Source organism: Hibiscus syriacus, unplaced genomic scaffold (genome assembly GCF_006381635.1).
Source record: "Hibiscus syriacus cultivar Baekdansim isolate YM2019G1 unplaced genomic scaffold, ASM638163v2 tig00017792_pilon, whole genome shotgun sequence".
Classification (NCBI taxonomy): domain Eukaryota; kingdom Viridiplantae; phylum Streptophyta; class Magnoliopsida; order Malvales; family Malvaceae; genus Hibiscus; species Hibiscus syriacus.
This window is the reverse complement of record NW_024062416.1, coordinates 570159-642247: the sequence shown is the minus strand read 5'-3', so window position 1 is coordinate 642247 and position 72089 is coordinate 570159. Positions and strand designations below refer to the sequence as shown.

The 72089-nt window shown below is 36.3% G+C and overlaps 4 protein-coding genes, 1 non-coding gene and 1 pseudogene across 5 annotated transcripts; 5 read left to right on the top strand and 1 right to left on the bottom strand.

Moving 5' to 3' along the window:
- Nucleotides 1-1348: 1348 nt before the first annotated feature.
- LOC120208897 (pentatricopeptide repeat-containing protein At3g26782, mitochondrial-like) lies at nt 1349-3682 on the bottom strand. Its single transcript, XM_039208028.1, has one exon. It carries the CDS (start codon nt 3680-3682, stop codon nt 1394-1396), a length of 2289 nt encoding a protein of 762 aa, XP_039063959.1. The 3' UTR covers nt 1349-1393.
- Nucleotides 3683-17632: 13950 nt separating this feature from the next.
- Nucleotides 17633-19938, top strand: LOC120208869 (receptor-like protein EIX1). The gene is made up of 4 exons (XM_039208008.1): nt 17633-18145; nt 18188-18965; nt 19249-19805; nt 19909-19938. Exons 1-4 carry the CDS (start codon nt 17633-17635, stop codon nt 19936-19938), a joined length of 1878 nt encoding a protein of 625 aa, XP_039063939.1.
- LOC120208868 (receptor-like protein 45) lies at nt 18164-20510 on the top strand. Its single transcript, XM_039208007.1, has 2 exons — nt 18164-18238; nt 19745-20510. The coding sequence occupies exon 2, from the start codon at nt 19944-19946 to the stop codon at nt 20508-20510; it is 567 nt and encodes a 188-aa protein (XP_039063938.1). The 5' UTR covers nt 18164-18238; nt 19745-19943.
- A 19939-nt stretch (nt 20511-40449) lies between these two features.
- Nucleotides 40450-40597, top strand: LOC120208899. The gene has a single exon (XR_005524358.1). It is a non-coding gene; the product is annotated as a small nucleolar RNA snoR145 (small nucleolar RNA).
- Nucleotides 40598-43283: 2686 nt separating this feature from the next.
- LOC120208896 (transport and Golgi organization 2 homolog) lies at nt 43284-44516 on the top strand. The gene is made up of 4 exons (XM_039208027.1): nt 43284-43506; nt 43581-43770; nt 43852-44250; nt 44327-44516. The coding sequence occupies exons 1-4, from the start codon at nt 43349-43351 to the stop codon at nt 44450-44452; spliced, it is 873 nt and encodes a 290-aa protein (XP_039063958.1). The 5' UTR covers nt 43284-43348; the 3' UTR covers nt 44453-44516.
- Nucleotides 44517-45567: 1051 nt separating this feature from the next.
- LOC120208867 lies at nt 45568-67503 on the top strand (annotated as a pseudogene).
- Nucleotides 67504-72089: the final 4586 nt, after the last annotated feature.

Below are 72089 nucleotides of genomic sequence, written 5' to 3'. Positions count from 1 at the left end.
CACTTAAAAGGGTTCGGAGCTCGGGTATAGAGCTTGAGATAGAAACTTTTCAAAAAATCTGAAATCATTGGAAAAAATTTCAGTACAACTATTTATTTGGAAAAAAAATCAAAGATAAATAATAAGAATCGAATAAATAAATTAAAATTTAAACTTGTAATTTTCGCTAAGAAAGACAACCGAAAATTAATTCTGGCTTGACTCACTTACCTGTCCCCAGCGGAGTCGCCAAGCTGTCGTAACCGTCTTTCGGTTGGGCCCCGGAATTGGGCTTCGACTTGAAAAATGTGGATTGGAGTCGCCACCGACCACTTTAAAACGAATTTAGGTGGGTCGGACACCGTCTTACCTGATCTGTGTTTTTACCAGAAATGTGTCGGGTTCGGGAGTCGGTTACGGTCAAGGAAGGGTTAGCACCCTTGAACCGCCCTTTCGGTACCAATTAATTTGTCGGTTGTCTTAATCGCGAAAATTAAAATTTAAATCAAAATTTAAAAACCCGATTCGAATTGCTTACCTTTGATCGATTGGAAGTTCTCCAGAAAAATCCATAACCAAATCTGTGCATCTCAAATTAATTTGCGTGTGTTGAATTCAAATTGGGGGTTGTGGGGACATATGTGGTTTCATTCACTGCCAGATCAAACTTTGCATCCTCCTCAAACCGCTCGTTACGCAAAGCCGCGTTAGGCATCGAGCTAGAAATGCGGGAACTCATCGACGCCTCCGTCTTCTCCCTCATGGTTCCTGGCTGGTTCAAGCATGGTTGCAGCAGTTTGGTTTCTTTGGGATACACGAAACTGACGAAGGTTGTTGATTCCCGGGCCATGAGTGTTCGCTTCGTTCAACACTTGGTAGATGAACATGTCTAGAGAACCATTCTCGTTAAACGACAGCTGATGATCACTCTGGGACTGGGAGACTTTTTAGTTCTCTCTAGCATTTTTAATTCCAGTTGCCCCCTTTCCTCTTGATACTTGAGTCTATTTATAGTCTAAAGAAACCTATTTTAGCTCAGATTTAGAGTCCTACTTGGACTCAAATTGCTTTGGTTTTAGTGTTTCAATAGGACTCAAATACGTTGGTTTGAATCTCACTAGATCAGGGTTGTTGAGTGTGGGGCCTGCAAAAATAATAAAAAAGAATATATGTTAATAAAAATAATAATATTACATATATAATATATATAACATGTTTTATATTATATATTATAATGGGACGAAATTTGGTGTCTACACAGTGATCTCATGAAGGTAAGGGAAACTTGAAGGAAGCAATCAAGTGCTGATCCAAGGACTGCTGGTTTAAGTAAAAGATGAAAAACATACATACTCAACTGTGTACTGTACATCTCTTCACTGTGTTCTTGAAACATACATTCTCAACTGTAGTGTTACCAGTAATCTCCACAGGAACAGGTTCCGTCTCTGAAGTGGTGAAAGCGCTTCCGATCACGTACTATTATTACTCTCTGATATATTTTAGACAGCAGCTTAGTTGCAGTGTGACAATCGTTACAAACTCTCATATTTTTCACAATCCGAATTGGAGTCCCTGGGGCTGTGCTAATGAGGCCGAAGGCCATTGCCAGTTTCTCACTGTGATAGTTAAGTGCAGTTTCTTTCTCTTCCTCGTCTATATTTTTAAGGACTGCAGATGTGTCTGCTCTGTACCCTTCCTCCTTTAGCTTGTTTCCCATATCAGATACCATAACATTTATCTTTTTGATTTCAGGGTGTGTCCTATCTCCCATTATGAACTCATGAACATATCCATTTACTTCAATACAGCTGAGCCCTGGTTCTTTCCTCATTCCCTTGCTCTTCATTGCTTTTCTCACCCCTGCAACATCATTCCACCTGTTTTCCATTGCATATATATTTGAAATTGAAACATTATAACCACAGTTTTGAGGTTCCAGGTGAACAAGCTGCCTTGCAGCTATTTCCCCTAATACAGCATTCCGGTGAAGCTTGCATGTAGCAAGAAGAGCACTCCATATAATGGCATTTGCCCTTATAGGCATGTTTTTGATTATCTCATAGGCCTCATCTAGATGTCCTGCTCGACCAAGAAGATCCACCATACAACCATAGTGCTCAATCTTTGGAACCAATGCAAATTCATGAACCATTTTGTCAAACATCAATTTCCCTTCTTCTACCAACCCTGCATGACTACAAGCATGAAGAAGACCAATAAATGTGATATCATTAGGCCTAGAACCCACTCTTTCCATCTTGGATAGTAGCTCCAAAGCCTCCTTACCACATCCATGCATCCCAAATCCTGCCATCATCGCATTCCACATGCCAATGTCTCGATCTTTAACTTCACTGAACAATTTCCAAGCTCCATCAATGTCTCCACACTTGGCATACATTTCCAAAAGTGCGGTTTTTAATATCGTATCCATTTCGACACCTTGCCTTTGTATGACAGTATGAACCCATTTTCCCATATCATGGGCTCCAACCTCTGCACAAAGTGAAAGCATGGTCGTCATTGTCACTTGGTTAGGCGTCACTCCATTGTCCCTCATCTTGACAAAAAGATCAAAAGCCTGATCTGTGCAATGAGCTTTTGCATAAGCTGCAATCATAGCACTCCAGATCGTAACATCTTTGTTCTCAACTAAGTCAAAAACTGCTTTAGCGTTCTCTATAACCCCACAATTCCCGTACATATCAACCAAAGCTGTAGCTAGAGCCAAAGACATATAAATGTCACTTCTCACAATATAAACATGTAGCCGTTTCCCCAGTTCAAGAGCCCCCAGAAAACCACACTCTACAACTAAGCTCAGTAAAGTGATCCCATTTGGCTTAATCCTTTCTTCAATCATTCTATCAAAAAACTTCATTCCCTCTTCTAATTTATTGCAATGAATATATCCAGTAATCATAGCAGTCCATGAAGCAATGCTTTTCTGATTCAATCCATTGAAAAGCAGTCTTGCAGAAGCTAAATTCCCACTTTTGGCATACATATGAATGAAAGCAGTAGCTAAACGAACACCCATTTTCTCAAGATTCCTTGTAGCATAAGCATGCATCGCTTTTCCCATTTCATTATCCACGAGGTCTGCAAATAAAGTAACCATGCTAATCATGGCAACTTCACTGGGTCTTATTTGTAAAGTTTGAATCTTTCTTATAGTCTTCAATGCTTCCCTGTGCAATTTGCTTCTAACATAGCATCTAATCATTGTACTCCAAGAAACATCATCTCTTTCACGCATATTATCGAACAACAACCTGGCAGAGACCACACTGTCACATTCACTATACATTTGTATCAAAGCATTACTTACAAAAACATCTTCAGTCAATCCACTCTTCACAGAGAAACCATGTATTTCTTTTCCCAATTGGGTCATTGAAACAAAACTGCAAGCTTTGAGGACAGCAGGGACCATGAAGTTATCAACTTCATAGTCCAATCTTCTCAAATAAGCATAGATGTCAAGTGCAGTATGGGGTTGGGTGTTTTTAGTGTAAGATGTGATAAGGAAATTAAATTGTGCTGAAAGACTAAGGTTGGCATCATTGAAGTGGGTTTTGACCATGAGAGCATGGATTTGCCTGGTTTGTTCAAGGGTGGGTTGTAGAAGTGTTGAAGGCAAGACAGAAGGAGAAGAAAGTGGTGGTTTCTGAATTACAGCTACTTTCATCATGTCCATGGAGTTCGTCATCTTCACAAATAAAATATCTTTGTTATGTGGATAACTCTTGGAGTTGGTTTTCATGCTCACCCATTGGCCCAAGAATAGTTGGCCTAACTCAAACACTATAATCCTTAAATCTTTACAAGAGTCTCCAAGCCCAAAATATCAACAAAAGATAAAACATTTTTAATACATATATCGAAGTTATTTTCTATTTAAATGAGGATGAATTCATGAACAATATAGGATTAAAAAAGTTATTTTTCTCTTTTCCATAGCTGGTAGGTAAACACTTAACAATAAAATTGAACCTAAGTTAATGGAGAGATCAAATAAAAAATAGTATAGAGACTCAATGTTGAAAAGTTAAAATATAGGGACTAAAATTTAAAATAATTCAAGTATCAGTGACATATCTAAACGAAAAACACATAGCTAGTTTAATTATTGAAATTGATATTAAAATTTTTAAAATCATATAGAATGAGTCTAGACTTGTAACTAAGACTTTTTCTTTTACATAGATCATATAGAAATTAATTATTATATGATGATCATATTGTAACTAAGACTTTTTCTTTTACTTAAGTCATATAGAAATTAAGTATTATATGATGATCATATTGTAACTAAGACTTTTTCTTTTACTTAGATCATATAGGAAATTAAGTATTATATGATGATCATAATGTAACTAAGACTTTTTCTTTTACGTAAATCATATAGAAATTAAGTATTTATATGATGATCATATTGTAACTAAGAATTTTTCTTTTACTTAGATCATATAGAAATTAAGTATTATATGATGATCATACAAAATTTGTTATTTTACATCTTAATTATTAATATATTGTTTTTACCTTTTAAGATTCAATCTTTTTGTGTGTGTGTGGAAATTAAGGGTATTGATTGAAAGTTCCTTGTACCTGCTGTGGAGAATATATATATATATATATATATATATATATATTGTAGACACCCGTTTTTGTCCGGGTCTTTTCTATTTTAATTTATTATTATTATTATTGTCGTTTTTTATTATTTATATTTATTATTATTATTATTACTTATATATTAATACAATTTTTGCAGGCCAATTCTTGAGGCCCAGTACATCAACAGCACCCACAACCCAATCGAGACCTAAATGAAGCCCAATCCCGGAGCCCAACAACTGATCCAGCAACCCAACTAAACCCTAAGTAGATTAGGGTTTTAACCCTTAAACCCTAAAATATCAATCTCAGCCGCCGCCAACTCTTTAGCTTCCCAGTCGAGCTTCACTCCCGACAGCTTCTGCCACCCGCCGTCGTTCTTTGTTGCTGCCAGCTCCGACCGCCTCTAACGTCGCCGCTATCATCTACAGTGACCGAAAGTCAGAGCAGTCTATAAATAAGCCCATTAAACAATGAAAAACAAATCAAAAGAAAATCCAAAAACCCCAATAAAGAAATCCAAAGACAGATGATATTTGGTCAATCAAGTGGAGATAGGAATGATATCCTATCTCCTCGGCAACACCATCCAACAGACATGCATCAAGATAAAACGAAAAGAACAGAGAAAAAGGAAACATTTTCGGGGCAGTGACAGTTTCAGAGAGAGAAAAATATAGAAGAAAATACAGAGAGTGAGGGAAAGAGCTTACCGAATACCACGCTCATCAGAGGGAAGCCAAAGGGTCGTCGTTTCCTCGATTCTTCGAAAGTTATCATCCTAGATCTAGGATTTTCTGTGTGGTTTTTGGAAAAAGGGTTTGTAGATTGGAGTTTAGGGGGTTTTGAGGTTTCATTTAGGGTCGATTTCACTTCTCCGGTGACCGAGCGCCGCCGTGCGCCGCCGTTGGCCCCGCCGTGGGAGCCTCCGGCCACCGTGGCCTTTCTCTCTTCAGTGGAGAGAGTTGAGAGAGTTCTGAACTCTCTCTCTCTTTCTATTCTCTCGTTTAAACAAAGAAACAAATGAGGGGAGAAGGCTAAACAAAGCCCATTTTGGGCTTATATAGTTCGCCCTAAACGACGCCGTTTAAAGGGGTAAGAGGCTGCGTGTTGTGTAAAAAGGGTCTAACTACATGTTAGGTCCCCTTTACTTTGTAATCGCATATTTCAGTCATATATGAAGTTTTATATTATTTGATTTCGACCCTTTATATTTCATTACTTATGTTTTAGTCCGGTTATTACTTGTTATGCTATTCTGATTATTTATTTGACTTTGGTAGCAATATTTGTTATTATTTAATTTTGGTCACTAAGTTAGTATGTTGTGTATTCTTTGTTGTTATTCGAATTTGGCCACCATATTTGTAAATATTTTATTTTAGCCACTAATTCCAGGTTGTTGGGTATTTTTGTTAATATTCCAATTTGGCTATGATATTTGTAAACGTTACATTTTAGTCACTTGTTTACATTTGGTTTAATTACTGTTAGGCTCCTGTATGTTTCTATTTATTTCATTTTAGTCCTTACTGTTATTGTTGGGCTATTTTTATTTTTAATGCTTGTATTATTTAATATTTGTAATATGGACTTTGTTTTATTTGCAATTACTTTTTAGTCCTTTAACTTTCTGTTTTAGTTTTTTTTAGTTCTTTAAGTTTTGTTTTTTATTTTGGTCCTGTAACTTTTTGTATTTATTATTCAGTCCTTTAAATTTCTGTTAATCATGTTTTAGTCCCTTAATTGCTTATTTTTGGTATTTTATTTTGGGTTTGTAATGTTTATTTATTTTTATTTATGTATGAATGTATTTTACATATTACATGGTTATTTGTATTATGTAAATAATGTGTTTAATCCCACTTATGTAAATATTTATATTTCCAATTACATTTATTCTCATTATATTCTTATGTATGTACGAAATATTTGATTTTATTTTCAAGAACACGTATGCATAGAATGAGCGTGGAAAGTACCACTTGGACGAAGTGGTGCGATCCGGTACGACATTTTAACGATATAGGAACTTGAAATAAGTCGAGTATATTTTACTAATTAATTTGTTCAAATGATACAATGCGTGTTATTTTAAGTGACAATTTACTTTATTTTATGTTAATGTAAATTTCAATTTTGTTAATTTATATTCGATTCATTTTTAGTTAATCAATTTATGTAAATGTCGTTTTTTCATTTATATTCGATTTGCGTTTTTAATATAAATGAGGAGGGAATATTCTTTAATTGATAAGAAATATTCGAGTTAGTTTTCCCGACGGATGATTGCTAATATCGAGATTTCTTTTCAAGTTAAAGAATTCTCCCTAATAATTATTTGAAGCAAATTAATATTCAATAAATGGATCATAATTTAATTTTATATTCGATTCATACTTTCCACCATCACGACGATATGTAAGCGACACAGTATCAGTTTTGGGCGTTGTGGGGTGCTAATCCTTCCCCACGCGTAACCGACTTCCGAACCCGTTTTAAACGAATCTTTGGTAGACGCAGACCAAATTTTGTCTTAAAAAATGTTTTTTTCTTTAAATTATTTTTAAAAGACGTTTTTAGGTATTCGACCTACCTAACCCAAAGGTCGATCGCGACTATATTCAATTTATTCCAAATTAATTCCAAATCACCCTAATTTTTCCCAAATTAAAGTCATAATCGTTTTTTAAAATAATATTTTAATTGTTTTACCTAAAAATGGTTATGACAGCTTGGCGACTCTGCTAAGGACTTTTTTTAGAGAGTCAAGCTGTATGTCGCTTACACATTGTCGTTGTGGTCGAAATTATGAGTTCGAGTCTTTGGTTAGCGTATGATCCATTTATTGAAGTTCTTAATTGCTTCATTTTTTAATTGTCATACTAACATGTTAATTTTCTCTTTTAGATCTGTCCAAGTTTTTGTCGAGTTTTTTCTTTTCCGTTTTTGAGTCAAAGGTAAGTACGCTCCTCCTCACTCACATCACGTGCATTCGCATGACATAAGCTCTAGACATGAGTTTCGATCCAAGTTAGTTGGGTGAATGCTTTACTCTCGTAAGAATTTATTCTTCGTATGAGTTTTAGCAAATAACCCATGGGATACATACCTTATACCTTCGTAGGGATTTATTCCTCGTATGGGTATAAGGCAGTGAATCCCCTCGATTTGAACTCGTTCCGTTCCAAACCTGTAATGGGTGAGGATCGAGGGTTTGGCAGCCCAAGGGGGCACCGACATCAAGGACAATTCGGGTACCCTTTTTCCGTTAGAGCTGAAACCATGCATATAGTAAACCTTAGAAAGGTCACCATAGGTATAGTCATACCGAACTTCTGTCTGTCAGTAGGTACCCAATTTAGGTGTATACAGAGGAGGAGAGTTTCTGAACCTTTCCTTTTTACTTTAAATTCTGTTGAATAAAAGCATGCGAACTAGATACCATGCGGTTAGGACCAATTTCTTGAAAATAGATCATTGTGGGTAGAAAGCATGTCCGGGTAGCATTGCTATCTATTAAAAGTATGTTCGGGTAGATACCATGACAATGTAGGTGTTATATTCATCTTTGAATAACATTTTCATTTGTATCGATTGTCTTTCATGTACTAACTAATTTCTTTTCTTTTGTTTTTGTACTAATTTATTTCTTCTCTCTTGTTTGTGTCATTTTGTCATAATTCTTTGCATTGCATTGCATCATCATAATGCAAAAATGTTGATCCGCAAAGGGATAGTCAAGAGAAAATTTTCACAAAAAGAGGTTAAAGTTTTCAATCAAGCAGTCTCGTACACAGACATGTACTGAGGGTTAAAAGAAGCTCAGAACACAAAAATGAGATTTGCTCGAAGATCTCCACAATTCGAGACTGAAATGACGATCCACTGATTCGAGGAGTAATCCAGTAGTGAAATCTTATCTATAATCATGTCATCGCTACTCATCAAAGAGCGATGTAATGGCTTCAGCACCACCGAAGCATTAACAGATTTAGTTTACAGAGCATTGAGGGGCATCAGTTCCAAATACAAAGATCTGAGACGAAGCGGTGAGCTCGAATATCGTGCATTATTCGAGACTGATATGATGATCTATTGATCCGAGGAGTTATCCAGCAGTAGATTCTTATCTACGATCGTTTCATCGCTAGTCATCAAGGAGCGACACACTGACTTTACCACCGTAGGGGCATTAACCGAGTTAGGTTACGGAACGCTTGAGGGACATCATTTACAAGGACGAAGATCCAAGATGAAGCAGTGATCCATTCCAGACTCAACATCTAAGCGAAGTCATGGATTGTCTTGTAATGTGAATACTTTTGTCTATGGTGAAAATTCTTCTATGATATTCATTGTTGGGATCAACATTTTTGCATCTGCATTGGCATTATTACATTCTGCATGGCATTCATTTAAGCATTTTTATAGTACATATTTGCATTTTATTCGTTACAAATCTTTTCCACACGTGTTAATAGAATCGAGAAACTCCAAGAGCAACTTGTCAAGATTCAGCAAGAAATGAATGAGCAAGCAAATAAGTTTCAGGACGAGTCAAGGGAGCAGATGTCTAAATTGATGCACATGATGTTTGTCTTGATTCATGGAGAGAAGCCACCAGAGGATCCTTCTATAAAGACTTTCAATGAGACTTTGAATGTTACTTGTGCAGCCAATATGGTGACAGCAGATAATCAAGAATATGTTGAGGAATATGGTAATCCAAGTCAATTCCAACAATCGGGTGTGACTCTAAAAAATGTGACTGAGATCAAGCTAGGAAAAGCGAAAATTGAGGGTGAAACTTTTAACACGAAAGTTGAGTCTGACTCAAAGAAGAGAGGCATATAAGAAGTTCAAATGCCAATAAACAAGGCTAAAAGAACAAGAAGAAAAAGAAGATGACACCTCTCGTTCCGATTCCAGGGTCATATTCAGAATTGTTACCATTTCTCTTTGAAAGTGGCCTTCTAACACCTATTCCTCCAAAGCCTAATACTTATTGGCGTCCAGATTGGCAAGGTGTCAAAAATTCATGCAGTTATCATTCTGGAGATTTTAGTCACTCTACAGAAAGTTGTGGCGTTATGAGATTAAAGGTTCAAAACCTCATTACGGAAGGGTTGTTATGCTTTGAAAATGGAAAACCTAAACTCCCCAGAAGCTTAAAACTTATTAATGAGAGAATATCTGCAAACCAATGTTTCCCACAAAACGTTGGTCAAAAGTTGAACCTTAAAAATGAAGATTTCAATGATCCTTCACTAAGTCTTCAGGATGATCATAATAGTGGCCAAGAGAAAATGAAGTCAAAAGAGTCTCAATTCAATTTTCCTTCATCTTCATACAGCAAAATATATTCTAAGTTGCTCGAGGCCCAACTGATTACTCCACGTCTGGCTAAGCCACTGTTACCACCTTATCCGAGTTGGTATAATGAGAAAGTTTTTTGTGAATATCATGCCGGAGCCCGAGGACACTCCATCAAGAATTGTGGTCACTTCAAACGACAAGTCCAAGATTTTTTGGCTCATGGAGTTGTAGAGGTGGATGTTAGCAATCAGTCGGTTTTAGTCAAACAATTGGGAGTTGGACCCCAGAATGGAGTTGATAGGGTTAAAACAAATGAAGTGCATATAAAAAAAGACATGAAGAAAGGAAAGAGTAAAATCCAGGAGAGTAAGGTATGTGGGGCAAATGTAAAGGATTTAACTCTCGAGACTTCTTTGATGCTGAAAAATGAGAAGGAAACGGGGAATGATGGGAAAGAAATCAAAAGAGAAATAATCCGAGATTGGCCACAAAAGATGTCTTGGAAAAACATGACCCTCAAAGTTTTTCAAGTGCCCATTTCTGAATTGTTATCCCCATTAATCAAGAGTCAATATCTCACCCCAAGGCCTTTGAGAATAAAGACTAACTCTTCTGCTTATGGATATGACCCGAATAGTGCTTGCGATTTTCATCTGGGGTCATTGGGTCATCCTACTGACAAGTGCATACCATTGATGGAGGAAATAGAAAAGCTTGTTGATAAGGGAGTCCTGACACGAGAAATGATCGAGAAATGGGGATCAAATGAGGGTAAAGACCCTAATCTCATTGGACACCCAACATTCTAGGAACAATGGGGGCATTCTGATCAGGAGCAGGCTGAGGTATCCATCAAGAGTTTTGTTGCATTCTCATGCATATTATCTTGTTTGAACTTGTTTTTCTTTTGTACTCCTTATGCTTAAATGTTTGTAAATCGCTTGACTTTTGAACATCTTTAATAAAATGCTTCATTCTTAGGAAATAAACAATGAGTAAGTTTCAATCTTGAATTCTTTAAATATCATTTTAATTAAAAATTCTTAAATAATTGAGGTTGTAAATCTTTGACAAATGACAAGATTGAACCCTAGCAAAACAAGAACCTATTGATCCTAATCCAGATGATGCACCAAAATACATATCATTCTCTTACAGGGACCTAAATAGTTTTCTCTTCACATGAAGAAACAATCAAAGAGTTTGACATTCAAGTATGTGTCATGAGCGGACAAAATGGGGTAACTAGCACATGAAATTGCAAAGCTAATTGGTTTTGATTCTGTTAATGACGTTCAATGATGATCATGATCTTCTCAGATGGAATGGTCAAGTAAATGAATCTTGTTCAGGTCAGTTGCTTGGGAATTGAACTCTAACGATGAGATTTTATGACCTTCAACAAACACCGGGACTATAACAGGTTTTCCTCAGCGAGCTTAAGAAATGGAATCCGTTTACCCAGAATAAATAAATATATGTACAATAAAGCTGAGCTATTCTGCTAAAGCAATTGGTTATAGAGGAAACTCGAAAGCCCTGGCTTTATGAATAGATTATATTCAAACCATGACATTGATCGGGTACTTGGCAATCCGGTTTTTGCTCCACTGTGGTTGTCAAGTCGAAGACTTTGTGACGACATGAATCCTTCAGCTAGCCTGATAAAGGCGATTATAAAATATATGTACAATAAAGCTGAATTTAGCTAGCTAAACAATGGCAAATTAAATCAAATTTACTAAAATAAGGAGTTTCAGTGAATATGGACTAAGGGGGTTGAGGAACACCTGTTATAGTCGACTTCACACGAGCACTCAGAAATCTCATTTTTAGAGCGATATTTCTGCACTAATTTGACTAGGTAAATCTACGAAGCTTGAACAAATGGAAGATTTCAGAGAACTGAAATAGAAGTGTTCTAAAGAGTCTAGCAATTGACTATGCTAGTTGTGTCATTTTGTTCGCCCCCGATTAAAGTGCCAAACCACGAAAAAGGACATGCCACGATCTTCACGATGACAAAATAGAGGAAACAAACCCTAGAATTTAGGTTGCTAACCTCTAAAACAACATTTCAATCTTGATATTTGTCAAAGATTTGAAGCTATCAAAGATTAAAAGAGCAGTTGATTTTTTATATTCAATGAATTCATATTTTTGTGATTTGCTCCAATTGTGAGGCCGAAGAAGGGGCATTATTTGATAATGAAAAACAACATATTCTTTCTTCGTCAAGTTGTTTTCAAAAGAAGAAAAACATTTTCAAACAAGATAATCTCTTTGGAGGCATATCTTGGAATTCAACAAATATCTCTCCGAAGCTCAAGATCGAAGCTGGGGCAAGAGAAAGCCAAGTTTTTGGGGCAAAATTTTTTGGGGAAAATTTGATGGGGCAAAGAAAACAAATTGTCTCAGGTCAAGGTTTGCAAGAGTACACAATGGTGGAAATGAAGACAAACTAAATCAATGATAGAGTGAAGACTTCTTTCGTAACTATTTTCCTTCCAAATCGAGAAAACATACATCAATACAAACATACATCAACACATACATACAAATATACATACATGCATCAACACATACATACATGCTACATGAGTTTGCATCTTTGCATCAAACATTTATCATCATGTGCATTAAATACATTTTTCTCCACACTTGAGGACAAATTCAATAAAAAGATCAAATAAATTTATTTTTGACATTCATCATAACATCCAATATAGTCAGTCAAAATTTCATCTCCCAGGAAATCAAAGCTCGGAAATGACCAGATGTCTCTAACTTGAAGGAACAATGATTTGACTTCCTGAAGTCAACAATCAAGACATTTCATCAACATGCAGGAACAAGCGGACTTTCTATCGCCTTTGAGAGTGTTTTTCTTGAAACAAAATTTTGTCTCGCTTGAGACAGTTTTATAAAAACAAATTTTGTCTCACTTAAGACAATTTCTCTTAAAACAAATTTCATCTCGCTTGAGACATTTTTCCTTTGAGATACCAATTTTGAATTTGCTTCACATGAAACAAAATTAATCTAACTTGAGATTGTTGTTTATTTCAAAACAAATTTCGTCTCACTTGAGACATTTTCCCTCAGAATACAAATTTCAAAGTTGTTGTACTTGAAACAAAATTAATATCACTTGAGATTTTCAAAGATGATTCGTCTCACGTGAGACAGTTTCCCCTTTAAACACAAATCCTGAAATTGTTTCATTTGAAACAAAACAAACACCTTTGAGATTATTTACATATAAACAAAATCGACAATCTTTGAATCTTTTTCTCTTAAAACGATTTTTGTCTCTCTTGAGACAATTTCTCTTGAAACAAATCTTTGAATCTGTTCCTTTTGAATAAAAATCTTTGAGTTATTTATTTTGAGAAAAAAATCTTTAAGTCTGTTTCTTTTGAAACAAAGTTTTGTCTCTCTTGAGACAATTTCGTGAAAAAAATCCTTGAGTTGTTTCTTTTGAAACAAAAACCTTTGAGTCTGTTTCTTTGGAAACAAAATTTTGTCTCTCTTGATACAATTTCTTTTGAAAAAAATCTTTGAGTTTGTTTCTCTTAAAACATATTTTGTCTATCTTGAGACAGTTTCTCTTGAAACAAATCTTTGAGTCTGTTCATTTTGAAAAAAATCTTTGAGTTTGTTTCTACTAACAAAATCATCTTTGTGTCTATTTCTTTAAAAACAAATTTTGTCTATTTTGAGACATTTTCTAATAAAAAAAAACCAACCTTTGAGATTGTTTCCTTTGAAACAAATTTCGTCTCACTTAAGACGTAACCCATCTTTGAGTCCGTTTCTGTGGAAAAAAAATTTTGTCTCTCTTGAGACAGTTTCTTTTGAGAAAAATCTTTGAGTCTGTTTCTTTGGGAAAAAATTTACCATCTTTGAGTATGTTTCCCTTTAAACAAAACAAACATCTTTGAGATTGTTTCCCTTGAAACGAATTTTGTCTCAATTGAGACAGTTTCCCATGAAACACCGATCTTTGAGAACATTTCCCTTAAAAAAATTTGTCTCGCTTGAGACAGTTTCCTTTAAACGTCATCTTTGAGTCGTTTCCCATGAAATGAATTTTGTCTCTTTCGAGACAGTTGCTTTTGAAATACATCATCTTTGAGTTTGTTCTTCTTGAAACAAATATTTGGGTTTGTTTCTTTTGAAACAAATCTTTGAGTCGGTTTCCCTTTAAACCATTATCCCTAAAGATGGCCAGACGTCCTCATCACGTATGAGCTGTGTCATCCCTTGACCTGATTTCCTCATCACGTAGGAACCGTGTTATTACCTATAGATGACCTGTCGTCCTCATCACGTAGGAACCGTGTCATCACCTGACCAGAACTCTTCATCACGTAGGAGCCGTGTCAACCATAGATAACCAGCCGTCCTCATCACGTAGGAACCATGTTATCACCTTTAGATGACCAGAACTCTTCATCACGTATGAGCCGTGTCATCACCGACCTGATCTCCTCATCACGTAGGAGCCGTGTCAACCATAGATAACCAGCCGTCCTCATCACATAGGAACCATGTTATCACCCTTAGATGGCCAAAATTCTTCATCGCGTAGGAACCGTGTCATCAACTGACCTGATCTTCTTATCGCGTAGGAGGCGCGTCAACAATAGATAACCAGCCGTCCTCATCACGAAGGAGCCATGTTATCACCTTCCTAAAGATGGCCAAGAACTCTTCATCACGTATGAGTCGTGTCATCCCCGACCAAATCTCCTTATCACGTAGGAACCGAGTCACCCTTAGACGACCCGAACTCTTCATCACGTATAAGCAGTGTCGTCCCCAGCAACCAACATTATCCAATTTCTAAGGGAGAGAACCAGACAAAAACGTGTTGTCTTGTCGTCTTTGCCCTATTCTTGTTAACACAAGAATGTGCAAAGAGGGGCAGCTGTAGACACCCGTTTTTGTCTGGATTTTTTCTATTTTAATTCATTATTATTATTATCGTTTTTTTATTATTTATATTTATTATTATTATTATTACTTATATATTAATACAATTTTTGCAGGCCAATTCTTGAGGCCCAGTACATCAACAGCACCCACAAGCCCAATCGAGACCCAAATAAAGCCCAATCCCGGAGCCCAACAACTGATCCAGCAACCCAACTAAACCCTAAGTAGATTAGGGTTTTAACCCTTAAACCCTAAAATATCAATCTCAGCCGCCGCCAACTCTTCAGCTTCCCAGCCGAGCTTCACTCCCGATAGCTTCTGCCACCCGCCGCCGTTCTTTGTTGCTGCCAGCTCCGACCGCCTCTGACGTCGCCGCTATCATCTACAGTGACCGAAAGTCAAAGCAGTCTATCAATAAGCCATTAAACAATGAAAAACAAATCAAAAGAAAATCCAAAAACCCCAATAAAGAAATCCAAAGACAGATGATATTTGGTCAGTCAAGTGGAGATAGGAATGATATCCTATCTCCTCGGAAACACCATCCAACAGACATGCATCAAGATAAAAACGAAAAGAACAGAGAAAAAGGAAACATTTTCGGGGCAGTGACAGTTTCAGAGAGAGAAAAATATAGAAGAAAATACAGAGAGTGAGGGAAAGAGCTTACCGAATACCACGCTCATCAGAGGGAAGCCAAAGGGTCGTTGTTTCCTCGATTCTTCGAAAGTTATCATCCTAGATCTAGGATTTTCTGTGTGGTTTTTGGAAAAGGGGTTTATAGATCGGAGTTTAGGGGGTTTTGAGGTTTCTTTTGGGGTCGGTTTCACTTCTCCGGTGACCGAGCGCCGCCGTGCGCCGCCGTTGGCCCCGCCGTGGGAGCCTCCGGCCACCGTGGCCTTTCTCTCTTCAGTGGAGAGAGTTGAGAGAGTTCTGAACTCTCTCTCTCTCTATTCTCTCGTTTAAACAAAGAAGCAAATGAGGGGAGAAGGCTAAACAAAGCCCATTTTGGGCTTATATAGTTCGCCCTAAACGACGCCGTTTAAAGGGGTAAGAGGCTGCGTGTTGTGTAAAAAGGGTCTAACTACATGTTAGGTCCCCTTTACTTTGTAATCACATATTTCAGTCATATATGAAGTTTTATATTATTTGATTTCGAGCCTTTAAATTTCATTACTTATGTTTTAGTCTGGTTATTACTTGTTATGCTATTCTGATTATTTATTTGACTTTGGTAGCAATATTTGTTATTATTTAATTTTGGTCACTAAGTTAGTATGTTGTGTATTCTTTGTTGTTATTCGAATTTGGCGACCATATTTGTAAATATTTTATTTTAGCCACTAATTCCAGGTTGTTGGGTATTTTTGTTAATATTCCAATTTGGCTATGATATTTGTAAATGTTACATTTTAGTCACTTGTTTACATTTGGTTTAATTACTGTTAGGCTCTTGTATGTTTCTATTTATTTCATTTTAGTCCTTACTGTTATTGTTGGGCTATTTTTATTTTTAATGCTTGTATTATTTAATATTTGTAATCTGGACTTTGTTTTATTTGCAATTACTTTTTAGTCCTTTAACTTTCTGTTTTAGTTTTTTTTTGTTCTTTAAGTTTTTGTTTTTATTTTGGTCCTGTAACTTTTTGTATTTATTATTCATTCCTTTAAATTTCTGTTAATCATGTTTTAGTCCCTTAATTGCTTATTTTTGGTATTTTATTTTGGGTTTGTAATGTTTATTTATTTTTATTTATGTATGAATGTATTTTACATATTACATGGTTATTTGTATTATGTAAATAATGTGTTTAATCCCACTTATGTAAATATTTGTATTTCCAATTACATTTATTTTCATTATATTCTTATGTATGTACGAAATATTTGATTTTATTTTCAAGAACACGTATGCATAGAATGAGCGTGGAAAGTACCACTTGGACGAAGTGGTGCGATCCGGTACGACATTTTAACGATATAAGAACTTGAAATAAGTCGAGTATATTTTACTAATTAATTTGTTCAAATGATGCAATGCGTGTTATTTTAAGTGACAATTTACTTTATTTATGTTAATGTAAATTTCAATTTTGTTAATTTATATTCGATTCATTTTTAGTTAATCAATTTATGTAAATGTCGTTTTTCATTTATATTCGATTTGCGTTTTTAATATAAATGAGGAGGGAATATTCTTTAATTGATAAGAAATATTCGAGTTAGTTTTCCCGATGGAGGATTGCTAATATCGAGATTTCTTTTCAAGTTAAAGAAGTTTCCCTAATAATTATTTGAAGCAAATTAATATTCAATAAATGGATCATAATTTAATTTTATATTCGATTCATACTTTCCACCATCACGACGATATGTAAGTGACACAGTACCAGTTTTGGGCGCTGTGGGGTGCTAATCCTTCCCCACGCGTAACCGACTTCCGAACCCGTTTTAAACGAATCTTTGGTAAACGCAGACCAAATTTTGTCTTAAAAAATGTTTTTTTCTTTAAATTATTTTTAAAAGATGTTTTTAGGTATTCGACCTACCTAACCCAAAGGTCGATGGCGACTCTATTCAATTTATTCCAAATTAATTCCAAATCACCCTAATTTTTCCCAAATTAAAGTCATAATCGTTTTTTAAAATAATATTTTAATTGTTTTACCGAAAAATGGTTATGACATATATATATATATATATTTAGCTTCAGTCTCTATATGTATTCAGAGTTGCTAGCAAAGGTTACTACAATGCAATTGCAACAATGACAATTCTTACAATTTCCTTATTCTCATTTCTTCTTCTCATTGCATCCATCTGTCTTTGCTTCTGCAATGGCGATTCCAATGTGCTTTGCATTGAAAGTGAGAGAGATGCTCTTTTGAAGTTCAAGAACGATCTGATCGATCCCTCAAACAGCCTGTCTTCCTGGGTTGAAGGTGGGGATTGCTGTGATTGGAATGGTGTTGTTTGCCATAACTCAACAGCCCACGTCACCCAACTGCTTTTAGCTCCTCCTGATGGACGGCAAGGTTACGGTCGTTCAGCCCTAGGAGGCAAAATAAATCCTTCTCTGCTAGAGTTGCAGCATCTCAATTGGCTGGACTTGAGCAATAACAATTTTAGCACCATACAAATCCCAAAGTTTTTGGGTTTGTTGGGGAGCTTAACATATCTTAATCTCTCTCAAACACGATTCCAGGGTGCAATTCCTCGTAACCTTGGGAATTTCTCAGAGTTGCAGTATCTTGACCTCGGACGTAACTATTTCTCTAAAGTGAAAAGTCTTCAATGGATTTCTGGACTTTCTTCTTAGCAGTACCTTGATTTGAGTGGTGTGCATCTTCGTAAAGCAACTGATTGGCTACAGGTAACATTATCCAATCTTCCTTCTTTGTTAGAGTTGCACTTGTCTGACTGCATGTTACAAGATGATACATCTCCGATCAGCACTGTTAATTCTACAAATTCACTAGCCGTTCTTGATCTTTCTTGGAATGAATTATCTTCAGTTCTTATGTCGATATTTGGTCTTCATGGTCTCGTGTCCATTGATCTCAGCTACAATTCTTTGGAAGGCCCAATTCCAGATTACTTTGGGAACATGTCATTTCTTGAAGTTGTTGATTCTAGTTTCAACTCACTCAATTCATCCATACCCAACTCCTTGTATAGTTTAAACCATCTTCAATCCCTTACTCTTTCTTTTAACGATTTACAAGGTGAAATTTCGAGTGCCATTGGAAACTTGAGCTCTCTCATTCACCTTGATCTTTCATTTAATGAGCTACAAGGGAAAGTACCAGACTCTCTGGGAGATCTTTGCAAATTGAAGGAGATGGATTTGTCATCTAATGGAATTGATCAAGACATATCACAAATCCTACTGATTTTGTCTACATGTTGTTTGGATAGCTTAGAGTCATTGAGGATGTCATATAACCAACTTTCTGGCCATTTAACAGATCAACTTGGGCAATTTAAAAATTTAGCTTATATGGACCTTGCTCGAAACAACATTTCTGGTCTCATTCCATGGTCGATAGGGGAGTTATCGTTTTTGAAGGCCTTTGATGTTTCAGAAAATCAATTAAATGGTACTTTTCCTCCAAACTTTGGGCAATTGAAAAAAATTAAAAGCTCTATATATTGGGAAAAATCAATTGGAAGGAGTTGTATCAGAAACTCACTTTTCTAATCTCACGAGGTTGAAGACTTTGGTGGCATCCGAAAACATGATAAGATTTGAACCAAACTCAAGTTGGATTCCTCCGTTTCAATGTGGAATTATCGAATTGAGTCAATGGCATCTTGGCTCGAAGTTTCCCCAATGGTTGAAGTTCCAAAATAAGTTGTATGCTTTAGACATCTCGCATGCAGGAATTTCAGATGTCGTACCCACTTGGTTTTTGAACCTTTCCACTCAATTTGAAAACGTGAATCTTTCTTCTAATCAACTAACTGGAAGGATTACATATTTGAATGTAGGAAACATTGTCGACCTATGCTCAAATCGATTCTTTGGTCCACTGCCAAGACTGTTGTCAAACAGATTCTCTGGTCCATTAGAATATTTAAGTTTGTCAAGGAGTTTATTTTCAGGATCTCTTTATGAATTTGTTTGCAATTCATCAATGACATCAATGAAAGTTCTTCTCATTGATACAAATTTTCTCTCTGGAGGAATTCCAGATTGTTGGAACCTCGGGCAGGAATTGAAGTTCTTAAATTTGGGAAACAACAATTTGACAGGAAAAATCCCATCTTCTTTGGGAGATAAAAGTCTTGAAATGCTAAACCTTCGGAACAATAGCATGCTTGGAGAATTACCCTCCACATTACAAAATTGTACTAATTTGGTTGTTCTTGATCTCAGTAAAAATCATTTCAGTGGAAGAATACCAGCATGGATTGGTGACAAGCTCTCTAAGCTTGTGGTACTAAGCCTCCGGTCAAATAACTTTGATGGTCATATTCCTCATACAATTTGCACTCTTCAATCTCTTCAGAACTTGGACCTTGGACACAACAATATTTCAGGAGCTATTCCAAAATGTTTTAGACATTTAAGTGCAATGGCCATCGAAGAAAAACAACATATCTACTATTCTGAGTGGTTGTACAATGATGCTAATGTAGAAACGAGCATTTCTTTAATAGGTGCGTCATTGGTGCTGAAAGGACGAGAGGACTTGTATAGTACCACACTGGGACTTGTTACCAGCATAGACCTTTCGGCTAATAGTTTTACAGGAGAGATCCCAAAAGAATTTGGAACTCTCATTGGGCTATTGTCATTAAATCTTTCAAGGAATCTCTTAACAGGAAATATACCAGACAACATTGGCAACTTGAAGTTGATGGAATCTCTTGATTTGTCAATGAATCAGTTGCATGGTGAAATCCCTTCAAGTTTGTCCAATTTGAACTTCTTGAATCACTTCAACGTATCCTACAACAACTTGACAGGACAAATCCCAACAGGCACTCAACTTCAAAGGTTTGATAACTCTTCTTACATGGCCAATTATCTATGCGGGCCTCCTCTCAGTAAAAGTTGCAGTGCTAAAGGTGTTCCGACTGATGTTACGAAGAATGGAAGTAGCAGTGGAAGAAGTAAAGTGAATGGATATTATTGTTGAAAAGTCAAATTGATGAATTCAATTTTGGCACTATTAATGGGCGACTGGGGCTGCTAATTTTTTCCAAATTGGCAGCACACTTTGGTTGAATTTGGTAAGGGATAATTACCAAATTTAGTTCATATACTTTAGGGTATTTACAAGATTAGTCCTTAAGCTTCAACTATAAATACCCTATCCCATTTAGCTTCAAAATCATCCCAAATCAATTCTTTCTCCCAATACTAGAGAGCTTTCTTGTGAGTTGTGAGTGTTTTGTAAACACCTGTAAATTTTCTCTCTTTAGTAAAAGATCTGCAGCAGTCTGGAGACGTAAGCAAAATTGGCTGAACTCCGTTATCAATTTCGGGTATTATTTTTCCACTTTTATTTCGCATTCTCACTAATATGGTTATAGGGAAATTTTTCGGTTATTTCCCAACAACTGGTATCAGAGCTTTTGGTTGTGAATTTTGTCAATTTTTCTGCGCGGTTACTATTTACATGAATAGTGAATTTCGTGAATAGTGAAATTTGGTTGGTGATGCGAGTTTGTCGACGGAGGTGTTCTAATACACGGTGGTTCGCAAGAATTGTCAGAAACGATCCAAAAGAAGCCAGATTCGAGTGGGAGCGATGGCTGCAGACAAAGGGAAGGTGAAAATTGAGAAGTTGGATGGTGCGCTCAAGACCTTCTTGGAAGGACTTAGACCAGAGGCAATGCTCGGGGGAAAGCAAGGTGATGCCCAGAGACTTTCGGAGGCCATAGCTGTAGCCAAAAAGATGACTGAGCTTGCAGGTGTCAAGCCAAGTAGCGATGTGTCGTCCAGGCCCATGCCTAGAGATAGTGACAATAATGGGGGAGACCGAGAAAAGGTGCAGCGGGGAGATGGTAGAGAAAGCTCTTCGAATAGCCAATGTGAGCCATCGACTGTTCGTAGCGAAAGAAAGCCATCGGGAAAGAATGACAAGGCTAAGTCCGGTGCGAAGAAGAAGATGAGCAAAGAAAAGTTAAAGTGCTACTTCTGTGATGGTCCTCATTTGATTAGAGGATGTCCCGAGAAGCGTCACCTTACAACCATCATGAAGAGGATGGAAGAAGGAGAAGTAGCGGGAATTGGCACGGTTGCAAGTGTTAAAACTGCCAAGTCGGAGAAAAGACTTGGTCCGATTGAGGGGATCAATGCGACCAAGCAAGGAACAAGACGAGGCAAGACTATTGATGTTGAGGCAGCCGAACCTAGAAGAAAGCCCGATTTGATTGCGAGTATCCAAGCAATCAAGACAGGGGCAAGACTTAATGAGGCTATATGTTCCAAAGTAGCCAAATCAAGGGGCAAGCATGGTGCAACTACAAGTTCTCAAGTAGTCAATCCAGGATCGAGGTGTGATGAGACTGCGGGTGTCAAAGCAGTCGAGCACAATAAGGGACCCAGTGCGATAGCAAGAGATAAAGCCGTTAAGCCGAGGGTGCAAAGTGAACAAGTTCGTTCACAATATGCCAGGATAGAGGCATGGTCCAAGTTGAGGTGTCTCAGGCATAAAGGGACACTTAAGTAGTATGTGAGCCGATTCAGAAGACTCATGCTCAAAGTCTCAAGTTTGACAGAAGAAGATGGGTTCTTCACCTTCATGTTCGGATTGAAGCCATGGGCGAAGAAAGTGTTGGAGCGAAGGGAAGTCAATGAGCTGTCTAAAGCCTTGACAACCGTAGAGTCCATCAAAAAATTTGGAGTCAAGAAAAACAAGACTTCCAAAGCAAAGCCGAAAGCTGAGAGTAGCAACAAGAGATTCCGTGATGAAGGCAAGTCAGAGGATGAGGAATGTTGTTCCTCGAGTGGCAGAGAAAGTCCACTCAATGATGAACCAGATGGTGAGTCTGGAGAAGAGGTGTGCAGTCTTGACACAAGTTCAAGTGTCAAAGATGCTAAGCCGAGGGTAAGAGTCGAGCAAACGAGGGGGCGCAAACTTAAGATGCCAGAAGTGTTTCGAGACTACCGAGGGGAGCCGAGTTATCCAATGTGATGGATGAGCTCAGAATCGAGTTGTTCAGAGAAGAGGATGAACCCAGGATCGAGGGGGTGTTGAGAGTTGGCTCAATACGGTTCATTTCTACCAAGGCAAGTAGAAGCCAAGTGCAGGAGGAGTTAGCCATGTCCAAGGAGTTTGCCGAGCATGTTCGTGTAGAGAACATGGCTTCAGAGACCATCATAGGAGAAAGGTCGAAGCAAGGGCTTGCTGAGGATGTTCAAGTGAGGAACAATCCTTCAAAGACTAGTAGACTAGAGTCGAAGGGAGCCAATATATTAAGGGACAAGGCAACCATGGAGAAACTACCCATTTGCAAGATGGGAAGTGAGCTCCAACCTTCGTGTTAGAAGGAAGGAGGCAAGAAGGAGCATCAGACTTTGCCGTTAGAAAGTACCGATGCATGGTGGCGCAAAGAACTCCAATGATAAGGGTTCATTGCGAGGAGTGTCAGACTTCATGTAATAAGAAGGGCTGACGCAATTTTGAGTATGCAATGGTTTGTACTAGACCAGACATTGCTCAAACAGTGGGAACTGTTAGCAGGTACATGAATAATCCAACAGACATGTTGACAAAGACGATGACTACGGACAAACTGAAGTTGTGTTCAGCTTCAGTTGGCATGCTAGAGTAACAAGACCAGAAATGCTGTTGCATTGATCAAGGTGTGAAGACAGATTAAAATCAGTCTTCAAGTGGGAGATTGTTGAAAAGTCAAATTGATGAATTCAATTTTGGCACCATTAATGGGAGGATGGGGCTGCTAATTTTTCCAAATTGGCAGCACACTTTGGTTGAATTTGGTAAGGGATAATTACCAAATTTAGTCCCTATACTTTAGGGTATTTACAAGATTAGTCGTTAAGCTTCAACTATAAATACCCTATCCCATTTAGCTTCAAAATCATCCCAAATCATTTCTTTCTCCCAATACTACAGAGCTTTCTTGTGAGTTGTGAGTGTTTTGTAAACACCTGTAATTTTTCTCTCTTTAGTAAAAGATCTGTAGCAGTCCGGAGACGTAAACAAAATTGGCTGAACTCCGTTATCAATTTCGGGTATTATTTTTCTGCTTTTATTTCGCATTCTCACTAATCTGGTTATAGGGAAAATTTTCGGTTATTTCCCAACAATTATGTGAGTATGGTTGTTGGGTTTGTAGTGGGGTTTTAGGGAGTGATGGCTCCCCTATTTTTCATAAGGACTTGGAGGCATGCATATTATGGAAAGCTGGAGCATATTGGTAACAAGTTGTATGTGTTTTGGGCTACTAAGTGTATGTACTTCCATGGGAAAACAATATAACATGTATGTTTCTGTGTGTTTGTACTTGATTATGCAGGATTCATATACATATGAATGAAAGTAGTAGCTAAACGAACACCCATTTTCTCAAGATTCCTTGTAGCATAAGCATGCATCACTTTTCCCATTTCATTATCCACGAGGTCTGCAAATAAAGTTACCATGCTAATCATGGCAACTTCACTAGGTCTTATTTGTAAATTTCGCTCTTTCTTACAGTCTCCGATGCTTCACTGTGCATTTTGCTTCTAACATAGCACCTAATCATTGTACTCCAAGAAACATAATCTCTTTCACGCATGTCATCTAACAACAACCTGACAGAGACCACACTGTCACATTCACTACACATTTGAATCAAAGCATTACTTACAAAAACATCTTCAGTCAATCCACGCTTCACAGAAAAACTTAGAAACCCATTTTTATCCGAGACAATAAAATATTATTATCATTATTTATTATTATTACTATTATTATTTTTATTATTAATATTATTACATATTATGCAGGCCCAGTTCCCCAAGACCCAATTACAACACTCAACCTGGAGCCCAATTACAAGCCCAAAGCACTCAACCTGATTAGAGCCCCATGCCTGATCCGAACCAACCCAGCTGCAAGATCCGACCCGACCCAATGATATCAGAACCCTAAATATTAGGGTTTCTTCACCAACAGTCATCGCCGTACGCTATCATCACTCCAGTCACCGAGCCGCATTATCCATCAACGTTGATATCCCGAGCCACCGCCATAGGAGCCGATGAGAGCCCATCCATCAACAGTGACAGGGAGACAAACATAAACCAAATCAGAGGAAAAATTGGCCAAAGTCAAAACAAAAATTATACCAAATCCCACCAATATCTTACCTAAATCTGAAAAATTCGTGATTAAATCTACCTAATCCATGACTAAATGGAAGGGTTCAATGATAAATCAAGAGGGGAACGGGGGAAGTTTCGAAGGAAGAAAAGAGAGGAAAATCGAGAGGAAAAACGAGTGGGGATTCGGAGAAATCAAAAGAAAAAATAGAGAACTAGAAAAGAAAACCACAACAGAACTAATAAAATAAATAGAGAAGGAGACTTACCTCATAGTTGGACCACCGAGAAGTCCAAGAGTTACCGGAGCCAAAGAAATCGAGAGGTTTCTTTGTAGATCTACGGAGATGGGGTCATTTTCAGGCCAAATGAAGCATGGATCCATCGTCGGGATGAAAAGACGCTTTGAATCATGCCTTTTTCTTTTTTCTCCGACGCCGGCAAACGGCGGCTGCTGTGTCCGCGACGGACGACACGGTGGTTGTCCACCGGTTTCTGGGAACTCCATAACTCTCTCTCGGGCTCTCTCTCTCTCTCAAATGAAGGTGTGAAGGCTGAATGTTATTTTTGGCCTGATTTTAGGCTTATATGGAACATGCAAAACGACACCGTTTCATCTCTCTTAGCCAGCGTGTTTTGCTTTTTTGGGATAATTGTGTGCTTAATCCCATTGCTTTGTAAGCCTTATATTTTAATCACGAATGATAAATTAATTAATTTTATTTCGAACTACTTAATATCATTTTAGTTCATTGTTGTCCTTATTTGGTTATTGATGTATCTTTGTCAATTTTTGATTTGGTTATCAATTTTTATTAACATTCATTTTAGCCACTAGATTTATGGGTTAATTACGATTTAGATACCTAGGTTTTTATCTTGTTTTTATATTATGCTCACCAGGAGGCTCATGTTCTTTGGTTATTCTGATATTGACACTCTATTTCATTTTGTTTCAATTTGGTCATCACGCGTGTTGTTTTGTTTATTTTAAAATCAGCCACTGATTTTTATTCTTATTTTATTATAGTCACTGATTGATTTTGATTCTTTATTTTACGATTCTTATATTGTATTCTTAATTTATGCAGTTTAGTCACTTGTTTATTAACCTTATGATATTTGCATTATGGTATGTCATGTTTGCATGATTACATAATAACTCATGTTATAATATTCATGTACATATTATGTTTCAAATGTATTGGCGCATGTCCTAATTAATTTTTATTTTATTTCATTACATATACATGCTATATCATATACCCATATATATATATATATATATATATATATATTATTTTTTTTACCCTTGTATTGTATGTTCATATATATATATATATATATATATATATATATATATATTATTAATGTTTATTCAATTTTATTCAATTTGATTTATTTTAATTTGTAAAATATCTAGTTGTTGATATTAATGTTATCTGAATTGTTTCAAGAACACGTATTTTTAGAATAGGCATGGAGAGTTTCACTTGATCGAAGTGGTACAATCCGACACGATGTTCGAACGAAATGGGACTTGAAATAAATGGGTTTTGTTTTAGTTAATTAATTTATTTAATTTCATGTTGAACAATACATGCATGTTTCTAAATAGCAACTTATTTTATGCCAAATGTCAATATTCAATTTCTATTCAATTCACATTTTATCAAAGAGGGAATATTCTTATAGATAAGAAATAGTCGAAATAGCTTTCGTGGTAGAGGATTGTTAATTTCGAGGTTTCTTTTCGAGTTAAAGAATTTTCCCTAATTAAATAATTCGAAGCAAATTAAAATTCAATAAATGGATCATAATTTAATTTTATATTCAATTCATATTTTTCACCATCACGACAATATGTAAGCGACACAGTATCAATTTTGGGCGCTGTGGGGTGCTACTCCTTCCCCACGCGTAACTGACTCTCGAACCCGTTTTAATCGAATCTTTGGTAAACGCAGACTATTTTTTTCTTAAAAATGATTTTTCTTAAAATTGTTTTAAAAAACGTTTTTAGGTATTCGACCTACCTAACCCAAAGGTCGATGGCGGCTCTATCTAATTTTCATCCAAATTATTTCAAAATCACCCAAATTTTCAAAATTAAAGTCGTAACTGTTTTTAAAATAATAAATTTTTTAGAGAGTCATGCTGTAAGTCACTTACTCAATGTTGTTGTGGTGGAAATTATGAGTTCGAGTCTCTAGTTAATTTATGATCTTTTTATTGAAGTTTTTAATTGCTTCATTATTTTTATTGTTATACTAACATCTGAATTTTTGCTTTCAGATTTGTCCAAGTTTTTGTCGATTAGTTTTGTTTTCCTTTTGAGTCAAAAGGTTGAAATTTCCTCCTCACACACATCACGTGCATTGGCATAACATGAGCTCTAGACCCGAGCTTCGTTCCAAATTAGTCGGGGTGAATGCTTCACTCTCGTAAGAATTTATTCTTCGTATAAGTTTTACCAAATAACCCATGGGATACATACTTTATACCTTCCTATGGATTTATTCCTCGTATGGGTATAAGGTAGTGAATCCCCTCGAATTGAACTCGTTCCGTTCGAAACCTGTAATGGGTGAGGATCGAGGGTTTGGCAGCCCAAGGGGGCATTAACATTAAGGACAATTCGAGTACCATTTTCCTGTTAGAGCCAAAACCATGCATATAGTGAACCGTAGAATGGTCACCCTAGGTATAGTCATGTCGAACCTCTGTCCGTCAGTAGGTACCCAAACTAAGTGTACACAAAGGAGGAGTGTTTCTAAACCCTTACCTTTTGCTTTAAATTCGTAGAATATTTTTTTTGTTAAATAACAGCATGCGAACTAGATACCATGCGGTTAGAATTAATTTCTTGAAAAATTATTTTGGGTAGATAGCATGTCCGGGTAGGAATATTATTTAATTAAAGCATGATCGGGTAGATATCCTGATTGGGTAGATGTTTTATTCATCTTTGAACAACATTTTTATCTGTATTGATTATCTTACCTGTACTAACTAATTTCTTTTGTTTTGTTTGTGTACACTAACTTATTTCTTTTGTTTGTGTTATTTTTCATCTTTCTTTGCATTGCATTACATCAACATAACATAATGCAAAAGTGTTGATTCGCAAGGGGATACTCAAGTGGAAATTTTGCACAATAAGAGATAAAAAAATTTCAATCAAGCAGTCGCGTACACAGACATGCGTCGAGAGCTAAGAGAAGTCCAGAGTACCAGAATGAAACTAGTTTGAAGATCGTGCAACATTTGAGATTGGAAAGCTGATCTTTTGATCCGAGAAGTAATCAACAGTAGATTTTTATATACGATCATCTCATTACTAGTCATCAAGAAGAGACGCATTGACTTCAGCACCGTCGAAGCATTAATGGAGTTAGTTTATAGAGCATTGAGGGGCATCAGTTCCAAATACGAAGATCCAAGACAAAGCAGTGAGCTTGAAGATCATGCAGCATTTGAGACTGAAATGACGATCCACTGATCCAAGGAGTAATCAAGCAATAGATTTTTATCTACGATCATTTCATCGTTAACCATCAAAGAGTAATGCACTTCAGCACCGCCGGGGCATTAACAAAGTTAGGTTACAAAGCACTTGAGGGGCATCATTTTCAAGGACGAAGATCCAAGATGAAGTGGCGATCCACTTCAGACTCAACATCTAAGGGAAGACATATCTATAAAATGGACTGTCTTGTAATGTGAAAGCTTTTATTTCTGGTGAAAATTATTCTACGATGTCCATCGTTGGGATCAACATTTTTTTCATCTGCATTTGCATCTTTGCATTTTGCATCTACATTTGCATCTTTGTATTTTGCATCTGCATTTCATTTTTAATCATTTTCATAAAAAAACATGGAGATAATTCATGGAGGATTCTATAAAGTGGTCCTAACCACGTGACACCACATAGAAGCAAGAAGCTGAAATCAGTACAATGGGAGCTTGTTCAGCTGGTTGCAAGACTGAGCCTTCCAGGATGATCTGAGAAAAGAGTCTCCATATCTCCCCATATCCTTAGGGTTACGATGTTGATCTCGTGTACAATTACCACATAGAAAGCTCCAGACATTCCTCTGACCACTGTAAGGCACTGAAATGCGGGATGAACCTGATGGATTCAAGGGCATGGATAATCAAAGAAGAATGGGGGCATGACATCTACCACATTGCAATAAGAGCATTATTTTGTTTGAACACGTTTTTGTTTTGTTTGAACACGTTTTTGTTTTGTCTTTTATATTTGTTTAATCTTTTAAACGACTGAACTTATACTACCTTCTAAGGTTGAATAATTGAGCAAATTTTAATCTTTAGTTCTTCGAATATCGAATGAATTAAGGATTCTTTTAATTCTTCCAGAATTATAGATTTTTGACATATGGCAAGATCAAACCTTTCTTATCCTGTCTGAAACCAAAAAAATCCTTTGATTCTTTACCCAGAATAATTCATGGAGATACAAAGAGTCATACTCATACCTTTGAGTCAATAAAGTCACACCATCTTCTTTTTAGACGCAAAACTGATATCTTTCTACCAACAAAACCTAAGGCATTGAGTTGTTCACTTGAACATGAACCTTCCTACCAGAAGACACAACTTGGGGGCATCTTGCATCAACTTCCTGAAGATGAACCTAAACAATTGAGACATGCTGAGAGCAAGAAGCAGAAAGGAGAATTAATTCTAAATATTTCTATCATGCATTAATTACATTTTTTTCATGTGAATAAAAATTAATCCTGAAAATCTATCCCCTCGGGATACCTCTTTTCAAGGACTTTTGTATATGAGATGACGAACAGCTTTGTTTCATTTATCTATATATGTATATATATATCCCTTGTTGTCCCCTTTTGAGCCTATAGTATTTTTTCTTCTAATTCAACCCTAACCAATGATCACCCTCTACACTGGGGGGCAAGGTGGAAGAAATCTGCTCACATGAGTGAAGACATCAATACAGAGTAGATACCAAAAGGTGTGTTGAACTATGTTTCGATATAACAATTTAAGGCAAAATGGTTTTTGGACTTGAATTGAATTTACAAAATGTTTTTGGACTTAATTGAATTTATTCAAAATTTACAAAAATAATTCAAAGTTCTTTTAATTTAAAATTGAGCACAAAAATGTTTTTATGAATAGTAATTTTCCAGTATGTAAAAGGGGTACCGATTCCCCCCAAGGGGGTACCGATTCCCCTACTGTTCATCAGCCCAACGGTCATATAATTTGAATATTATGAAGGGGTATCGATTCCCTATGAAGGGGTATCGATTCCCTCTGTTCTGGGCAGCCTTGTTGAGTATAAAAATCATCCCCAAACGGCTCCAAAACATCCCCAACGGCTTTATACGACTTCAAACTCATTCCAAGCTATAAATACAAGCTGAGGACACTTGAAGAAGTAAGAGAACACCCATCCAAGCAATCAAACACAAGAGAAGAGTTTTTCATTCTTATTTCATCTTTCTCTTGTTAATATTTTGTTCTTGTGAGCTCAATCTTGTAAACACCTACCTTAGAGAGGTTTTCTTGTTTACTTATTTTATCCTTTTGTAAAGGGGTTTTGGTTCTAGCTTAGCCCGTGTAAAAGCTAGGGAAAGGTTCTAGTTTAGCCCAGAAAAACTAGGGAGTTTGTAAGGTTACTCTTTATCCTCAAAAGAAAGAACAAATTAGTGAATTTGTTGGAAAATCCTTGGTGAGGAGCTAAGGTAGTGGATGTAGACTTTGGTTTAGAAAGTCGAACCACTCTAAATCGCTGTGCAAATCTCTATCTTTCAATCTCCTTACTCCCTAAACATAAAAACCGTTCCGACCCTCTTTGCAAGCAATTACGGTTGTCGATTTGAGCGTCCGAAAATCCCAACAAAGTGAAACAAATGCCAAGTTCAGATGTGTGTAGACTACCGGGATCTCAACCGAGCAAGTCCCAAAGATAATTTTCCACTGCCACATATTGACACATTGGTTGACAACACAGTTGGTCATGCTCTTTTCTCCTTCATGGATGGTTTTCAGGGTACAATCAAATCAAAATGAACCCTGAAGATATGGAAAAGACAACGTTTTTGACGATGTGGGCACCTTTTGTTACAAGGTGATGCCCTTTGGACTCAAGAATGCAGGGGCAACATATCAAAGAGCCATGGTTACTTTGTTCCATGACTTGATGTATAAAGAAATAGAAGTATACGTCGATGATATGATTGCCAAATCACAAGCCGAAGAAGAACATGTGAAGGTCTTAAGGAAGCTATTTTTAAGATTGAGAAAATACCAGCTCAAACTTAATCCAACCAAGTACACTTTCAGAGCTACTTCAGGGAAATTATTGGGATTTGTAGTCAGTGAAAATAGGATAGAGATCGATCCTGATAAATTCAAAGCAATCTTGGAATTACAACCCCTAGAACGCAAAAAGAAGTACGAGGATTTCTGAGGAAATTAAATTATATTGTCAGAGTCATCTCTTAGTTAATTGAGAAGTGTGACCCAGTCTTCCAATTATTGAGAAAGCAAAAACCCATGAGAATGGGATGATAGTTGCCAAGAATGTTTTGATAAAATTAAGATTTATTTGACTAATGCTCCGATTTTTATGCCACCAATCCCAAACAAACCATTGATCTTATACTTGAATGTATTTGAGAAGTGAATGGGATGTGTACTGGCACAACATGATGAAACTGGAAGAAGAGAACGAGCTATTTACTATATCAGTAAGAAATTCACCGACAGTGAGAATCGATATTCCTCAATTGAAAAGTTGTGTTGTGCTTTGGTATGAGCTACTAAGAGACTGAGACAATATTTTTTGTATCACACAACCTGGTTAATATCAAGACTGGATCCATTAAAATATCTGATGGAATCAACTGCTTTAACTGGAAGAATGGCAAGATGGCAAATGTTGTTGTCCGAATTTGACATAGTCTATATAAATCAGAAAGCATTGAAAGGAGGGGCTATTGCTGATTTCTTGGTAAGCAGAGCATTAGAAGACTATGAGCCAGTAAAATTGGATTTTCCAAATGAGGACTTAATGAGTATATTTGCAGCGGAAGAAGATGCTCCGAATAATGATGTCTGGAAAATGAAATTTGATGGTGCCTCGAATGCTATAGGACATGGAATTGGGGTAATACTAGTTTCACCAGAATGAGATCATTATCCTTTTACTAGTAGGTTCGCATTTGAATACACAAACAACATGGCAGAATATGAAGCATGTATCCTGGGTATTCAAGCTACAATTGAGCGCAAAATTAAAAAATCTTGGAAGTTTTTGGTGATTCTGCTTCGGTTATTTATCAACTTCGAGGGGAATGGATGACTCGAGATTCCAAATTGATGGAATAAAAGGACTTGGTGATGAATTTGATCAAAGAGTTTGAAGAAATTTCTTTCACTTATCTTCCCCGTGAAGAAAATCAAATGGCGGATGTTCTGGCTACGTTAGCAGCCATGTTTAAGGCTGATGATCAGTTTCGAATGATGCCTATTCGAATGAGTATAAGAGAAATGTCAGCTCATTGCTGTAATATTAAGGAAGAGAAGGAAGAGAAGGAAGACGGTCTCCCTTGGTATTACGATATTCTTCAGTATGTGAAGTATCGAGCTTATCCAGATGAAGCAACTGAGAATGACAAACGAACTTTGAGAAGATTGGCAGTGGAGTATGTTCTCGATGGAGATATTTTGTACAAAAAAAAAGCAAAGATCAGGTTCTTTTGAGATGTGTGGATAGAATTGAGACCAAGAAAATACTTGAAGAACTCCATGAAGGGGTTTGTGGAACACATGCAAATGGATTCACAATGTTTAGACAGATCATGAGGATTGGATTTTACTGGTCTACTATGAGATTGATCTAGCACAATTATTCCAGAATCACTTCACTTGAAGATCGTAGAGTATCAAGAGAGAGACACATACGAGCATATTCAAATTGAGCAAGACAGGATTGAAGGCATCAGAATGAATTGATCCTTGGTTCAATACCCTGAATCACTTGTTTGGACCTTTTATCCCTTTCTTTCATAACCATGAACCATAGCCTACATTACGTGCCTTAAAAGTCCCTTCTAATCATACATGAATTTCTAAACAGAAGAGACTATCTTCAGATTTCATCCCGCCTATCAGGATTAATCTTTATTTGTAAAAGGTTTTCTAAAATATTTAATGCATGATAGGAAAAATGAAAAATGGGGGTTCAAGACGTAAATTTTGAATGACGTTTTGAAACCAAAGGAGGATTCGAGTTGAAAACCTGAAAAGGCGGCTCAAATATAAAAATTGTGCAGCATGAGAGCTGGGAGTCGGAGAACACTTCCAGTAGAGGAGCATACAAGCTACCCCATCAAATCAGTGAGCATCAAATAAACAAGAATGCCAAAACTTTGACCAAACACAATAACCTGAGATATTTTACCTTTTCCTTACTTAACCATTTACCAAAGATAGCTTTGATCTTGACACTTGTCAAATAGCTATAATTTATTGAAGGATTAACAGTGTAATTAATTCTTTGATATTCAATGAACTCTAGTTTTATGATTTGTCTCAATTGTAAAACCTAGAAAGGAGCAATATTTTCAAATCTTTAATTAAACATTTTTCAAAACTCTTCTAATTGATATTTTCAGATCTTGAAAATAAAAGGAGAAGAAAAACACTTTTCAAACAAGGTAATCTCTCTAGAGTGGATCTTGGTAAATGACATGTGGCTCTCAAACACAAAGCTCATACTTAGAATCAATGTTGAATCAATAAATGAGGAACAATGAGGGCATCTTTGAAGATTCAACATCAAATGCTGGGGCATCATTGGAAATTCAACATCAAATATTGGGGCATCTTTGGGGATTCAACATCCTGATGCGAATGATCAGATCTTCTGAAGGCATTTCCTTCACCAGCAGGAACAAGCAGATTATCAGTATCCTTTGATGTTGTTTCTCTCGAAACAAAATGTTGTCTCACTTGAGACAATTTTCTCTCAAAACAAATTTTGTCTCATTTGAGACATAAAAAAAATCCTTCGATTTGTTTCTCTAAAAACAAAGTTTTTTCTCTCTTGAGACAATTTCTTTTTAAAAAAAATCTTTGAGTCTGTTTCACTTGAAACAAATTTTATAATCTTTGAGTAAGTTTCTTTTGAAACACCCATATGTAAGATCGTTTCTTTTGAAACGAGTTTTGTCTCTCTTGAGACAATTTCTTTTGAAAAAATCTTTGAGTCTATTTCCTTTGAAACAAAGTCATCTCACTTGAGACAATTTTCCTCAAAATACCAAATTCTGAGATTGTTTCACTCGAAATAAAAATCATCTTTGAGTCTATTTCACTGGAAACAACAACCATCTTTGAGATCGTTTCTCTTGAAAAAAATCTTATTTTCCTTGATACTGTTTCTCATGAAACAATAACCATCTTTGAAATCGTTTCCCTTGAAACGAATTTTATCTCTTTTGAGACAATTTCTTAAGAAATACCCATATTTGAGTATGTTTCCTTTGAAACAAAACAAACATCTTTGAGATCGTTTCCCTTGAAACGAATTAAATCTTTGAGTCTATTTTTCTTAAAACAAAACTATCCTTGAGTCATTTCCTTTTAAATGAATTTTGTCTCTTTTGAGACAGATTCTCTTGAAGCATAATCTGTGAGTTGGTTTCCCTTGAAACCATTATCCCTAAAGATGGCCAGTCGTCCTCATCACGTAGGAACCGTGTCATCCCTTGACCAGACCTCGTCATCACGTAGGAGCCGTGTCACCCCTAGATAACCAGTCGTCCTCATCGCGTAGGAACCGTGTTATCATATTCCTTAAAGATGGCCAAGACTCATGAACAGATGAGCAGTGTCATCACATGATCATATCTCCTCATCACGTAGGAGCTGTGTCAACTTAGATAACTAGCCGTCCCCATCAGAGTGGAACCGTGTTATCACCTTTAGATGGCCAAGACTCATGAACAGATGAGCAGTGTCATCACATGATCAGATCTCATCATCATGTAGGAGTTATGTCAACTTAGATAACCAGACGTCCCTATCAGAGTGGAACCGTGTTATCACCTTTAGATGGCCAGAACTCTTCATCACGTATGAGCCGTGTCATCACCCGACCTGATCTCCTCATCACGTAGGAGCCGTGTCAACCTTTGATAACCAGAACTCTTCGTCACGTATGAGCCGTGTTATCACCCTTCCTAAACATGGCTAAGAACTCTTCATCACGTATGAGCAGTGTCATCCCTTGACTAGATTTCCTCATTATGTAGGAGTCTTATCACCCTTAGACGACCCGAACTCTTCATCACGTATGAGCAGTGTCGTTTCCCAAATCAAGCACTATCAAGTTTCCAAAACCAAAAAAAGAGAACCGGAAAAAAACTGGTTGTCTTTTTCGTATTTGCCCTATTCTTGTTAACACAAGAATGTGCAAAGAGGGGCAGCTATAGACACCCATTTTTATCCGGGTCAACAAAATATTATTATCATTATTTATTATTATTACTATTATTATTTTTATTATTAATATTATTACATATTATGCAGGCCCAATTCCTCAAGACCCAATTACAACACTCAACCCGGAGCCCAATTACAAGCCCAAAGTACTAAACCCGGTTGGAGCCCCATGCCTGATCCGAACCGACCCAGCTGCAAGATCCGACCCGACCCAATGATATCAGAACCTTAAACATTAGGGTTTCTTCACCAACAGTCACCGCCGCACGATAACATCACTCCAGTCGCCGAGCCGCATTAGCCATCAACGTTGACATCCCGAGCCACCGCCATAGGAGCCGATGAGAGCCCATCCATCAACAGTGACAGGGAGACAAACATAAACCAAATCATAGGAAAAATCGGCCAAAATCAAAACAAAAATTATACCAAATCCCACCAATATCTTACCTAAATCCGAAAAATTCGGGATTAAATCTACCTACTCCATGACTAAATGGAAGGGTTCAATGATAAATCAAGAGGGGAACGGGGGAAGTTTTGAAGGAAGAAAAGAGAGAAAAACCGAGAGGAAAAACGAGTGGGGATTTGGAGAAATCAGAAGAAAAAATAGAGAACTAGAAAAGAAAACCACAACAGAACAAAGGAAATAAATAGAGAATGAGACTTACCTCATAGTTGGACCACCGAGAAGTCCAAGAGTCACCGGAGCCAAAGAAATCGAGAGGTTTCTTTGTAGATCTACGACGATGGGGTCATTTTCAGGCCAAATGAAGCATGGACCCATCGTCGGGACGAAAAGACGCTTTAAATCATGCCTTTTTCTTTCTTCTCCGACACCGGCGAACGGCGGTTGCCGTCGGTCCGCGACGGACGACACGGTGGTTGTCCACTGGTTTTTGGGAACTCCAGAACTCTCTCTCGGGCTCTCCCTCTCACTCTCAAATGAAGGTCTGAAGAAATGAGGGCTGAATGTTATTTTTGGCCTAATTTTAGGCTTGTATGGAACATGCAAAACGACACCGTTTCATCTCTCTTGGCCAGCGTGTTCTACTTTTTTGGGATAATTGTGCGCTTAATCCCATTGCTTTGTAAGCCTTATATTTTAATCACGAATGATAAATTAATTAATTTTATTTCGAACTACTTAATATCATTTTAGTTCATTGTTGTCCTTATTTGGTTATTGATGTATCTTTGTCAATTTTCGATTTGGTTATCAATTTTTATTAACATTCATTTTAGCCACTAGATTTATGGGTTAATTACTATTTAGGTACCTAGGTTTTTATCATGTTTTTATATTATGGTCACCAAGAGGCTCATGTTCTTTGATTATTCTGATATTGACACTCTATTTCATTTTGTTTCAATTTGGTCATCATGCATGTTGTTTTGTTTATTTTAAAATCAGCCATTGATTTTGATTCTTATTTTATTATAGTCACTGATTGATTTTGATTCTTTATTTTACGATTCTTATACTGTATTCTTAATTTATGCAGTTTAGTCACTTGTTTATTAACCTTATGATATTTGCATTATTGTATGTCATGTTTGCATGATTACATATTAACCCATGTTATAATATTCATGTACATATTATGTTTCAAATGTATTGGCACATGTCCTAATTAATTTTTATTTTATTTCATTACATATACATGTTATATCATATACCCATATATATATATATATATATATATATATATATATATATATATATATATATATATATATATATATATATATATATATATATATATATATATATATATATATATATATATATATATATATATATATATATATATATATTAAATTTGTTTTTTTACCCTTGTATGTTCATATATATATATATATATATATTATTAATGTTTATTCCATTTTATTCAATTCGATTTATTTTAATTTGTAAAATATCTAGTTATCGATATTAATGTTATCCGAATTGTTTCAAGAACACGTATTTGTAGAACGGGCATGGAGAGTATCACTTGATCGAAGTGGTACAATCCGACACGACGTTCGAACGAAATGAGACTTGAAATAAATGAGTTTTGTTTTAGTTAATTAATTTATTTAATTTCATGTTGAACAATACAATGCATGTTTCTAAATAGCAACTTATTTTATGCCAAATGTCAATATTCAATTTCTATTCAATTCACATTTTATCAAAGAGGGAATATTCTTATAGATAAGAAATAATCGAAATAGTTTTCCCAGTGGAGAATTGCTAATTTCGAGGTTTCTTTTCGAGTTAAAAATTTTTCCCTAATTAAATAATTCGAAGCAAATTAATATTCAATAAATAGATCATAATTTAATTTTATATTCAATTCATATTTTTCACCATCACGACAATATGTAAGCGACACAGTACCAATTTTGGGCGCTGTGGGGTGCTAATCATTCCCCACGCGTAACTGACTTCCGAACCCGTTTTAATCGAATCATTGGTAAACACATACTACTTTTTTTCTTAAAAATGATTTTTCTTAAAATTATTTTTAAAAGACGTTTTTAGGTATTCGGCCTACCTAACCCAAATGTTGATGACGACTCTATCTAATTTTCATCCAAATCAATTCAAAATACCAAATTTTTCAAAATTAAAGTCGTAACTGTTTTTAAAACAATAAATAAATTGTTTCACTCTAAAAATGGTTATGACACCTTGTATTTCTTTTCCCCATTGGGACATTGAAACAAAACTGCAAGCTTTGAGGACAGCAGGGACCATGAAGTTATCAACTTCTTAGTCCGTTCTTCTCAAATAAGCATAGATGTCAAGTGCACTGTAGGGTTGGGTGTTTTTAGTGTAAGATGTGATAAGGAGATTGAATTGTGCTGAAGGGCTAAGGCTGGCATCATTGAAGTGGGTTTTGACCATGAGAGCATGGATTTGCCTGGTTTGTTCAAGGGTGGGTTGAAGAATTGTTGAAGCCAAGAGAGAAGGAGAAGAAAGTGGTGATTTCTGGATTACAGCTACTTTCATCATGTCCATGGAGTTTCTCATCTTCACAAATAAAATATCTTCACGTAAAACCCCAATTTCTTCAATCTTTACAAGACTCTCCAATCCCAAAAATACAACCAAAATATAGAACAATTTTAATACATATATCCAAGTTATTTTCTACTTTAAATGATGATGAATTCATCACAATATAGAGTTTAATATTTTTCTCATTCAAAAAGTTTTAATAAATAATTTTTTAATTTTAGATTACCAAACATACTTAAAATATTAAACATTAAAATTATTAATTTTAAATAAATTAATTTTTTTGGAATGGTTGAAAATTACGAAAATAAATATTCAATAAAATTTATTTTTTATGTAAATTTATTTTCTTCTCTTAATTGGATGGACATGCCTAAGGGTGTAAATGAAAAGAGTGTTCGCTAAACTATTTGTGAACCGTTCGTTTATATTCATTTGTTAAGCTAAATCAAAGAGTACCGAGACGGAACTCCTTTAGGCCCCAAGGGGGCCCCGACCCCTGTTAAAATTTGTATATTCGATATCATTTTCGTTTAATAATATTTTGGTTCAAGTAAAAATAAATATTTAAATTTAAAAATATAAAAAATTATTAAATATTTAATCAAGTAAGGGTTGAACTAAAGAATGATAAGTCTGTGTTCTCAAATTTTTGGTCTAATTATAATTTAGGTAATTGTAAGATTAAATATTAGACAAATTAGAATTTGTCTTGTGAATTTTGAGTTTTTTTTTTATAAATTTAAGGTGAATACAATGTAGTATTTGTACAAAGACTTTCAACTATTTTACAATGAACGCTCACATCCCTACATACACAGTGCTTGAACTCGGGATCTCAATGATAACAACAATCCCTTAATCACTAAGATCGCTTGGTTCATGCTGAATTTCGAGTTTAAATACCTAATAAGTCTTTATATTTTCATAAATAGTCTAATATTCCAGCCCCTGTCAATATATAATTCTGGCTCCGTTCCTGAACGAGTATAACCAAAATTATTATGTTCATTTAATAAATGAACGAACATGAATAGAGGTGTGTCCAGTTTGCTTATGTTCACAAACAAGCTCGTTTATCAACTCGTTTGTTTATGTTCACAATCAAGCTTGTTTAGAAGCTCGTTTACTTTTCATTTTTTACATTTTGAATATTGGTGAATGTAGGGACTAAATTGAATATATGATGAAATTTTAGAGTTTAAACAATGAAGCTCAAGGAGTTTAAGCACTAATGACATAATTTTACCATTTTTAGGTTGGGAATGAACATGTTAGTTAACGCTACATGACCGTGAACAACAACATTCGCAAACATTAAACGAACATGTTTGCGAACTCTAAACAAACGAATACAAATACCTTCAAAAATAAATAAACGAACACAAAGATGATATTAAAAAAGTAATCGAACACGAATCGAACATGAATATATTTAAAAATAAACAAACAAATATGAACATAATCTTATTTATTAAAGCTCGATTTATTTACCTCTAACCATACTATGACATAGGTAGGGGTGTAAACGAGCCAAGTCGAGCTCGAATATTGCTGAACTCAACTCGAACTCGAAAACTATAAAACTAAACTCGACTCGAAAACTCGCGAGCTAAAAATTATTAAGCTCAGCTCGAACTCGAATTATATTACTAAAACTCAACTCGAACTCGAAAAAGCTCGAACTCAAAAAAAAATTCTCAAGCTCGATTAATGCTCAAGACTAAAAGCTCAATTGAAACTCGAATCAAACTCGATTGAAGCTCGAATCAAGCTCGAATCAAGCTTGGTTCAAGCTTGATTCCAACTACACGTGTTAACTTTTATTTGCTGATAACCCATCCTCCTTTTATAAACTTATTTTACCCCTTAATCCCCAAGAACCATCGATGTGGGATATGGGTTTTTGGTTTTTAAAACCCCTTTTTCTGGTTTTTAAACCCCCCTTTTTCTGGTTCGTATTCACTGAGCAGCGCTTCCCTCTTCCACTTTGTTTTCGATTTATGATTTTGTACTCTGCACTTATTTGATTTCCATCAGTAATTATCCTTTGTAGAGAAACGAAAGACCTATGGATGCAGTGCCAAAACGATGCACTTTAATCCAAGTTTACCTTCGAAAATCGATGTTGAAATTGGACGATCCGGGCCGACATTCACTTTTGGTTCGGTGTGTTAATTGACTCTGATTTTCGAACATTGGATACTTGTTAAAACAAAATGGTTATTGATTTTTAGTATATCTCCTTTTGGTTTTGCTTTCTTGTTGGTTGAAGTGGCGAAGGTCACAGCAGGGAGGTGTAAACTCTATGAATTGAAACCCCTCTAACAAATGAACAAATGCCTTCGCAAATCCATTTTCCAAATCGTATGATGCCCAAGTACTCCATTTTTGGAGCGTCTTGAACCCTTCGCTACATTTTCCTACATTTTCGTAGGATGCACTTGTTTGCTTGAGGATATACACAAAACAGAGAGTTGAAGAGAGAAAAAGAAAACCAAAGAAACGTGGACAGTGGACAGTGGACATGTATTCAAGCCCGTGTTTTAGAAATGGAGTATTAGCATTTTAGGACCTGTTATATTTGTATTCAAGCCCAAGGTTTACAATTTTATGATTTGGGTTGTTAATTTATTTTTATTTTATGTTTTGATCACCATTTGTTTTTATAATGGACCTATTGATTGATTTGACCAAGTGTGATTTATTAGTTTATTTACATATAAACCCTTGTTAATTTCATTAATTTCATTTTACATAATTTGTATGTTACCTTCATGCGCATAACTTAACCCCTATCATATAATCGGATTAAGGGTTTAGGGTTTAAAACTTAGAGTTTATGGTTTAGGGCTTATAGTTTAGGGTTTGGGATTTAGGGTTTATGGTTTAGAGTTTAGAGTTTACGGTTTAGGGTTTAGGATGCAATCTAACATGTGCTTAATTAAATTGGCTTTTATTTTTCTCTTAGTATGATATCATATAATCAGATTTAGAGTTTAGGATTTAAGGCTTAGGGTTTAGTGTTTGGATTTAGGGTTTAGGGTTTAAGATTTATAGTTTAAAGTTTATAGTTTAGGGTTTAGGTTTAGGGTGTAATCTAACATGTGCTTAATTAAATGAGCTTTTATTAATATACAATGTAACAACTGGATTTGGGTTGCTTAATTAAAAAAATTAAAAATTGAGGGTAGTTGTATTATAGAATTTTTAATATATTTTTAAAATTTTATAATTATCAATAATGTATTTTTAATAAATTTTTTATAATGTAATTTTAAAAAATCTAAAATTATAATATAACATTTTTTCGAGCTGCTCACAAGCTTTTCGAGTCGAATATCGAGTAGCTCGTTTCGGCTCATTAAGAACTCGAGTCGAGCTCGAGCTCGAGTCGAGTCCATTCGATCCGAGTATTTATCGAGTCTTGATCGAGTCGATCTCGAGTAGCTCGCGATCTGTCTCGTATCATTTACTGCCCTAGACGTAGGAGTGAGACTTACTCCGTAGACTTAGTTGACTTGACCTCCTTTATCATGTTTATTTCATAAGTTTGTGGTGGTTATTAAATTCCACATTAGATAGACAAAATTAGAAAAAGAGTATCTAATTTGATGGTTGAAATTGATGTTTTATTTTTATCGTGTCGTGGGAGTTAGATTTACTCAATAGAGTTCGTTGAATACTTAATTTTTTTATTAACTTTATTTTCTTAATATTTAAGAATTTTGAAAATAAATATCCAATAAATTTTAAATTTTATTTTCTTTGCTTTTAATTGGATGGCCATGTCATGCCATAGGAGTGAGACTTGCATCATAGACTTAGTTGACTTGACCTCCTTATCACGTTTGTTTCTTAATTTTGTGGAAGCTGTTAAATTCCACATTAGATAGACAAAAATAGAAAATGATAGCTAATTTGATGATTGAAATTAATGTTTTATTTTCGTTGTACCGTAGGAGTCGGATTTACTCTGTAGACTTTATTGAGTACTTGACTTCCTTATTATTTAACATAACTCATACATGCTTTTTATTTAGGGTAAACTAACTATTTGGTCACCCGTCTATTACTAAATTTATGTTTTGGTTAATTCTATTTTTATTACCGAATGCCTTTCTGTAAAATAAAATTTTAATTTTAAATTTTTGTCACACCCCAATTTAGGGGCAAAAATTTATTAATATTAAGTATCGAATTAAGGTAGTAACAAGGGAAAAATTAGGGACCAATTTGTAAATTTATAAAAGTTGTAGCTCGGTTTTAAAATCTATGAAAATTCAGGACTTGAACCTGAATTATCCCATTTTTATTGGGCAGTGAAATATAAAGCCCCCCGATCGTCTTCTCCCGTTGAAACTTAAACCCAAAATTTTTCCCAGCCCCCATCGTCTCCGCCTCGAACCGTGGTCCTCCGACTATCGTGTTGTGCTCCGCCGATACCATTGTGACTGGCGTCCACCCAAACAAAACCCCTCAAACCATTCATCGTATAAAGCTTCCGGTTGTCGTAAATCGACCTTCGAATACTTCGATAAAAACCATCGCCACCGTGAACCTTATCGCGATTTTACGCCGATTTCGCCACCGTCGTGCTTCTCCACCATCGCCATTGAGTTCCTCACTCAGCTTCGATCAGAACCTGACCCCTCCGGTCCCTTGATGCCATCAAATTCTCCGTCGTCGGCGTGGGTAAGGCCAATGATTTTAGTGATAAAAAAGAGCGAAATTTGAGAGTTTAATAATAAAAAGTAAAACTTCAAAAATTGAGTGATAATGACAGAAACACACTAAAATGGGTAACTATACAGGTAATAATACCCTAATTCTTATCTACTTACTGATTTCATCTTCTAAATGACATGCAGTATGGAGTTTGATTAATCATATCCTTATTCCTTCCTTCCTCTTCACTCTTTGCTTGATGTCATTTTAATATCAATTTTCACTAAGAACATCTTTTATGAGCCAATAAAGTTGGTTGAATTAATAAAAGGTAGAATACTTCACTTACAAGATTCTAATTTAAAATCAAACACAATTTAATACGTATTAAAAAGAGAGTATTTTCCATTAGGAGTAGAAGTAGCAGTCTTTGTAAAACAATCAAATAAAAAAAAGGGTAAGGGTAATTAATTGCATGATATATAGTCGGTCCAACCCTGATTAATATGCATGCAAGAACAAGAAGAAATTGCATTATTTTCTTGCCTAATCTGCTAGTCTCTTCTCATTCTCTTGGAACCATGTGTATTGGCGCATTTATTTGGCAAGCTCATCCACTCTATCCTCTTCTTCTGATACAAAACAGAGATGAATACCGCAACAGGTATCTTCTTCTTCTACTACTACTACTACTACTTCTTCTTGGAATATCTTGTTAATTTATGGATGGCATTGAAGGCCGACAAAGGCATTGGCATGGTGGGACGTCGATGGTGTGGAGATACTGGGAGGAAGAGATGAAGTTGGAGGAGGGACATGGCTGGCATGCACAAGGCAAGGCAGAGTAGCATTTCTCACCAATGTGTTGGAGCTTCATCCCCATCCCGACGCCAAGACCCGAGGCGATCTCCCTCTACTTTTCTTGGAGGTAAAACAAAAATGATTTCTTCTTTCATTTGTTGAACCAAATTAGCTCACAGTTAACAACAATTGTTGCTGTTGAAAACAGAGCACGAAGAGCCCCATGGAATTTGCCCACGAACTGGCAGCCGATGCCCATCGATACAATGGGTTTAACCTCATAGTGGCTGATATTCCTTCCAAATCAATGGTTTATATCTCCAACAGGCCAATGGGGGAGCCTGTTTCCATCCAACAGGTTTCTCCAGGCCTTCACGTGCTCTCAAATGCCAAGCTTGACTCACCCTGGCCTAAGGCTCAGCGGCTAGGTAAAGGCTTCAAACAAATGCTGAACCAATATGGTAAAACCCAAGTAATGGTGAAGGAAATGGTCGAGAAACTTATGAAGGACAAAGTGAAAGCTGATAAAAGCAAATTACCCGGCATTTGTGATCTCGACTGGGAGTTCAGCCTTAGCTCCGTCTTCGTTGAAGTGGACACCCCACTGGTAAATTCCCCAGTTTCAAATATATAAAAAAAATAAATTATACGACAACTTTGAAATCTTCACTTGATTTATACAGGGCATGTACGGTACAAGGAGTACGGCGGCATTGGCGATACGTGCCGGTGGGCAGGTTAGCTTCTACGAGAACTGTCTTGAAGAGGGTGTGTGGTTTGAGAGAACCATTAATTATACCATCAATTAGATTGAATGCATGTGGGTCGAAGCAAGGAATTTGGGTGCTCAAACTTGTTTATTTACCTCTGTATTTTATAAGCATTTTAAGTTTATAGTAACGGAGTGATGTGTGTTTGGTCAGTCCAATATTAATACAAGCAAATCTATCTACTTGTTGCATTTTGCAAGGATCTGTCTCTGCTGTTATCACAATTAGGGTTACTGTGCCTTTTGCCCCCATGAATTTGACTTTGTCTAAAATTTTCCCATGACTTTTTGTTAGAAGCAATTTTGGTCCTGAATTTGGTCTTGATCTATAATTTAGTCCCTAACTTTGGCTTTGATATGCAAATTGGCCCCAACTTTTTTAATATAGATTTATCTTTAATTAAATAGTTGAATTTATACTAAATTAAAATTTAAAATAGAAATGTTAGCACTTTAGATAATTGTTTATTTATAAATAAAAACTTAATTATTATTTTAAAATTGTAAAAAAAAAGTATTCAAGAGCTAAATTACATACCGAAATTAAAGTCTGGGCCAAAACGTATAGAATCAGGGTCCTCAAATTTGAAGTTAGGAGCCAAATATGTCAATCAATCCTATTTCCTCGTATAAATGTAAGATCTAACTAAAACGAGTAAAGTTTAAAAAATTCTCTCTGTGTGAATGGTTTTTTTATTAACATGAGATAATTATAGGATTATATTAGAAAGATTTTAGGATAATATATATTAAAAAGATTTTTAAGCATTTAATAATAAATATCCAATCACTCTTACGAACTCAAATCTAAAAACTTTTAAGAAGAATAATTGTTCTCTTAATTAAAAGGATTATTTAATTCGATATATGTACCGATGGTTTTTCTTTATATAAAATAAAGAAATAATAAAACAAAAATAATTTTAAATGAAAGAGAATGCACTATGAACTTCCAAATTTGATGTAATTATTGCTTTGAGACATTCGTCAATTATTGTGATGGCTTTTATTACTGAAAACAATTACTGATAAAATTAAAAGAAAATATAGAATATATGATAATTTAAAATTTTAGAGACGACGGTCCCTATCCTCGACCATGCTATCTCTTTAAAGAGTTGAACCAATTCACTCAAACACAAACAATTGAATACCATGTGTATTGCTGCTTTCGTTTGGCAAGCTCATCCACTATATCCTCTTCTTCTGCTACATAACCGAGATGAATACCACACCTCTTCTACTTCTTCTTCTTTGTCTTCTTCCTCATATATCTTATTAGTCTATGGGTGGCATTGAAGGCCTACCAAGGCATTGGATTGGTGGGATGTTGATGGTTGCGAGATATTGGGAGGAAGAGACGAAGTTGCTGGAGGGACATGGCTTGCATGCACCAGACAAGGAAGACCAGCTTTTCTCACCAATGTGTTGGAGGTTCATCATCTTCACCACGCCAAGACACGGGGCGATCTTCCTTTACTATTCTTCAAGGTAAATAAATCTCTATCTTCTTTCTTGCCAACGGTGCTGGCTGGTTCATTGAATGTGACGAAACTATTGATGTTGATAAAGAGCACAAAGAGCCCCATGGAATTTGCCCACCAACTGGCTGCCGATGCTCATCTATGCAATAGATTTAACCTCATTGTGGCTGATATTCCTTCAAAATCAATGGTTTATATCTCCAACAGGCCACTGGGTGGGGGAGCCTGTTGCCATCCAACAGGTTTCTCCAGGTCTTCATGTGCTCTCAAATGTCAAGCTTGATTCACCATGGCCCAAGGTAAAACACAAAAGGAAAATGAATTCTTCCAGTCTTCGGTCTTTATTAATGGAAGATTAATACTTTCACACACTGCAGGCTCAACGGCTAGGTAAAAGCTTCAAACAAATACTGAACAAATATGGCAAAAACGAAGTAGCGGTGAAAGAAATGGTAAATATCTAAAGTTCATTTCTTCCATCACCTTAAGCGAGGGAAGACGCTCATCTATAATATTATAAGACTCGAAGTGATTAACGTACCTATAATAAAGGTTTCTACGATTAGGTTCGTTAAAACATGAGTTTTGGATAGTCATTTCTTGAGGATTGGGAGGAGGATTTGGAGGTTGATTTGCACAACTAGAAGAAGACCTAGGGCGTTTATGAGACATGTTACTTGTAACCTCCCCAGACCCGGTCTGTAAGTTAGACTCAAACCTAAGTGGTCACATGTCCCATTCAGAGGTTTTTTTTTATAGAACATAAAATATAATACAGAACAAAATATTAATAATACATATATGTCCAAAACGATAGCAAATACATGTCACCAAACATAACTGAAAACATATAGAAATATATGTTCGTACAAAATAAGTAGTTGATCTCCCCTGATGCCAAATCTGCTAGCTTACGGTCTGCTACTATCTGAAAAAGGGTAAAACCTACATAATGAGCTAAAAAGCTCAGTGTGTTCCATACAGTGTATATAAAAACATACTGATAAAAATATTCCAGTAAAGTTGGTTTATGCAATCATGTCATTAAAAAAAATATGAACACTACCCCCAGCCCATCACATCAGAATGTGTAGGTTCCCCAGAACCATACACCCAGCCCACACATCAAATAAGGCCCTGAGCACAAAGCCGAGGAACCTGCGGATATACTTCCTTCAACAATACCCCTCCAATGAACAATCATGAATGTATTTGAATGAAAACAATGATTAATTCTTTAAAACATAAAAGTATTCATGCTTTAAAAATCATATACAGAAATACTGAAATCAGAAGACAAATCAGTAGTATACAGAATTTCAGATATCGGACAATTCAATATTCAAAATATCAGTATAAAATACTGTAACCATAAATCATATCAGATATCAGATACATAATATTCAGATATATATTTTAAAACAGAAATAATTAACACTGTCGGGAAACACACCTGTAACAGTCTGAGAAATCAGATAGGGAAGCCTACTATTGGGTTTGTCGATCACGCTCTGCTGCAGCGCTAGATCCTACGAATTGGAAAAATCAATATTGGAATTTTAATATAAATAATCTTAATCTTTATTTAAAAATATACGGAAACCTACGGGTAATTCTTGTATTACGCGGTTCGGACTGATCTGACAAACGAACAACACCGTACCTAACTGATCCTCGCTCAGGTGAAACACAAGTACCATCATAAAATTTTTTATTGAATCAATTCTTTAACCAAAACTCAAATAAATAATTAAAATATTAAAATACTAAGCCTTTTTGGGTTCACATGCTCGATTTGGGGATTTCGGGTCAGAATTTGGCAAAACAGACTTCGGAATCAAATTCAGGACGTCGAAAAACATAAAGTATGACCTTCCGAAATTTCAAATTCTTGGTCAAAATCAAAGTCAACGGGTTTGACTGACGATTTGGAGACTTTCGGGTTCGACTTTGGTGAAAGGGACCCCAAAAACAGATTCGGGACGTCGAAAACTGTCAGGATAGGTATTTTTGGAAAAGATTAACGATCGTTTAATAGCCGGTCAAAGCCGGTCAAAGTTCTGGTCAAAGGAGGTCAATAAACTGTCAAATATTTTACAGAAATAGCACCCTTTTTATAATAATTACTAAAATAGCACCCTTTTCGAATTAATTCCAAAATAGCACTAAAATCGAATTATTTCCCAGAATAGCACCCATTTCGAATTAATTCCCAGAATAGCACCTTTTTCGAAATTTTTTTACCAAAATAGCACCCATTTCGAATTAATTCCCAGAATAGCACCAAATCAAATTAATTCCCAGAATAGCAACGGTCGGGTCGGGTCGGGTCAACGGGTCGGGTCAACGGGTCGGGTCGGTCAACGGGTCGGGTCAAAACCGGTCAAACCGGTCAAACCCTCAAGAAAACCGGTTGAACCGATCATTTTTGACTTCCCCACGCGCAGTGGCGGCGCGTGTGACGTGTTTCGGCGTCCTAAAAATCACGGAAAATTCCTAAAAATTATTTTGAGCGATTTCAAGATACTTACAAAGATCGGTTCAAATTTTTGAACGGTGGAGAGCTCGATTTCATCAAATTGGAAACTTTGACCGCTTCACCTCCCCACGCGCCGCCGTCGACGAAGATCAAGGATGACACTGGCGGACTCGGAACAGCACAAGGAACACGATTGTGCGGGAGGTGTCGTAAACGGAGCAACGATCGGCGATGAATTTAGGATTTTCTAGGCGATTGAGCTAAGAAAAATGTCAATGCTTTGACTTGAAATTCACGGTGTTTGGCAGCGTTTCGCTTCAATTAATTTAAGGGGATTGTTCCTGACTCGATAACGAACACGATGGTGCTTTCAAAACGACGATCGGAATTCGGACGGCGTCGGAATCATCGTCGGAAGTTGAGGTAGGGGAAGGGAAATTTGGGCGTGGTTTTCTGTTTTCAAAACAGAAAACCACGCATAACATATATAACCCAAACTTTACCTAACATTTTAGGGTAAATTCAGGGCTTGGTCCCTAAATTTCTTTTAACTCTAAAACAAGCTACAAGTTTTAAAATCTTTCAATTTAGTCCCTAAAAATTTGCCAATTTTCACAATTAAAACCTCAATTCCCAATTAAATATTATTTTAAAATTTTTGGGTTGTTACATTACTAAAATCAGAATGTTTTACCTGCAAATAAACAACATATTTATTCAAACAATTAATCCCAAAACTCAATATGAGTCCTCAATTCAAGGTATGCTATAACTAATTTATAATGGGCTACTAAGTTAAAAAAATTATGAAAAACAATTTTATGAAAAACAATAGTATATATAATTTTTATGAAAAACTATATTATAAATAAATAATTAAACTAAATATTTTGTTTTCAAAATTAATTTTTTTTTTTGATGATTTTGTAAAAAATATTGTAGAATCTAGTGTAAAACTATAAAATAAGTAAAGCTCATTCACTAATTTAAACTGGTCCTAGATTCAAAAAAGGAATAAAACAATGTTAAAAAAATTTACCTTGAAAGATGGGTTGAGGAGAGATTTTGAGGTTGAATGCACGAATTTAATGATTCTAGCAGGTGTAGGAGTTGAAGAACAATGAAAATCCGACTTGAAGTTGTTGGATTGAAGCAATGTGAGAGATGGGTTTGAGAGAAAGAGAGAACAACTAGAGTGTTGATTTTAGGGTGTTTGGGTAAAAATATGATGTTTTCAGGGTTTTATAGCCTAAACCCGTATAGTAGTATCGGTACTCCTCGAGGAGTACTGATACTACAAGGCATAATTAGAGTAGTATGGATACCATGGTATTGATACCCTATCAAACAGTATTTGTATTGGATTAATAGTATCAATACTAACTAAGAACAATATCGATACTAGGCGGGTAGTATCGATACCAAGAAAGAGTAGTATCGATACTATGTGAGTAGTATCGATACCAAATGCACAAAATGGTCAAAAATTTGCAATTAAAAACATAGCATGCAACATTTAACAAGTCTAGTGGTATAGACAACTCTAATTGAGAAAATTAATTATTTTCAATCAAACAAATCTATACTTAAGCATAATTTGAACATATTATTAATTTTCATGAAAAATCATAAACTCCCCCTAACTAGTAGCATAGAAGGCATTAAGATGTCAGTTTTGCATGCATTTTTCTTTATTCATAAAAGTGCTAAAATTATTTTAAACACAAAATCAAGGTAGGTTGGTTAAACATATGTTTCCTTATTGATTCAGACATTTACAAACTTTTATATTGAGCTGAGGTCCCACTGATATCTCATATAGTAAAAGACAATAAGCTTTCAGTTTAGAGGAAAATATTTCAGATGACTGGGTTCAAGAGATCAGAATAGGGTGTCTGGTGTGTTCCCACAAACCAGTGAAAAGATACAAATCTTTTTTAAAGCAGTAGCAGTTTAAAATGTATTTTTAAAAAACCATAGTAAAACCCTCCAACCAAACGCCATATGCAGTTCCCTAGAACTGCATAATGTAATGGAGCACCTTGGGGCCTAAGAGCCTACCCAAGAAAGATTCTCGGTGTCGCAGAGCCTACCCAAGGGTCGCCTTAGGTCCATAAGGAATTATTAGTCGGTGCTGAACCTATACAAGAAAATACCATTAGCGACTGAACCTGCCAGAGTCTTCAGTCATACGAGAGTCCCAGAGTACCACATATAAAAATAATTTCAGTTAGTAAACATATATATAAGAAATTAGAGCAGAGATCATAACAGAAATCATAGAAAACATCCATGTGATCAGGGAACACACTAGAGGTTCCAGATATTATTCGGAGGTACTTGATAATCTTATCGGGCAGGGAAACACGGATTTTCAGTATACCGATAGAATTCCAGAAATTAGAATCACTATCAAAAGAGTTCATTAGCTGACGGAATCATAAGTTATTCAGAACGTGATTTATCAGGACCATAAAGTATTCGAACATTTTTCAGAAGCACTATGTAATCAGAAAGGTATTCAGAATCCTTTGAATCTGAGTTACTTGTGTTTTCAGATATGACAGGAGTGATTCAATTATTCAGGAAATCAGAGGCATTTTGGGCATTAGGTTCTTAGAGAATTCTTAGTGATTTGAGCTCATAAGGGAAAAACGAAGATTCAGGGCATTTACGATTTATGTCGATTTATCAGAAAATATCGAGTTAACTCGAACTGTACAAGTCCCATCAATGATACATGACAACCGGTTAAATCGTTGCACTTCCAAAGTATTCACTTTTTAATACAGACAATTCTTGTCGAATTGATCATCTTCAGAATCATCGCAGAATGGATCTTAGGGAGACGAACAGATATTCCAATGGTCTTTATTTCATTTCTATATTGCAACGATATCAGGGAATGTCAACGTGCTTGATTCATGATTTAAAACCCTTATAGACGGTACAATGAATATATATATATATATATATATATATATGATCATCGTTGTTCCCAGACTTAACCAAGTTATTTGCTTAATTCAAGGTCATTGAGGGTACTTAGGTCATTTAATAGTTACATCTATCTCGATTACTTCAGAGTTTCCAGAGTAATTCAGTCATTTTTGAAATTCGGATACATACATTTCTTCTATTCAGTTCAACTATGTCATATAATTTAGTCATTCCAGGGCTTATATATATTTTGGATTATTTTACTCTTCAGGGGTATTTTGGTCATTTTACGGTTTAAGGATATTTCAGTCCTTTCCTTCAGTCAGGTCTTTCCATTTAATAAAATTTGTCTGAACAATGCAAACATAAATAATACTTCCGATGTTTTAGCCTTTAGGTACTTACTGATAAATCGATAATTATAGGTATTATACCTTCTCAGATGTAAAATTTGATTATAAGTGACTTTCCAAAAAGAAAAGGAATTTAACAGGTGAATCAACAGTTTATCAGATTAAATATGAATTCTCATGGTACTTTCACTATGAGGGTCAATCCGGACCATTTTATCTCATAGGGTAATTTCGTAATTTCTTAAACATGTGATTTCGGTATTAAAGCTTTTAACAAGAACAAATAGAATTTATAGATTCTGAGGTTATTTTCTTTTCCAGTTAACCACCGAACTTGAAATCATTTCTTATCAGTCTTCTTGTGTCTATGCATGTAGTCTGAGCCTTATTCAATTTACTTTACTTTATTTCACATTCGGATCGAGTTTAGAAAATGATCAACTACATACATGTGACCAATTATATTCATCCATGCAGTAATTATTGGGATTTTCGGATGCTTGGATCGACAACCGGAATTGCTTGCAAAGAGGGGTCGGAACGGTTTTTGTGTTTAGGGAGTAAGGAGATTGAAAGATAGAGATTTGCACATAGATTTAGAGTGGTTCGACTTTCTCAACCAAAGTCTACATCCACTACCTTAGCTCATCACCAAGGATTTTCCAACAAATTCACTAATTTGTTCTTTCTTTTGAGGACAAAGAGATAACCTTACAACTCCCTAGTTTTTCCGGGCTAAACTAGAACCTTTCTTTAGCTTTTACACGGGATAAGCTAGAACCTTTCCCCTTTACAAAAGGATAAAAGAAGTAAACAAATAAACCTCTCAAAGGTAGATGTTTACAAGAATTAAGCTCACAAGAACAAATATTTACAAGAGAAATATGAAATATGAATGGAAAAACTCTTCTCTTGTGTTTGATTGCTTGGATGTATGTTCTCATCCTTCTTCAAGTGTCCTTAGCTTGTATTTATAGCTTGGAATGTGTTTGAAGTCATATCTAGCCGTTGGGGATGTTTTGGAGCCGTTTGGGGATGATTTTTCTGCAAAAATAGGTTGCCCCGTATAGGGGGAATCAGTACCCCTTCATAGGGAATCGATACCCGTTCATAATATTCAAATATTTCGACCGTTAAACAGGGGGAATCGGTACCCCCTTGGGGGGGAATCGGTTCCCTCGGGACAATCTGGAATTTCTTGCTCAAATCCGATTTTAATGGACTTTGAATAATTTTTGAAACCTTTTGAAAACTTTGAATAAATTCAATTGAAGTCTAAAAACATTTTACCTTTAAATTTGTTATATCGAAACATATTTCAACAATCTCCCCCTTTTTGATATAACAAAACATTTGAAAAATTGTTTTTGGCAAAACTCCCCCTTAATAAAATGTTTAATGAAAAAGATACCAATTGTTATCAATTTTTGAAAAATATATGAAAATGATAAGCTCCCCCTTTTTCATTAAGAAATTGAATTTTTCAAACCAAACTTCTCCCCCTTTTTGTTATATCAAAAATAATTCAATCTTTAAAGTTCTAAAATAACATTGGAGAGTAAGTGGTAAATTTGACATTTAAAAATTTATTTGAAAAATCAAAAGCTCCCCCTCAATAAATGCATTCCAAATAAAATTTAGCTTTAAGAACTTGACACTTAAACAAAATTGAATTTCAACAAAGAATAACAAACATGTTAGTAGCACATGAAATTCAATATATCCAAGACTAAAATACTTTATGCAATACCAATTGTTGAAATTTAATATCGATTATTAAAATTAAGAGCATATGCATAAAGTTTTCTAAAAAATGTTATGCATTTGAAAATTTTTGATATCAATTCTTAGAGATTTGTCATTTTCATTTAAACCACATGCATAAACATTCAAATTTAGGTCAATTTTTTTTAAAGATTTATAAAATGCAAAGTATTTGAAAATTTGATATCAATTGTTAGAGAGATATCATTTGCATTAAAATCAATTTTGACCAAAATTTTATTATAATGAACTAAAAATTCTTAAAAATTAATATAACTTTAAAATGTTCATCATAATCATCTTTTCAACATACATGAGATTAAAACAATGATGCATAATCATTTAAAACCAAAACTCATGCATGCTTAAAATCAAATGAGCAACCAAATAACCAAAATTAAAAGCATTAAGCTTAGAGGTTACCTATTCCTTTTTCAAGTGTGGCTAGAGCATCTTGAATATCATATTTTTCATCACCATTGCTCCCACACACCTACAAGAGACATTTAAGTAGATTTTGGTATCCAAATTACTTTGGATCATTGAACATTAGTTTCAATGCCCCTTGTTCCTTTTGGAACCCATATTTGTCTAATTTTAAAACGTTTTCCTTTCTTCAAAGGACAAGTATGTTCCAAATGACCATGAAAATGGCAATGTGAGCATTTTGCCATTTTTACACATAATAGGTTCTTTTTAGAAATTAATTATTTTTCTTTTGTTAAACCTTCAAGCTTAACTTCTAACTCAAAAATTTTCTTTTCTAAATCATTTATTTTGATTTTTGAAAGCTCTAAATCATTTTTCAAAATTTCATTTTGATTTTCAAAATCAACTTTTGCTTTCAAAATCAACTTTTGCTTTCAAAATCAAATTATCTTTAATTTTGAGTTTTGAAATTAATTTCGTATATTTGAAATTCATGGTCTCAAATCCCAAATACAACCTATTATAAACATCTTGTAACTCATCAAAAGTAAATGAATTAAATTCATTTGAGTTAGAAGATACCTCAACTTCTTCATGAGTGGCCATGAGGCATAGGTTGACTACTTCATCTTCATCATTGGAATCATCTTCATCACTCCAAGATTCAACAAATGCCTTCTTCCCCTTTTTCTTTAAAAGAGGACATTCATACTTGACATACCCCTTTCTTTGACAATTGAAGCACACCGGGTGACTCTTCTTTTTGGTTGATTCATGTTTTACTTCCTTGGAAATCATGAATCTCTTGAGTTCCTTCAAGAGCTTGACCATCTCTTCTTCTTGTTCATCATCGTCTTCATCCACCTCATCACTTGAATATTGATAGCTTTTATTGATGGACTTGAAGGCAATGCCTACCTCCTTCTTCTTCTTGTTCTTCTTATCTTCCCTTTCTTCATCTTCCTTCACCATCATCTCATAAGTGATAAGAGAACCAATTAGCTCGTCGAGAGTGAGAGACTTTAGGTTTCTTGCTTCGATAATGGCCGTCTTCTTCGATTGCCACTCCTTTGGAAGAGAATAGATCATCTTCCTCACAAGCTTCTCATTAGGGATTACTTCTCCATATCCCTTGAGACCGTTGACAATTACGGAAAATCTATCCGTCATAGCTTTGATGTCTTCATCGGGTTTCATTTTGAAGTTCTCGTACCTATGGTTGAGAAGACTTTTCTTTGATTCCCTCACTTCGTCGATTCCTTCATGAGTGACTTGGAGCTTATCCCAAATCTCTTTGGCACTGGAACAAGATGAGATTCTTCCATATTCATTCGGGCCTAAAGCACAAAAGAGAATGTGTATGGCCTTAGAATTAAGCTGGAACTTTTTCTGCTCTTCTCTACTCCAATCATTGTACTTGCCGGGTGGAGAGGAGTAACCGTATATGATCGAGTTCCATGCTCCTAGATCATAAGCTTGAATAAAGTACATCATCTTATTCTTCCAATGGGCATAATTTGCTCCATAGAAGAAGGGTGGCTTGTTGACCAGTCACGACTCCATAATAGGTATATCTTCAAGGTAATAAGCACCGGAGGTTGAAGCCATCTTCTCAGTTGTGTCGGGAATTGGTAGAGCGTCTTCTAGGATCATCTCAAGGTGGTTAAACCTTCTAACGAGTTAGGCTCTAATACCAATTATTGGGATTTTCGGACGCTCAGATCGACAACCGAAATTGCTTGCAAAGAGGGGTTGGAACGGTTTTTGTGTTTAGGGAGTAAGGAGATTGAAAGATAGAGATTTGCACATAGATTTAGAGTGGTTCGACTTTCTCAACCAAAGTCTACATCCACTACCTTAGCTCATCACCAAGGATTTTCCAACAAATTCACTAATTTGTTCTTTCTTTTGAGGACAAAGAGATAACCTTACAACTCCCTAGTTTTTCCGGGCTAAACTAGAATCTTTCTCTAGCTTTTACACGGGATAAGCTAGAACCTTTCCCCTTTACAAAAGGATAAAATAAGTAAACAAATAAACCTATCAAAGGTAGATGTTTACAAGAATTAAGCTCACAAGAACAAATATTTACAAGAGAAATATGAAATATGAATGAAAAACCTCTTCTCTTGTGTTTGATTGCTTGGATGGTTGTTCTCATGCTTCTTCAAGTGTCCTTAGCTTGTATTTATAACTTGGAATGTGTTTGAAGTCATATCTAGCCGTTGGGGATGTTTTGGAGCCGTTTGGGGATGATTTTTCTACAAAAATAGGCTGCCCCATATAGGGGGAATCGATACCCCTTCATAGGGATTCGGTACCCCTTCATAATATTCAAATATTTCGACCGTTAAACAGGGGGAATCGGTTCCCTTCGAGCATTCTGTTTTTCTCAGAGCCAAACCATTCAGGGGGAATCGGTACCCCCTTGGGGGGGAATCGGTTCCCTTGGGACAATATGGAATTTCGTACTGAAATCCGATTTTAATGGACTTTGAATTATTTTTGAAACCTTTTGAAAAATTTGAATAAATTCAATTCAAGTCCAAAAACATTTTGCCTTTAAATTTGTTATATCGAAACATATTTCAACAATAATCAATACCAACATAATCCATAAAGCATGAAAAAGGTAATAATGTATTTCCTTGATTTCTGTGCCCCACCAATCAAATATTTAAACTTCATTCGATCACTCTCGAACTTGAATTCGTCCAATAATTCCTCGAATACAAAGCAACCGAATTTACGTCAGAAACTGAACTAAATTGAGAAATCATATTGAATCCGAAGGTAAATCAGTGTATGGTTGTCTACTTAACAATATTTTCCTCAAAGACGGTCTTAAAGTGGACCTAGATGTAGCCATCCCTCTTAGTACTCAAATAGATTTCACCTCTCTTAGAAAATCCGGATGGACTGGGGATAAAACATCTTGGACACGATCAACCAAGAAGACTCCCATTGCAAGTTCTTTACGAGCACCTCTGTCCGCAAATTGTGAGTACTATATATTGGTGCGGAAATATGTGTAAGTATACACAATCGAACAAGTAATACAGTAATTAGTGGGTATCGTCTCCATAGGGATTGGAGGAAGTTGATAAGTTCAATCAAAGCGCTTTACTATGTCACCTAAGTAAAGTTAGTGATGTTATTTGCAAATCGAAATGTTGTGGCAAAATGAAATGGATGTTGTGGAAATTGTCTGATGGTAATATGGTAGCAGATTGAGATGTTATGGCAAATCAGATTGTGTGTAGTGCAATCAAATAAAAATGTAAAGGCAAAATAAACTGTAAATACTGGATTTGATTATAAGGACTTTAGACTCCTCACACGACAAGCTACTATAGGAATGAATAATAGGAGTCACTTAGGAAATTTAAGTCTACTTCTCAGAATAGTCTTACTTCTATGCCTTATCTGCCCAACAGAGTTTACTAAGGGTGTCCTATGCTATCACTAGTTAAGGGACTCGATAGATTGAATATGCCTTGGCAAAAATGGTTTGCGTTAGCTACTGCAGGGATCCTATTGGTCCAGATAACAGGATATGTCTCGACAATACCTTTTTGTGGCAGCATTAACATCTAACCTATCGATCATGCACTACTCCTTTTAGTCGATTGAAATCCTAGCCTTATCTCTAAGGTGGATTAGGCCTAGTTACTATCTAGAACCCCTTGCTTATGTGGTTCCTCCCTAGTTTCTCTCGAATACTAAGGGTGTGCTACTTAGACATTCTCTTGAACACTAAGTAATCACTTAAGGAATGGCTACTCTCATAGCTCTTACAACCTTAAGACATTAAGTTTCATAAGAAAAACATATTATAACATAGAAAAACAACCATTCATTAAAGCAAATCTTAAATATCTAAAATGAACTCCCACCAAATAGGATTAGTTCATGGTGGAGTTCGAAATAAGCAATCATAAAGCAAGTTAATCCGTTACTTACAACCCAAATGATAAATAATGAAAGCAAAGAGCAAATGGAAGGAGGAAAAGCCTTTGACGTGCACTGTTGGAGCTTCTCTCGGCCACCACAAACTACCCCAGCAATCTAGCTCCTCTCGGACGCCTAGTTCGCCACTCCCTCTAGCTTGTCAATGGAGGAATGCCACGGCAAAAACGATTGACAGAAAAAAGTGAGATCTTTTTCTCCGAATTTTTAGGCTCTTGGTGGCTGTCTAAAAGTTTCAAAGTGTGTTTTTTTCATTGTGGCTTCATCTTCTATTTATAGGGAGAGAATGAACCTAGGGTTTTATGTTAAAATTACCATAGTACCCTAAAGTTCATTCCTTTTATGTGAAAGATGGTGCATAGGTGATAATGGACCCCTCCTATGTGGCTGACAGCAGAAATCACGGGTAGACAATGACAGCTGGCTCTTACTAAAAATATCTTCTTTTATCTTTTCTGCCTAGGAATACCATCCAAGTTGTCGCGACAATCGCATTTTGCTCAGTAGTCTCATCATGTCATGGAAATTCCCTTTTGCTTATCATTTCTCCCAAATCCTGCACATCACCAAACAAACAACTTCCCCATAGAGCAGCACTGATTACAAAATAAAATGCCACGACAAACAGAATATCACCACATGCAACTATATGCTCCTAAACGCATCTATATGGTCCTAAATGAGCTCTTAGACATTCAATAACTTAAATGGGCTCTTAGACATTCAATAACTTAAGTGAAAAGACCCTAAATATGGTCTTTTTACGGAGTTATCACACCTCCAAACTTAAGCTATTGCTTGTCCTCAAGCAATGAATAATATTAAGGAAAATAAAAATACCATGGCAAGTTCAGAAGAGGAATAGTTATATAGGATATAATTTCAGCCCTCAGAACATTTGGCTTCAACATGCTAGACTAATTTGAGAAATCAAGTACTGTCCCCTAGGGCAAGATTCTTTGTGTGGGTGTATGCGTGTTTGTATCTAGTCAATGCTTAACAAACCTAAAAATTTTCTAAGCAAGATTTCTTGTTTTGCCACGACATTTACAAGTTTTACTCCCACATTATTTTTTTTATTTTTGCTACGAAGGGAGTCAGCCCATCACACCTACCATCCCACACTCTAGGTGAAAGAGAACATACCTTCCACCCCCAAGCTAGTCAGGTAGAGTAATCATGTGACTACTTTCATTCACTCATATACCATAGTTGCCATTTATTTATTTGCAGTTCCCAAGAAATGCCATGGCATAGCGGAGTGTCATTCTACAAATATGCTGAAGCATTTATTCACAACTTCATTCTTTTTTCTTTTATTCTTTTTTAAACATAGTGGGGTTTTCATCATTCAAAGTTTTATGCCACGACATTCAACAATTCTCTTATAAAAAATTTCTAAGTTCCTTAAGCATGGAAAACATACAATCGTGTATCCAAAGGTTTCAAAGAAGCAAGTCCTAGAGTTGGTTCTATCATACTCAACAGTCATGTACATTCAATCCTAGCCATCAAGAATTCATCATCATCGGGCATCCTTAATTTATTCCAGAAAACTAATTCTACACTTACTAATGTCATGACATATTCATTCTACTAATACTATCATGAAATGATTCGAGAACCCTACCTCCCCCAAACTTGAGAGAAGCATTGTCCTCAATGCTTACTAAAAACTAAGGTAAAACTAGACTACATGATATGAAATGCAATGCAATGCAAGGTACCTCGACTTTAGACTAGTGGTGGTGCGGCTGTTTTGCGACGTGGGCGCTTGCGCAATTGTGTGGGGCTGGAATGTTCAGAATCTGATGTTGGTATGGTTAAAGGTTGGATGGACCCTAACCTTGCAAATAAAAATAGAATAGCCAATTAAAAGGAAACTGAATAAAAACAATAACAAAATAAACATTTATTTATGCACATGATTAAATCCAAAATGTAACAGCATCTTGAATATGCTTAGCAGATTTTGACATTGTGCAAGATGAATGCATATTTGTCACGCATGGGCAGAGCTCCTTGATAAGCCTTCAGACGCTGGCCATTAACTTTAAAAATAGATCTGTCATCCATATTCTTGATATCCACAGCGCCATGAGGGTAAACATGGTGTACTTCAAATGGTCATGACCATCGTGACTTCAGTTTTCCAGGGAAGAGCTTTAGCCTCGAGTTAAACAAGAGCAACTGCTGGCCAATATGAAAATGTCATGGCAAAAGTATTCGATCATGCCACTTTTTGGTTTTTTCTTTGTAAAGCTTGGCATTTTCATATGCTTGTGCTCGAAACTCTTTTATTTTATTCAAATCAAGTAACCTTTGCTCCCCAGCTAATTGTGCATCAAAGTTCAGCTTCTTGATCGCCCAGTATGCCTTATGTTCTAACTCCACGGGTAGGTGACAGGCTTTTCCATATACCATCTTGGAAGGTGACATTCCCAAAGGTGTTTTGAATTTTGTTTGATATGCCCAGAGCGCTTCGTCCAGTTTCGGGGACCAGTCCTTCCTTCTAGGGTTCACTACCTTCTCTAGGATTTGTTTGATTTCCCGGTTGGACACTTCAGCTTGTCCATTGGTTTGTGGGTGATATGTCGTGGCAATCTTATATCACACTCCATATTTTTGTAATGCCTTGGCAATTATCTTGTTATCAAAGTGAGTGCCCTCGTCATTGATGATGGCTCTTGGTACTCCAAATCGAGTAAAGATATTCTTGTGAAGGATTTTGAGCATCGTCTTAGAGTCATTCCTCGGTGTGGCAATTGCTTCGACCCACTTGGATACGTAGTCCACCGCAAACAAAATGTACAAGTATCCAAAAGAAGATGGGGATGGTCCCATAAAATCAATACCCCAAACGTCAAAGAGCTGTATCTCCAAAATATTTTGCAATGACATTTCATGTCATCTGGAAATGTTCCCAGTGCGCTGGCATCTATCACATGCTTTATAAAACTCGTGAGCATCCTTAAACAGGGATGACCAGTAGAAGCCTGATTGGAGGACCTTTGCAGCAGTCCTCGCACCTCCAAAATACCCTCCATAGGGTGTTGTGTGGCAATGGTGTAGAATGTCTCTTTGCTCCTCTTCAGGGACACATCGTTGAATCATTTGATCGGCACATTGTTTAAACAAATATGGCTCGTCCCAAAAATAGAACTTGGCATTATGATAGAACTTCTTCTTACCCTGGCTGTTCAATTCATAAGGAAAAATACCACTAACAATAAAATTAACAAGGTCAACGTACCATAGGATTGTCGTGGCATATAAAATTTTCTCATCATGGAATTATTCTTTAATATCTAAAATGTCATGGCATTCTGAAATGTTTTCTAGCCTAGATAAATGATCTGCAACCTGGTTCTTAGTACCTTTCCTATCTATTACCTCTAGGTCAAATTCCTGCAGTAGTAATATTCACCTAATAGGTCTAGGCTTGGCATCTTTCTTGTTCACTAAGTATTTTATAGCTGAGTGATCAGTGTGAACTATGACTTTGGTGCCTATCAAGTATGACCTAAACTTGTCAAATGCAAATACCACGGCAAGTAATTCTTTCTCAGTGGTAGTATAATTCAATTGTTCCCCATTTAAGGTACGACTAGCACAATATATAACATGGAAAATTTTACCTCTGCGTTGCCCAAGCACAGCTCCCACGGCAAAGTCACTTGCATCACACATTAACTCGAACGGTGACGTCCAATCTGAGGGAACCATGATTGGTGCAGAGATAAGTCTTTTTTTCAGCTCATTGAATACGCCATGGCAATTCTGATCTAACACGAATGGCCGATTTTGTTGAAGCAGGGTGCATAAGGGCTTGGATATCGTGGAGAGACGTCCTTGATGAATCATCTATAAAACCTAGCATGTCCAAGGAAACTCCTAATGCCCTTGACAAAAGATGTGGGGGTAGATTCTCGATCACCTCGATCTTGGCTTTGTCTACTTCAATGCCCTTTGCCGAAATTTTATGGCCTAGAACAATGCCTTAGTTCACCATGAAGTGACACTTTTCCCAATTCAGAACGAGATCGACCTCCTCACATCGCTTGAGTACCTTTTCCAGATTACCGAGCCATTTTTGAAAGTCATCTCCAGAAACAGAGAAATCAACCATAAAAATCTCTAGGAAATCCTCAACCATGTCAGAAAATATGGCTTGCATGCAGCGCTGAAAAGTTGTTGGGGCATTACAGAGTCCAAAAGGCATTCTTCGAAAAGCATAAGTGCCATAGGGACATGTGGACATTGTCTTCTCTTGGTCCTCTGGTGCGATGGAAATTTGATTATACCCCGAGTATCCGTCCAAAAAACAGTAGTATGCCTTGCCAGCTAGTCGATCCAGCATTTGATCGATGAACGGCAAAGGGAAATGATCCTTCTTGGTAGCCTTGTTGAGTTTGTGGTAGTCCATGCAGATTCGCCACCCGGTGACAGTACGTGTTGGTAGTAGCTCATTGTTTTCACTTGTCACCACGGTCGTGCCTCCCTTCTTTGGCACACATTGGACGAGACTTACCCAAGAACTATCAGAAATGTGGTAAATCACTCTAGCGTCGAGCCACTTCAGAATTTCTTTCATCACAACTTGCTTCATGATTGAGTTTAATCTTCGCTGTGGTTCTATGGATTTGCCATGGCATTCTTCCAGCAAGATTTTGTACATGCAAATAGTTGGACTTATTCCCTTCAGATCTGCCGTCATCCATCCTAACGCTCTCTTATGCTGTGAAAAAACACTTAGCAGACTACATTCTTGGTTAGGAGAAAGAGCAGAGGAAATAATCACATGTAAAGTTTCATTACTACCCAGATAAGCATATTTAAGATGTTGTGACAAATTCTTTAGCTCTAGGGTAGGTGCATGCTGTAATGAGGGCTTAGGAGGAACAAACTCTTCAAAATTAAGAGGTTCAAAATGCGTACCTGGGCTAGCTATGTGGTAGCTAGCCTGTTGCTCCTCGAAAGAAAAGTCATTAGGCTCTCTAGCCTTTAAGTCTTCAAATAGCCTCTCATCAGTTTCCAGCTGAATGAAATTGTCATGGTAAAATTGATCTGCTTATTTTGCGATTACTGTATCCACTTCGAAAATGCTCTGGCATTCTTCAGAATCATCCATGTATTTGAGAGATCGGAAAACATTCACAGTGACACATTGGTCGGCCACTCTCATGGTCAGCTCACCCTTCTCACAGTCGATAAGGATGCAACCGGTAGCTAGGAATGGTCTTCCCAGAATAATGGGTGATGTGGCATTGACCTCACAGTCCATAATCAGAAAGTTGACTGGAAAAATGAATTTGTTAACCCGCACAATGACATCTTCCATTCGCCCTTCGGGACGAACATGTAAACGATCGGCTAATTATAAAATGACAGAGGTGGGTCTCCCATTTCCTATCCCAAGCTTCACAAAAATTGACTTAGGCATCAAGTTCACGCTTGAGCTAAGATCACATACTGTCTTCCCAACAAATTTGTCTCCTATCGAACGGGGGATGATGAAACTGCCCGGATCATGTCTCTTTGGTGGCAGCTTGCTTAAGGAAGAGCAAAATTCTTTTGCAGTGGCAATTGTCTCGTACTGCTCAGCCTTTCTTTTCTTGGTGACTATTTCCTTGAGGAATTTAACATATGTAGGCATTTGTTCCATAGCTTCCAGAAAAGGAACATTGATTTGAAGTTGACTCAGAATGTCAACAAACTCTTTTAATTGAAAATCCTCGTTATGCTTCTTCAGTCTCTGCGGAAAAGGAGGTGGGGGTCTGACTTCCTGTACTGACGGGGTGGGAACAGAATTTACCTTGGATTTTTGTTTGCCCCCTCAGTCACTTTACTCGATGAACCCTCGTCCTTGTCCTCTTCCACCAGTGCTTCTTCCAGTACTTCTTGATCAGCTTACACGATTACATGGGGTAAATCATCCTTCGGTCTTCCCCTAAACTTGTCTTCAACATTGATCTTGGTACCACTCCATAGAGTTAGAACACTACATTATTCTTTTCCATGAGGTTTTGTGACTTCAGTGTCACTCGGCAAATGTCATGGTCGTCATTCTTGTAATGCCGCGACAATTTGACCAACCTGACCCTCCAATGCCCTCAGAGATGAACTATGGCTCTGAAGCAGGGCTCCTTGTTTTTTGATGGAGGTCGCATGGTCTTGCAGCATTGTCTTTGTTGTTGCAATGAACTCTTGCATTGTGGCCTCCAAAGAACTGGTATAAGATGAAGATGACCCTCCCTTGTGAGAATTATGCCATGACATATTCGTTTGAAAACCTTGGGAGTCATTGAAATTCTGATACCGAACTGGTTGATTAGAACTGCTGGTTCCTTGATTTCCCCATGAAAAGTTTGGATGTTGACGCCATCCAGGATTATATGTATTAGAATAGGGGTTGTTATTGCCTTGATTGTAGTTGCCCACATAGTTGATGGATTCTTGATTGGTCGGGCAGTCACTCTCATGGTGATTGTCGTGGCATAATAAACATGTTAAATTGGCTGCCTTTACTTCTCTCACCTCACTTGGTCTTTGTAAATTCTTTAACATGTTGGTGATAGTAGCAAGTTGGGCGGACACCGTATCCTTAGTGTCTAGCTCGAATGCTCCATGTGATTTTCGTCCAAGTGCAAGCCTTGTAGATGGAAACTGATAATCGTTGTTGGCAATCCTATCCAGAATGTCAAATGCCTCTGCTGGTGATTTGTCAAGTAATGTCCCATTTCCCGAGGCATCTAGCATCATCCTCGTGGGCGCATTAACTCGATTATAGAACATCACCACTTGCGTCCAATCTTGAAAACCATGATTCAAACATTTGCGAAGCAATCCTTTATACCGATCCCAACATTTATACATTGATTCGTCATCAGCTTGACGAAAAGAAGCGATGTCGTTCCTCAGTTAGGTGTTCATGTTCGGAGGATTATACCGTAGCAAAAACGTTTTGCACAGATCAGTCCAAGACTCCATTGAACCTTCTGGAACGCCACTCAACCAAGCCCTTGCTCGGTCACGTAGAGAATATGGAAATAACTTTAACTTCAAGACGTCTTTGTGCACTCCTTGTTGACGAAAAGAATCGCACACCTCCAAGATGTTACGAATATGTTGTCTGCATCTTCATTTTTCATGCCCCCAAATTGCCCAATGGAATTCAACATATTGAACATGATAGGTTTGAGCTCGAAGTGGGCTGTCTGAATTTCTGGTGCCATAATTCTAGGATTTAAGTCATCTAAGATAGGGTTTAAGTGATCACGAATGGCACGAGGTCTGGCTGCATTCCCAACATTTGGAATTGCCTCGGCATTCGGATCTTCCTCATGACCAATGCCTTGATTTCCGATTTGATACATATTTGCACGTTGAGTACGTATTCTTTGCCTAAAAAGCCTCTCGATCTCAGGTTCAACTGGTTCTAATGGCTCATTCGAATGTCTTCTGGTCATACACCGCGAAAAACCTGAAAAAAAATAAGGAAAATAAAAAGTAAAACTATATATAAAAAGAAAAATAAACAAGTAAAATAAAAATGATATGACAAAACAAATTAATTTCCAATTGCCAATCCCCGACAACGGCGCCAAAAACTTGTCCGCGAATTATGAGTACTATATATGGGTGTGGAAACATGTGCAAGTATACACAATCGAACAAGTAATACAGTGATGAGTGAGTATCGTCTCCACAGGGATTGGAGGAAGTTGATAAGTTCAATCAAAGCGCTTTACTATGTCACCTAAGTAAAGTTAGTGATGTTATTTGCAAATCGAAATGCTGTGGTAAAATGAAATGTATGTTGTGGAAATTGTCTGATGGTAATATGGTAGCATATTTGAGATGTTATGGCAAATTGGATTGTGTGTAGTGCAATCAAATAAAAATGTAAAGGCAAAATAAACTGTAAATACTGGATTTGATTATAAGGACTTTAGACTCCTCACACGACAAGCTACTATGGGAATGAATTATAGGAGTCACTTAGGAAATTTAAGTCTACTTCTCAGAATGGGTTTACTTCTATGCTTTATCTGCCCGACAGAGTTTACTAAGGTGCCCTATGCTATCTCTAGTTAAGGGACTTGACAGATTGAAGATGCCTTGGCAAAACCGGTTTACGTTAGCTACTACAGGGATCCTATTGGTCCAGATAACAGGATATGTCTCGGCAATACCATTTTTCGGCAGCATTAACATCTAACCTATCGATCGTGCACTACTACTTTTAGTCGATTGAAATCCTAGCCTTATCTCTAAGGTGGATTAGGCCTAGTTACTATCTAGAACCTCTTGCTTATGTGGTTCCTCCCTAGTTTCTCTTGAATACTAAGGATGTGCTACTTAGACATTCTCTCGAACACTAAGTAATCACTTAAGGAATGGCTACTCTCATAGCTCCTACAACCTTAAGGCACTAAGTTTCATAAATAAAACAAATTATAACATAGAAAAACAACCATTCATTAAAGAAAATCTTAAATATCTAAAATGAACTTCCACCAAATAGGATTAGTTCATGGTGGAGTTCAAAATAAGCAAGCACAAAGCAAGTTAATCCGTTCCTTACAACCCAAATGATAAATAATGAAAGCAAAGAGAAAAGGGAAGGAGGAAAAGCCTTCGACGTGCACTGCCTCAGCCACCACGAACTGTCCCAGCGATCTAGCTCCTCTCGGATGCCTAGTTCACCACTCTCTCTAGTTTTTCAACGGAGAAATACCACGGTAAAAATGATTGACGGAAAAAAGAGAGATTTTTTTCTCCGAATTGTTAGGCTCTTGGCGACTGTCTAAAAGTTTCAAAGTGTGTTTTTTTCATTATGGCTGCATCTTCTATTTATAGGGAGAGAATGAACTTAGGGTTTTATGTTAAAATTACCATAGTACCCTAAAGTTCATTCCTTTTATGTGAAAGATGGTGCATAGGTGATAATGGACCCCTCATATGTGGCTGGCAGCAGAAATCACGGGTAGATAATAACAGCTGGCTCTTACTAAAAATATCTTCTTTTATCTTTTCTGCCCAGGAATGCCGTCCAAGTTGTCGCGGCAATCGTATTTTGCTCAGTAGTCTCATCATGTCATGGCAATTCCCTTTTGCTTATCATTTCTCCCAAATCTTGCACATCACCAAACAAACACCTTCCCCATAAAGCAGCACTGATTACAAAATAAAATGCAGCGATAAACAGAATTTCACCACATGTAACTATATGCTCCTAAATGCATCTATATGGTCATAAATGGGCTCTTAGACATTCAATAACTTAAGTGAAAAGACCCTAAATATGATCTTTTTACAGAGTTATCAACCTCCGTCTCAAGCTCAAGCTCCTCAACTCGACGACGTTTTACAGGATATCGATGATCATGTGAATCGTGTTCCCGACGACGAGACGCCTAGTGAAAGTAGTGCAATACCTCCATATTTTCAAACGCTAATTGAGACATTGGATTTATGGTTCGCATCCATGGAGTCCCATTTTACTGCTATGGGAACTCAACTGTTAAAACTTCAACGGGATACTCGAGCTCAATACGAAGCGATGGATAATAGATTCAATAAAGTAGATTATAGGCTTGACGCACTTACTCGAGATGTTTCATCATTTAGAGCACATCAATCCGATCCCGATCCACCTACGGATGATTGAACTTACTACTTTGCTAATTATTCTTAGGTTGATTTCTTGTTGTGAACCTTGAATGTTATTTTGATATTTTGATATTTTAGATTTGGATGAATATTTATGTATTTGGATGATTGATTTTATTTATAAGACTTTGCATTTCTTATTCATTATTTTTGCATCACAGTATGTTTATGACCATACCCAAATACATATTGAATATTATTAATGTTGACTAACCTCTCTTTACTATCTTGATCTTCACAGTAATATTATATATCTTGTTTATAAATGAGTTTTTTTATTTAACAAAAAGGGGGAGAAATGTTAAAGAAAGGGGGGTAATTTTTCAAAGTAAATTTTCAAAGAAAATCTTAAAATTTCTAAAATGTTTTGTTATATCAAAAAGGGGGAGATTGTTGAAAACATTTTGATATTTTGATATACCAAATAATTTTTATAAATTTTAAGATTATATTTGATTCAATTATTCGAATATATACAATTATTACTCAAAGTTTTAAAACGTCAATTTTTACTCCTTACTAAATGAAAAATGAGATCTATACTGGAAATATTTTTGAAATAATTTTTACTAAGTGTTTCGAACTTTAATCGAGTCAAAAACTAAATTTTAATATGGTAGTACCGATACTGCCTTAGCAGTATCGATACCATGCCAACAGAATGCCAAAATGGTACTGATACCATGCATGATATCGATACCAAGCAATATAGTAGTACCAATACTATGGTTGTAGTATCGATACTACTCCTTTGGTTTTGACTCTAATATTTTCCAGAATCTCAAAATGGTACCGATATCATTGTCTGGTATCAATACTACTATATATAGTAGTATCGATACTCCTTGGTCGGTATCGATATCGTTGCTAGGTAACGGTCAAAATATTTGAATTTTATGCAGGTAGTATCGATACCATTGAGTGTGGTACCGATACCACGACGCTCCTAGTAGCAAATTGAGTGGAAAACTTCACTCCAACGGCTCTTTTGACTCCCACGAAATCTCCAACGTTCAAAATTGATCAAATGAGCATATAAACAAGGTTTCAAGCCATTGGTGATAAACAAGAAAGAAGAGAAACAATAGAAAAAGCCTTAAACTTCAAGTTTGAGCAAAATTAAGCCAACATTCATCAATATTCATTTTTGCTTTCTAAGAACACTACTTGTGCTTACTTGTATTCATTTCTCAAGTGTTCTATTTGTTATTGAATTGTGCAAATATCTTTCCTTGTGAGGTTTCTTATAAGTTTGCAAATTTTTAATTTTCTCTTTGAGAGAGCGTCTCAGGAATTTGGGGTATAATTCTTGAGGGAGTTGTAAGGTTACGCCTTGTCCTCAAAGGTAGATACAAATTAGTGAATTTGTGGAAATCCTTAGTGTGGATAGTTAAGGTAGTGGACGTAGACTTTGGTTGAAAAATTCGAACCACTCTAAATCGCTGTGCAATTTGTTTTAATTTTTCTTTTAAGCTTCCACAAAATTTTAATTGTCAATTCACCCCCTCTTGGCTATTTCATCCTATCGATTGACTCAATAGATAGATTTTATGTGATGTCGGGACTGAGATTGAATGCTGCAAAAAGTAAGCTCTTTTCTTTTGGGGTCCCATTGGATGAATTGGAAGCTATTAGGAGGTGTTTCAATTTTAAATTGGGGGTTCTTCCTGTTACGTACTTGGGAGTACCACTAGTTACTAGAAGGTTATTTGAGAAGGATTGTCGCAACCTTTTGGAGAAAGTTAGGGAGAAGTTGAGGCTATGAGCAAACAAGAGCTTTAGTTATGTTGAGAGATTGGAGCTGATTCGTTCTGTCTTGTTCAACATTGCAAACTTTTGGTGCATACAGTTCATTCTTCCGAAAGGAGTACTAAAGAAGATTGATCAGCCTTATATAAGGTTCTTTTGAAATGGGTTGGATACTTCTACTGTTGGTGCAAAGGTTGGTTGGCTTCAAATATGTTTCCTGAAGTCTAAGGGAGTCCTTGACTTAAAGGATTTAGGTTGGTAGAACAAAGCTTGTTACTTCAAGTTGATGAAGCATATCCTGGCAATGAAGGCTCCTTATGGGTTGTCTGGGTTCATGTTTATGTTATTAAGGGGAGAGATTTTCGATGTTTGGATCTTAAGGGGATCTGTGCAAGTTGAGTGCTCGTATTATGTGGTCAGAGATAAGACTAAAGAGGGATAGGGTCCCTTGGCATAAGTTGATTTGGTTCTCACTCCACGTGCTTAAGCATGCTATCATTGTTTGGATGGCCATCTTGAGAAGACTTGCTACGAGAGACAAGTTGATTCGTATGGGAATTAGGACTGATGGATTGTGCATGATGTGCGGAAACTAGAGACCACCTCTTCTTTGGTTGCTCATTTTTGCGGATGATTTGGAGGGAGATTCTCGCCATTTGCGGCCTACAGAGATCTATGGTTGGATGGTGTTGAGAACTGAATTGGGCAGTTAAACATTTGAAGGATAAATTTCATGTTACCTTTATCCTTAAACTTGTTTGAAATGTTTCAATTTATTTTAGTGATGGGAGAGGAACAGAAGAATTTTTTGTAATCAAGCTAGTAGTGGTAAGGATGTTTTAGGATCTGTTAGGGAAGTCATCAGAATAAGAGTTGCTGGCAGGTGTATAGACAAGAAGATAGTGCTAATGTCTTTCTTTGTACTGAATGAGCCCTGCCTTCTTTAAGGTGCTCATTGCTTGTATAATAGCTCTAGTTGTATTATTTCGGTATTAATGAGTTCACTTGTCCCAAAAAAAAGTATTATAATTTTAGCATATAGGTTTTACTTTCGAAAGTTCTATTTTTGTAATTTGATAACTTTACGGATGCATGTAGTAAAATTTTAACTGTCAATAGATTTTAATAATATTACGAACCAAAATACGAGTATAAATATTTCCGAGTTACGACAATACATTAGCCGCTGTTAATTTACAAATACAATTCACAAAGCTTCGCTAAGCTTACTAAACTCTCGTAACTAACCCTCTGATTTTTTCCTTTACTTAAACACCACTCTCTTTTTGTGTTCATACATTTATCGTGTTTCCTTCAGTTGGTTTAATCCTTCAAAAATAGCTTTACTGGGTTCTGTGATGATCATTAATGAAACACAACGGGTTTAAGACGCTAGTCATGTGGTTTGCTTCCAAAGGGTTGAAAGAATGACATTTCTTTGATACTTTTCATATCACTTTATGTGGCAAAACTGATTGTGTTTACCTTTCTAGCTGATTAATAATATTGCAGTGTGTCGTAACCGTCATTCGGTTGGCTCCGGAATTGGGCTTCGACTTGAAAAATGTGGATTGGAGTCGCCACCGACCACTTTAAAACGAATTTAGGTGGGTCGGACACCGTCTTACCTGATATGCGTTTTTACCAGAAATGTGTCGGGTTCGGGAGTCGGTTACGGTCAAGGAAGGATTAGCACCCTTGAACCGCCCTTTCGGTACCAATTAATTTGTCGGTTGTCTTAATCGCGAAAATTAAAATTTAAATCAAAATTTAAAAACCCGATTCGAATTGCTTACCTTTGATCGATTGGAAGTTCTCCATAAAAATCCATAACCAAATCTGTGCATCTCAAATTAATTTGCGTGTGTTGAATTCAAATTGGGGGTTGTGGGGACATGTGTGGTTTCATTCACTACCAGATCAAACTTTACATCCTCCTCAAACCGCTCGTTACGCAAAGCCACGTTAAGCATCGAGCTGGAAATACGGGAACTCATCGACGCCTCCGTCTTCTCCCTCGTGGTTCCTGGCTGGTTCAAGCATGGTTGCAGCAGTTTGGTTTCTTTGGGATACATGAAACCGACGAAGGTTGTTGATTCCCGGGCCATGAGCGTTCGCTTCGTTCAACAGTTGGTAGATGAACATGTCTAGAGAACCATTCTCGTTAAACGAAAGCTGATGATCACTCTGGGACTGGGAGACTTTTTAGTTCTCTCTAGTATTTTTAATTCCAGTTGCCCCCCCTTTCCTCTTGATGCTTGGCTCTATTTATAGTCTAAAGAAACCTATTTTAGCTCAGATTTAGAGTCCTACTTGGACTCAAATTGCTTTGGTTTTAGTGTTTCAATAGGACTCAAATACGTTGGTTTGAATCTCACTAGATCAGGGTTGTTGAGTGTGGGGCCTGCAAAAATAATAAAAAAGAATATATGTTAATAAAAATAATAATATTACATATATAATATATATAACATGTTTTATATTAAATATTATAATGGGACGAAATTTGGTGTCTACAGCTGCCCCTCTTTGCTCATTATCGTGTAACGAAAATAGAGCAAAGATTAAAAGACACAAATTTCGGTCATATCGAATATCCTCTGTCATAGAGTTGAAATCCGATATGGAAACTGGTTTGTCAATACGAAATGACCCCCTCGTCGTGAGGTTGAGTCAAAACTAGAAAATTCTGAGCCTGAATCCTTCGTCGTGAACTTGAAATCGAACTCAGAATACTGGAAGTAGCTCATGGATTGTCTTCTAGCCAAAGATACTTCGTTGTGAAGCTGAAACTCGACTTAAAGACTTTGATGTTGTGGTGTTACAGATGACTCC

Excerpts from the sequence above, each read along its gene's own strand:
- LOC120208869 (XM_039208008.1), top strand. The coding sequence starts at position 17,633 with ATGACAATTCTTACAATTTCCTTATTCTCATTTCTTCTTCTCATTGCA. Across the intron at positions 18,146-18,187 it reads GACGTAACTATTTCTCTAAA|TACCTTGATTTGAGTGGTGT; the intron begins GTGAAAAGTCTT and ends TCTTCTTAGCAG. Across the intron at positions 18,966-19,248 it reads TTCAGAAAATCAATTAAATG|GAATTTCAGATGTCGTACCC; the intron begins GTACTTTTCCTC and ends TCTCGCATGCAG.
- LOC120208896 (XM_039208027.1), top strand. The coding sequence starts at position 43,349 with ATGCATGCAAGAACAAGAAGAAATTGCATTATTTTCTTGCCTAATCTG. Across the intron at positions 43,507-43,580 it reads AGAGATGAATACCGCAACAG|GCCGACAAAGGCATTGGCAT; the intron begins GTATCTTCTTCT and ends ATGGCATTGAAG. Across the intron at positions 44,251-44,326 it reads TTGAAGTGGACACCCCACTG|GGCATGTACGGTACAAGGAG; the intron begins GTAAATTCCCCA and ends TGATTTATACAG.
- LOC120208897 (XM_039208028.1), bottom strand. The coding sequence starts at position 3,682 with ATGGACATGATGAAAGTAGCTGTAATTCAGAAACCACCACTTTCTTCT.
- LOC120208868 (XM_039208007.1), top strand. The coding sequence starts at position 19,944 with ATGGCCATCGAAGAAAAACAACATATCTACTATTCTGAGTGGTTGTAC.